The sequence below is a fragment of the Vipera ursinii genome (genome assembly GCF_947247035.1).
Source record: "Vipera ursinii genome assembly, chromosome: Z".
NCBI classification, from domain to species: domain Eukaryota; kingdom Metazoa; phylum Chordata; class Lepidosauria; order Squamata; family Viperidae; genus Vipera; species Vipera ursinii.
In genome coordinates, this window is record NC_139517.1 from 18,834,471 (window position 1) to 18,893,557 (window position 59,087).

Consider the following 59,087-nt stretch of genomic DNA (forward strand, 5'->3'; position numbering starts at 1 on the left):
AGGCAAGACAAGAAGCAACGGATGGAAACTAATCCAGGAGAGAACCAACTTAGAACTAAGGAGAAATTTCCTTACAGTTAGAACAATTAATTAATCAGTGGAATGGCTGATGGGTTTTAAAGAAGAGATTGGACAGGTCCAAGGTCTCCTGCTTGAGCTTCCAACTCTGTTATTCTGTTATTATTCTGATCCTATAACATCTGAACCTCTGTGAGGAAGGAAGAGAGGTTCATTTGAATGTATACCTTGGAGTGGATTGAGTTGAGAGCTCCTGCCAACCAGACCTGTGCTTCTGAATAGCATAGCATAGCATAGAGTAGCGTGGCACGGCACGGCATCACATCACACCACACCGCACCACACAGTGTAGCGTAGCGTAGCGTAGCATAGCAGCACTCATCACAAAAGAAAAAAAAATCGCCATCTCTGTTTTTCAAATGAATCATAGCTGAGCTGGAACGAACTCAGCTCAGCTGCTGAACACAGAAGGCGGCATTGCTCAGGTCAGGTGTTGTTGCTGAAGGCGCACGGCAAGGCCTTGGGTGCCAATGCCCCAATTCATCCTAGGAAGTTATGTTAGTGCAGCTCACAGAAAATCATCAGGTGTGATGATACCTTGAGAAAAGGTTAAATAAAACGCTGGAACAAGTCACAGGTAGACCAACTGGAGTTCATCCGGCCCACCCACATATTTTTAAGATTACATTTGTGGGTCATAAGGAGTAGAATCTTGGAAACAAAAAGAAAGCTAAAATTGGCCACCACGCTTATTTATTTTTTATTTTCCAAACTCCACAGATCTAAAAGATCAAATCTTTTTAAAAAATCCCCACAGATGTTCACATATTCATCTTAGTTGTCTCAGCCTTGTTTTCACGCTTTAGTGGATGGAGTATACTTCGAAAAGTGGACAGCAGTTGCCTCTGAATAGTTTTTCTTCCCCAAATATCAGTCATCCTGGGAGGTGTTGAAACAACAGTGTGATTGGATCCTACAAACTTCCTATACTTCACTAACTTGCCATGTGAGGACAATTTTCAAATGTACATTCCTCTCATGGTGTTGAAGCAACGGTGTGATTGGATCCTACAAACTTCCTATACTTCACTAACTTGTCATGTGAGGACAATTTTCAAATGTACATTCCTCTCATGGTGTTGAAGCAACGGTGTGATTGGATCCTACGAATTTCCTATACTTCACTAACTTGCCATGTGAGGACAATTTTCAAATGTACATTCCTCTCACGTGTGTCCGATCTTTGGATTAAGAAATGACTAAAGAGAATTTGTGGGATTGCGAGACATCTTTCTTGTGCTTCTTGTAAAGTTTGACCAGCCCTTCAGGGCAGGGTGGTTTCAATCTCTGTGGCAAATAAAGGAGAGTTTTAAGGCAGCTTGATTTGTTTGTGTGTCAGAGACACAAGAAGAAAAGATGAATAACTACGTAAGCACATAAAAATCTGCAGGCACACTGAGAAGTAAATCAGACCGGATGTATGTGTCCAGTAAATGTATATGAGTGTGTGTTTATGTTACAAGTGGTATGTAGAGCAATCTGGTGGCTATATCTTTACCCAGCTTTGTTTCCAAGTCTTTATTCTTCAGGTCTATTTTACCAATTTGTGCCACCCTCAAAATGATGAAAGACTTCCTTTCGGTGAATACAATATGTAAATGGAGCTTCAGAGGGCTTGCTTTGCAATTCATTTATTCTACAACTAAAGGGAAGGACAAAAAGCTATGCTGAATGCAGAAGCCAGAACCACCCATGTGAAGTTTCATGTGAACCCACCCACCAACCCACTGCAGCTTGTGAGATTTCACTAGCATTTCCCACAGAGTTTTTGGGGTGAACTTTGCACCTGCACAGGCTAGGAACTTGCAACTAGATCTCTGAAGAAACTGAATTTTGCATCATTCTGCCTTGGAAAATGTGATCTCAGAAATGCAAACTACACATAGATGTAATTTTATTGATTGGGTAAGTCCCTCCCCCCCTCCCCCCATTTTTTGCCCTTTCTATCTAACCCTGTACGGGTTCCATGTAGTTGGCAGGGTAGAGGCCCACATGTCCACTGTCAGTCACTCCTTTGCACCAGCCTTGTTCATCCTCATCTTCCAATTTGGTAAGAAGCTCTCCTGGAAAGAAACGGCAGAGGAGAATCTCATAAATTATTGCAGATAATGAAACAGTTTGAGTCAATAAACTGATCTGCTATCAACCTCCATAAATCAGGTAGTCCTCAACTTACCACAGTTCATTTAGCGACCATTTGAGGTTGCAACGGCACTGAAAAAAGGGACTCATCACCGTTTTTCACCCTTATGACATCGCCATGATCCCCTGATCAAAATTCAGATGCTTAGCAACTGGTTAATATTTATGACGGTTGCAGTGTCCCGGGGTTATGTGATCCCCTTTTGCGACCTTCTGACAAGCAAAGTCAATGGGGAAGCCAGATTTGCTTAACAACTGTGTTACTAACTTAACAACTGCAGTGTGTCAACCTTGCAATGGACCAGGCCGAAGCCATTTTGCTTGTTTCGGTTGCGACAAGATAAACACGTTCTTAGAGGAAAACTCAAGGCTTGGAGTTCTGTTTTAATTGGTCTCATCTATCAAAACCATGTCATAGTGATTCACTTAGCAACTATGGCAAGAAAGGTCCTAAAATGGGACAAAGTTCACTTAACAAAAGTCTCACTTAGCAACAAAAATTTTGGACTGAATTGTCATCGTAAGTTGAGGACTACCTGTATTAGAAAATGGTTTGGTATATATTTTGAAATAAGAAGGATTTCTAGGTTGCTTTCCAGAAACATTTTTTTCAACATGGTATCCAAATACAGTGAAAAACATTTAAATGTTTATTAATGTTATTGTAAGGAACTAATTAACCAAACAGTACTACTATTGTTAATTCCAGCCTTGTTCTGCTATTGTTACATTTAGAATAGGCGGATTTTTAATATGATTCTGGATTGATTACTATTTGTTGAAAACACATATGTTCTTCTTGGCTATATTCCCAGAGATTAATTTAGAATCTATTAAGGCAAAAGGGTGGATTGTGCAAGCATGAAGACTTACCAAAAGAATTAACATACATTACTGGAAGAAAAACTGTAGATCTGATTTGGAGCAATGAATTTTTTGTTTTGTTATGTTTTTTTAACAAAAGAGAAAAATAAGAAGGTTTTGTATGGTAACATTTTTTTGTCGTCTTGTTTATTGCATCCTTTTTCAGACCTATCTTTCTCTCTGCATCTTTTTTTAACATGAATTTTAAGTAAAAGAAAAAAGAAAAACACACAATTTCAAAACCAGCCATCTTAAGCTCCAACGTATCAAAAATAAGAAGTTATATTACACCATCTATTTTTGCTAGCTAAAAGCAGACTGAAATCAATCAGATGTTTAGAATGGTCTTTCCCTTCCTGGAACTCTTCAGATATGGTGGATTGCAATTTCCTTAATTCCCAATTCAGGTTAGCTATTGCTCAAGGGAGCCAGCATGCCCACCAATTCAATTATGCCTACAAGTAGGCAACTGTAGCTAAACTGGTTGTTCTTGTGGTGTTACAATACTTTCACAATAGCATTGTGATTGCTGGTTAGCCATGCCTTTGTTCAGAAGATTGCTTGTTAATGGCCCAGAGTCTTGATGTTTCCTCAAGGAAAGCTAATGTTTGGGCAAGATCTCTGGGGAATCAGCCCCCACAGCTTTGAGAAAATGAGCCACATGTGCCTTGCTGAGCCTGAATAAGAGGATGAAATGACGTACGCGCATGAGTCTATGTTCTATCTAGAACAAGTGACAGAGATGCCGGTTAGTTGAGGCTTGAAGCATCTTGGAGATCTGGAAAACAGTAACAACTCTGACGCTGGATGTAGTAGGCATGATATTTGCCTTCTATGTCTGGTTTGTAAGACATCTGCCTCGTTCATGAATATTATTGGTAGTCCTCGACTTATGGCCACGATTGAATCCAAAATTTCTGTCACTAAGCAAGACATCTGTCAAGTGAGTTTTGCTCCATTTTACCACCTTTCTTGCCACATTTGTCAAGTGAATCACTGCAGTTGTTAAGTAAGTAACACGGTTGTTAAGTGGAGCTGGCCTCCCCATTAACTTTGCTTGCCAGAAGGTTGCAAAAGATGATTATGTCAACACTGCTAAAATCAGATGTTTTTGCTTTGACAACATATGGAGAAGCAACCATTTTCCTTGTTATGTTTTACTCTTAGAATTAGAGTTAGAATTAGATGATAGGGTGGGGGAGGAGGAGGAATGTGCATGGGAGTTTAGTTAGACATAACAATACTGTAACTAGTGTGTGAACCAAGGTTATTGAAATAAGAGATGATAAGACTTGGGTTGGAGAACTGGAAGGAAAGCCTGCATTTCAAACTAATTGGAGAATGTGATTTATGACTGTTAATTAGAGGAGGGAATTGTGCTTTGATACTATATGCTCAGGGGAGGGGAATTCAGATTTTGGCTTCGACTATGTAAGTGCCGATGTTATGCTACTTGAATAAAGATTCTTTAAAGGTAAACAATGCCTCGAAGTTTTTTGAAGAGTTTCATCTGTCGGAACCATGACAGATTACATGATTCACTGCAACCGTCATAAATATCAGTCAGTTGCCAAGTGTCTGAATTTTGATCATGTGACCATGGTGATGCTGCAACGGTTGCGTGAAGAACAGTCAGAAGTCACTTTTTCCAGTGCCGTTGTGACTTCGAACATCACTAAGTGAACTGTTGTAAGTCGAGGACTAGCTGTATTAGTGTTCCCCTCTGCCCACAAAAAGGAGGAGAAGACCCTAACTTGGTCATGGTCTCCTGGCCAAAGAAACTCAGCTAGTCTGCTGACCAGCCACAGTTGGACGAAAGGCAGATTCCCCATTAGAATCTGCATAAATAAATATTCAATCGGGTTGTGAGAGGAAAGAAGTAGGAGCACTTTAATCTTACCTGCCTTATGCAAGTCCAAATTAAAATGTCCCTACTGCCAGCTGTAGTGAAAATAAGGCACTTTTCAGTACTGCGAGGGTGGGAATGGATAAAGTTTAAGTCTAGCCCAGGGGTGTCAAACTCAATTTCATTGAGGGCCACATCAGCATTGTGGTTGCCCTCAGGGGGCCGGGTGGGTGTGGCCAGGGTGGGTGTGGCCTACTGGGTGGGCGCAGCTAGAGTGCGTATGGCCTACTGGCTGGGCGTGGCCAGCTCTACATCGTTGGCATCAAGGGTGCCTATGGGGGCCTGGGCAGGAGTGGGACAGATCTGAGGGTCTCTGGCAGAAGGAGGGTCTCTGGACCAGGGCCAAGGCAGTGGGGGCCGTTCCCTCACTGTTTCCAGGATGGCTTCGGGGGCCGCATGAAACCACTTCGTGGGCCGGATCTGGCCCCCGGGCCTTGTGTTTGACATGTCTGGTCTAGCCTGTCTCCCAAGAATCCTAATGAGTTGGCTGCCCTCTTCTCCTGCCACCCCTCTCAGCCTTACCAGCAGCTCCCCAGGCTGAGTGGAATTGTAGAGAAGGAGGGAGTCAAGTCTTTAACCACCCAGTGGGCAACGAATGAGCGCCCTAGGGTTGGAGGCTAGTGAAAAAGAGACAGCTCCCCCTTTCTCCTGCCACCTGCATTTGTTTATTTGTTTGTTTACGATTTGATTTGTACGCTGCCCATCTCATCTAGATGGTATGGAGCAGGGGTAGGCAACCTCGGCTCTTTTATGACTCATGGACTTCAACTCCCAGAATTCTGGGAGTTGAAGTCCATGAGTCATAAAAGAGCCGAGGTTGCCTACCCCTGGTATGGAGGAATGACTTTGGAAGGGAGAATCTCAAAATGGGACAATCGCCATGGAAAAGATATTTCAGCCACAGAAAGGGGAATGGTGCGGGAGATGCTTCAGAAGGGACCCTCCCTAGATTTTTTTTTTTTTTTGGAAATTAAAGAAGGGGAGAATACTTTAACCTGGCAAGATTCTTTTAATGTAACCTTACAACAGAGAGCCAGTTTGGGGTAGCGGTTAAGGCACTGGGCCAGCTGGATGACTTTAGGCCAATCTTTACCTTCTCAGTTCAAGGAAGCATGTCAAGGCACACCACTTCCAAAATCTTGCCAAGAAAACTGCAGGGACTAATTCAGGAAGTTGCTACGCCTCAACAATGCCTCAAAGAGCACAAAAAACAGATCAAAACCCAAACCCAAAGTTACAATAAAGATAAATCTAGCACCCTCGGTTGTGTTTCTTGTCTGGATAAAATTGCACGCCTACTATTGTGTAGTGGGTTCTTGGCCGCATGGTCGGACGACAGACAAAGGATTCAGCATGGCAGCACTTTATTGGTAGCAGTATCGAACAGAATAAAGGGGCTACCTGTACCCCCTTATATACTTGGCCAGGTGCACTGACAGCCAATCCCTTATTTAGGTTTTCCCATTGAGCGCTACCAGCCAATCCAGATACGGTACAGCGCCACCTGATGGTCACACTGAGCTGCTGCTATATTTTATTATCCCCATACATAACACCTACTACCACCCCTCTCAGCCCTGGCTGGAACAACCCCTAGCAAACAGAACCTCATCCTTGGTCTAAGTCTTCTGTCAAAACTCACCGGTTACCCAGCCTCAACCCATTCAAGTCCAGGGATTGATGGATGTTTCCTCACTGGCTGGTACGTTTAATGGGGCAGAAGGAAACCAAAGTCAGTAGAACCCTCCATGTCCTTTCCTTAGTTCACTGTAAACGAGGATACCATTTAATGGCACTCTTCTATGGCAGAATAAAGGTCAACAGTGGGCTAACAAGTGTTGTGCTACGTATCGTTTTCTGTCATTTGAAGAGCTGGTAGATAGCATTGTATCTAAGCTGCACGGAGGAGTCGTGGGGAGAGGCAGGACTATTCTCAGTTAATACTGACCACTTTGGTATAGGAAAAAATAATACGAGATGAATAAGGCTGTACCTATCACCTTTGTAACTGGAAATGACTCTTATCTCCTGACCCTTGTCAAGTGGCAAGCAGCCGGAGTCGATTCATGAATAACAAAAGCCAGTAACTTTACTATCTACCACTGTATTCTAAGAATCTCACCAGAAAGCTTGCCTTCCCCTGGGAACGACTAGAGAAGGCTTCATGGATCTTTTGTGTGTGTGTGTGTGTGTGTGTGTGTGTGTGTGTGTGTGAAGCTTATGCCACTTGCAGCTGCACAAAGACTCCAAGCTACGCCCTTGCTTGACTCCTCCTTCCAGCCTGGCTGAGAGTTTCCCCAACAGTTTTAGAACAATTGTTTTAGAACAATCGATTGCTTAACCCCATGCTTAGAATTTCTTATGGGAAAATGAAGAGAATGAAAGAATATAGATGACACGAGAAGGGAAAAAAAGAGTCCATTTCCGGAGAAACAGATTCATATCCATTTTAATACCAGCCAGTCTCTGCAGAGATGAGGCTCCCTTTGACACTGTGTGGAAGAATTACGACGATAACACTCACCTGCCTTGAAACTTAGCTCATCTGCCTCCTGACCAATATAATCGTACACGGCACGAACCCGTTGGCCTGGTATTGGTGCAGGTGCTGGCTTCGGACTGTAGAAAGGAGAGAAAATGTGACTATAAGTAACCTTGTTCAACCTTTGCTTGTTACACCTACCTTAATCTTTCCGCTTATCCAACAAGAGGCAAAAACAATCTAACATGGTAAGCCACAAATATTAGGTGTTATTGCATTATAGCTTAATGTGAAGTATGAAGCATTGACTTATGGAAGATCACCAAGTGAACTTCATAGCCAAATAGAGATATACATCTGGATTTCTGTGGAGCCATTGCAAATGTTAGCATCTGGTCATTTCTTTGCTTAATCATGTGAGTGAGAATTATAAATGTAGGAACTAACGAAGGACTGAAGTTCTAAATAGTTAAAGGGATTCTTAATCTTGGATGGCCTACTAGCCAGCTGAACTCTTTTAAGGTAAAAAGGTAAAGCACATGCGTGCTAGTCGTTTCCAACTCTAGGGGCCAGTGCTCATCTCCATTTCAAAGCCGAAGAGCCAGCACTTGTCCGAGGACGTCTCTGTGGTCATGTGGCCGGCATGACTAGACACCACAGTCGCACGGAACACTGTTACTTTCCCACCGTAGTGGTCCCTATTTTTCTACTTGCATTTTTACGTGCTTTCAAACTGCTAGGCTGGCAGAAGCTGGGACGAGTAACAGGCGCTCACTCTGTTACGTGGCACTCGGGATTCGACCTGCCAAACTGCCGACCTTCTGATTGACAAGCTCAGCGTCCTAACCCACCGAGCCACCACGTCCCTAGAACTCTCTTAAGGACTCCATAAATACAGGGACTGTCTTTCCAAGATGAGATTCCAGGAAGAAGAAGTTAGAGATTCTAGTTAGTCCTTGACTTATGGACCAGAATTTCCACTGTGAAACACAGTGGTTATTAAGTGAATCATGCCCAATTTTACAATCTTTTTGGCCATGGTTGCTAAGTGAACATTGCAGTTGTTAATTGAATCATGTGGTCCTTAAGCGAATTTGGCTTCCCCCATTGACTTTGCTTGTTGGAAGTTGGCTGTGAAGGTCGCAAATGGTGATCGCATAACCCCGGGATGTTGCAACCATCATAAATACATGCCAGTTGCCAAATACCCAAATTTTGATTACCTGACCACAAGGATACTATAATGATCAGGTGGATGAGAACTTGTTGTAAGTTACTTTTTTCCCCCAGTTCTGTTGTAACTTTGAACAGTCACTAAACAAATGATTGTAAGTCGAGAACTACTTGTAATTCCTTGGTTTCAAGAAATCTTGGCTTGGGGGTCTGCAAGAGACATGGATCGCCAGATCCCTGAGAACAGATTTAATGTCACTAGAAAACCAGGAAGTGGATAAAATTGTGACAGGCTGCTTAATTAGTCTTGTGAACGAGATTTCATTTTTTACAAGGGTAATTTTATCTACATTCTAATTCTGTACCTCTGTCTCTTTGTTTGCTTGGATTACTTACGAATTACTGATTTTGGCAAACAGATCTCAGCTTCACAGAACTGCTTGCAAAAAGGTTAAATCATAGCAACTGGACCGTTTATTAAAATTGAGACTTTTGGCCTGGATGACTGAATCTGCATTTACAAACTGCTTGCAGTGAAACTATCCTTGCAAATCTTTCCTTTGTTGACTTCGTTAATTTTTTTTAAAAAAAAAATCCTTTTCATGGTTATTCCACTATTGGGTTTCTAATCTCTCATTTTATGCTCCAAAATTGCTTGGGCCTTGTAACCTTGCTAAGAAGGGAAGTGCTTATTCTTGGGGGGAAATGATTCCTGTCTTAGGATAAATTGAGAACAGGTTTAATTTTGAAGTTAGCATTTTATTCCATCTAGCTGCCTGCTCTTGTACTGGTAGTCCTCGATTTACAATTGGTTGCTTAGTGACTATTCGAAGTTACGATGGCCTCCGTCAAAACCTGCTTATGACCCAGTTCCAAAGTTCTGATATTCGTATTTTCCACCATAGTCACATGACTGCATTTAAAAAAAAGTTTTATTGATTTTCTACTTTTACATTTAAATATTTAAAAAGCAGCGTGGCGGCTGAGTTAATTGATCAATAACATACAAAGATCTTCAGCTCATAACAAAATCTAGTATTCAAAGTATACATCTTGTCTATTTGAGTATGTTCTATTTTAATTCTCACTAATAAGTCAAAACCCCAATTTTCTTCAGCCTTATTCTAGCTTGCTTTCTTTGGCAACTCGCCTTCCATGTCTGTGCTTTTAAGTCATCAAATAGTTCTCCCCATATTATTATATATATTGTTTGAAGTAGAAAAGGCCATCGGGTCGCCATTTTTTTGAAAGGACTAATAAATCGTCTCTCTATTTTTCCATCTCGATGTAGTTGTCCTGAAATGTTTATCTTCCCTTCTGTTCTTCTTGATCCTCAGGATTCTTCTGGTTTATATAGAAAGTCTTTTCCCTTTTCCATGTTGTCAGTCTCTTTTCTGGGTTTTCCATTACCTGTGTTTGTTGGTCAATTGAATCTTTTATCATAGTATTTAATTATTCCACTTCTTCTACTACATTCTGTGTAGTTCTTTAGTTGTAATCAAAGTTTGGGTTCGTATATCTAGGTTGACATCTTGTTCTTTTCTGTAGCTTCTTATTTCATCAGTAGCTTTAAGAATAGTTTCATGAATTATGTTCAACATAAAGAGAATCTGTTCCTGATCTTCATCCATGTTCTCTTAGTAAAGTGTTAAGTTGAAAGCTATACAATCAGAGAACGAAAATAGTTTTGTCATTGAGTATAGAACACAGCTAGGCTTCTCACAGCTGATATCTGTGAAGGTTGCAGTCTTATGTATAGTCTGGGCTTCAAGCCAAGTCTCTTTTAGGCAATGACAGATTGTAATATCAGGTTTAGCCACAAGATGTCGCCCATACCATTTAAGTTTTTTTTAGTCCAAAATTTTTATAATCTGTTGTCCAATTTTACTTCTTTTTGTAGTAAAAACCCAAACCTTCAATAAGAATAAGAAATCTTTTAGTCCACAAATTTTAGAAAGATAAAGATCCAGTCAGAGTCAGGTTATTCTTACAATGTTTTAAACTCCCCTGGATAGTCAGTCACTGCTGTTTTTAGAGGAGGGATAGACTCTCTTTTCCCTCTCTCACAGTGGGGAAAATACTTTGGGCAGCTTATACAGGTGGGAAAAATAGTTAGGATTGAAGAGAGGTAGATCTCACCCAGTCTCATCCACGCTGCTTTGTAGGCGCCTGGTGGTAAATTTGACTTCGGCTGTCTGCAGCCTAGTGACAAGCCATATTGCTATGGCTGGTCTTTCGTCCGTCGGTTTGGAGGGCTTACCTAGATCAAGCGTAAGGGCTATTGCCCTACCACGATCAAGCGGGGATCCCCTCCTTGCTGGTTGCCACTTTCCAGGGTCCCCCAGCGGTGCAAAATCACCGCTGGGGGACCCTGGAAAGACAGAGCTCACCTTCCGAACATCTGCAGTGGCTGCAGCGGCAAAGCGGAAGTCCACACATGACTGCATTTTGACAGTGTGACAACTCACCCACATTTATGGCCATTTGCAGTGCCCTATGGTCACACAACCATGATTTACAATCTTTTTGCTGGAAACCGGAGTTTACTTCTGGTTTCTGACAAAAACTGTCCCATACCAAACAATGATTTCACTTAATTACCTTAATTTTCACTTAATGACCGCCATTAAAAAACTGTAAAATCAGGTTTGGTTATGACTCACTTTCTGATTGTCACAATTTATCACCGTAATTGCAGGCTCCATTATGGTTGTGACTCAAGGACTACCTGTACTTTTGCACGCGTTGTTGACATAATTAAGCAGAGAGAATATATTTCAGCTCTGTAATTGTTAGGCTGCATTGCCTAGTAGATATTGCTCTCTTAAGGGAAGTAAAGGAGCAAAATCAGTCTTCAAATATTCCTTGACTCTGAAAGCAAACTTAAGACTTCATTCTTTGGAAAGCTTAAGTTTAAGTAAATCATAAAATTCAAAATCACTTACTGCAGGGAAAAAAATCCGCACAAATTTCTAAAATGGCTGTAGAGGAGTGTGGATTTTGTTGTCTAATGGAATAATTAAGTTCAGCCTGGATATTTGTAAATACAGCAAAGTTTTATAAAATATCACAACCTGAAAGATCCCTTCCAAATAAAACTAAATCCAAACCAGAAGTACTGTCTTCATGTCATCATTCATGTTATAATAACAACACAGCAATGGAGAGTAAATCTCTCTTTAATTATCACATTCATCTCCTAGCTAGCACATATTATAAAATTTGCTGAATACTTGAAAGAGCATTCAGAGGTTTTCTTAGGATCAAACCACAGATGAATCATGTCTTGATACTAATGTTTAATTCCCCCCCCCTGAAAAGCATTTTCAGAGGTTCAAAATCTGATTGGAGAAGGACAAGCTACAAGAAGTTGAATAAACACACATTCCCACTGCAGAGCTGCTGTTGGCACAGCTATGATTCCTGTTTTCTTCTCTCGTGGGTCCAATACACATTTTAGAGCATTATTGTACTATAATGAAGGCGCAACAAGAAATATTCAAATATGCATGTGATCCTATACATAGAAATGTGACATGTACATTGTAGCAACTGTTTTAAAATAATGGCTTATGAAATACAGTTGGCTAGGTCCGCATATGTAGCTAAGCCTTAATCATGGTTACTAACCCAAGCAGTTGACATCACATATTATGTCAAGATATAGTTTTTAAAAATCAGTAAACCATACTTGCAAGGATAGCATAGTACACAAAACCAGCTAACCACATTAAAGTTTAATAAATTGCATAGCTGTGAAATGTTCCCTCTCTGATCAGGCACAGATTCTTACAGACACTTTATCAAGTAGCAATTCAAAAACATCAAGAGATTGGCTCATGGGTCTGCTCTGCCATTCTCATGCCCATTTCAATCTTTGTGGTGTTAAACAAGAAACTGCATGTTTTCTGACTGACCTCGCTGCGGTGACCTCCTTTCAAGTCGAGTGAACTGTTATGCATTCAGAAATAAATAAAAAATGCCCCCTGTGGAGTCAAGTGGAACTGTCTCAAAGACCTGGCCATCCAAGCAGGTTGAAGGGCAAGGCAAGCCCTGCAACCAGTCAGGGGTGGTATTTGGGAAGAGAAGAGACTTCATTAGATCCAAAACTTTCAATGTCAGGTTAGGTTGGAATATCTGTAGCAATGCCAAGGAAGGCATCCTTTGACTTTGCTCACGGGTGAGAAGTGACTTTCCACTTCCACTTGTACCTACAGTATTAATGATAAATGGAAAATATGAGAGTATATGATGCAACGTACTGACTGGGGGAATTCTGGGAGTTGAAGTCCACAAAGCTTAAAGTTGCAGAAATTGAGAATCACTGGACTAGACTATCAGTCAGGGAGGGTCTGGCTCAATTTTTTTTTTTAGAAGGAGAAAGAGAAGGAGAAGGAGAAGGAGAAGAAGAAGAAGAAGAAGAAGAAGAAGAAGAAGAAGAAGAAGAAGAAGAAGAAGAAGAAGAAGAAGAAGAAGAAGAAGAAGAAGAAGAAGAAGAAGAAGAAGAAGAAGAAGTTGTTCAGCAGTGTCACAGCTACTAAGCCAAAACCACACGCACATATTGTGTGAATCCAACCATCCTGTTTTGTGTACTGTGCTTTATGGTTCAGCATGGAGTTTGAACCCAGCCAAATGTGGCTTATTTGATAATGATTAAGCAAACTATAGGCTGGTGTGGTGCGTTAATCAGACAAGTAAGTGGCTCTAGGCAAATCACCCTTTCTTAATTACAGGTTTCCTGCTGTTGCCAAGGATTATTCACTTAGTTTACGAGGTTGCAAGAATTCTCGTAGAAGAGCGTCTTGATCACTACTACCCTGCTATAGCACCCCACAACTTTCCAGTGATCAACCAGATGTCTCTGAAGTCCTTGTTCCTCCCTCTCCCCATTGTTCCTCTGATGCCCCCCATGCCAAGATACCCAGTGAGTTTCAAAACTATCCAAATCTGTGGCTATTGCTGTACCTCATAATACTTTAATTATATAGTCTATAAAGAAGCCCTTGCTTTTTTCTTTTCTAAATCTCCTCAGTTTCACTGGGTGACCTCTGACCCTAACGTCTTAAGAGTTAGGGCTTTCCTATGCCACATGCCATTTTCATACACACAATCAGGCATCTTCCTCCCCTTTTCAAGTTCAAGTATTCCAATTTTTTTCTGGCAGAAAGAATGTTTGATTCCCCAGATCATTTGGGTGTTCTCTTTTGCACTTTTTTTTTGTTTGTTTACTGTATCCTTTTTAAGAAGGGACGCGGTGGCTCAGTGGGTTAGGACACTGAGCTTCTCGATCAGAAGATCGGCAGTTTGGTGGGTCGAATCCCGAGTACCGTGTAACAGAGTGAGCGCCTGTTACTCGTCCCAGCTTCTGCCAACCTAGCAGTTCGAAAGCACGTAAAAATGCAAGTAGAAAAATAGGGACCACTACAGTGGGAAGGTAACAGTGTTCCATGAGCCTTCGGCGTCTAGTCATGCCGGCCAATTGACCACGGAGACGTCCTCGGACAAGCGCTGGCTCTTCGGCTTTGAAACAGAGATGAGCACCGGCCCCTAGAGTCGGAAACGACTAGCACGCATGTGCGGGGGAACCTTTACCTTTACCTATCCTTTTTAAACCTGGCAGTCGGAACTATATATGGTATTCTGCCTGTAGATGTAACATAGATTTGTGTTATTGCTTTACAATGTTGGCAATTTTCAGTCCTTTTCCTTGTGGCCCTTAATGATGGGATTTGATTTTTTTTCACCAGCGTTACACATTGAGCTGATGTTTTCACCGAGTTCTCTATTTGAGGCCAATACCCTTTTTCAGTTAGTCACAAACAGCTTAAATCATCTCTGGGTTTATGCAACGTTAGGGTTTTCTGCCCCACTGAGGCATCACATTACACTTATTTAAACTGGATCATAGTTGCCATTTGACCATTCAATCACTTCATAATTATGTCCAGTCTTCACCACCTTATTTATAATCATCTCTGCAAACTTGGGCAACATGTAGGTAACACAAAATCATTCCAGCTCCTGTTCCCACCCCCAAAACTGGGGAAAGTGCCCATCCATTCTTATTCTGTGCCTTCTGGTTTTTAATCAATTAGCAATCATTCAAAGGAAAGGTCTTATCCTAGGACAGGGGTAGGCAACCTTGGCTCTTTTATGACTCGTGGACTTCAACTCCCAGAATTCCTGAGCCAGCATGACTCAGCTTGGAAAGCTCTCCCTTTCTCCTCAGCATAGCTGGCTCAGGAATTCTGGGAGTTGAAGTCCACGAGTCGTAAAAGAGCCAAGGTTGCTTACCCCTGTCCTAAGAAGATGAGATTTATTGAGTTCAGAGGATGGATACTACAATGAACACATTGTCCAACATTATTTTATTGTTTTATCTCTTTCACTGATTTTGGAGGGCGAGAAGGAAGAGGAAGGAGGGGGAGACACAACTCACCATCTCTTGGAAGGGGAGATTTTGCAGGGTGTCACTTTCTCTGGTTCTTTTGTTTGCTTGACCTTCACTTGTGGGCGCTCACAATCAGGACTCCAATCCTGGATAGCAGGAGACAAGAGGAAGAAGGGAAAATGTCAAATCTGAATTAGGCTGTATTTCTTGAGGGCACCTCATTCAGAATGAAAAAGAGGAAGAAAAGTTGAAAGGGGTTAGGAATCAAAAGGGCAGCCTTGCGATATGCAGAACTTTGTAGATATTTATTATCTTCTTGGGTAGCTGGATCTGTCAGTCACCCGCAGGAAGTCTCTAATCACCACAACACAAAAAGCATTATAATATTTTGGACATAGGTGAAGTGGATTTTCCAGCAAGAAATTATCTCTGGAGACAGATGGCAGCTAGTCCAAAGGAGAAACATAAAATCTCCCCTTCCAAAAAAGGATTGAAAAATGTATGGAATTTTAATAAAGTAATAAATTTCCCCTGAGAAAAATTTTCCATCAAAACATGCTGGGCAATTTGTTTATTATTATTTTTGTAGTGCCCCCAACAATTTTTGGTACAGGTAGTCCTCAACATATGACCACAATTGAGCCCAAAATTTCTGTTGCTAAGTAAGAAATTTCTTAAGTGAATTTTGCCCCATTTTACGACTTTTCTTGCCACATTTGTTAAGTGAATCATTGCAGTTGTTAAATTAGTAATGTGGTTGTTAAGTGAATCTGGTTTCCCCATTGACTTTGCTTACCAGTAGGTCGTGAAAGGGGATCACGTGACCCGGGGACACGCAAATGTCATAAATGTGAGTCAGTTGTCAAGCATCTGAATGTAAATCACATGACCACGGGGACGCTGCAATGGTTGTAAGTGTGAAAAATGGTCATAAGTCACTTTTTCAGTGCCATTGTAATGTCGAACGGTCACTAAAGTGAACTGTTGTAAGTCAAGGACTACCTGCATTATTTTGCAATTTGGTTTTTTACTTGCTTTATGTGGAATACAGATAGACCTCAGCTTACAGCCATTTGTTTAGTGATCATTCAGTTAAGATGGTGCTGAAAAAAGTGATTTACAACTGGTCCTTGTACTTATGACTGTTACAGTGTCCCCATGATCAAAACCTGGGCACTTGGCATATATTTACGACAGCTGCAGTGCCCAAGAGAGAGGTGATTGCCATTTGCAACTTTCCCAGCCAGCTCCCGACAAGCAAAGTCAATGGTGGAAGCTGGGTTTAATTAACAACCTTGTGATTCACTTAATGACCTTGCAAAAACGGTTGTAAAATTGGGCACATTTGCTTGCCTCACTTAGCAATGGAAGTTCTGCTCCCAATTATGGCTGTAAGTTGAGAACTACCTCTGGTGACTGTTTCTCAAAAGCCATTAATATTTCGCAAAGACAATTAATCAGTGGAACTGGCTTCCCTCCGGAAGTTGTGGGTGCTCCATGATTGGAGGTTTTAAATAGGCATTGGAAAGCCATTTGTCCAGAATGATAGAAACTCTCCTGATCGAGTAGGGAGTTGGACTAGATCTACAAGACCTCCAAGATCCCTTCCAACTCTGTTATTCTGTATTCCATACAAATAGGTTCCTGAAGCCTTCTTCAACCGGTCCCCATTTGCCAGACTATACAAAATGCTAGAGAAGAATTTATTTATTTATTTATTTATTTATTTATTTATTTATTTATTTATTTATTTATTTATTTATTTATTTATTTATTTATTTATTTATTTATTTTTGGGACTTATATGTCGCCCTATCTCCCGAAGGACTCAGGGCGGCTAACAACAATAAAAAACAATACAAAAATTAAAAAGAATCAAATAACAGCCCCAAAATAAATTAGCTACACAGTTAAAAATTAAAACATATTTAAAAACCCATCATCAATCCAGGTCAGCCTGATGGAAGAAAAAAGTTTTGAGGTCGCGGCGAAAGGACCGGAGGTCTGGGGCCATCTGAAGCTCAAGGGGGAGTTGGTTCCACAGGGCTGGCGCTCCCACAGAGAAGGCCCTCCCCCTGGGGGTCGCCAGCCAACATTGTCTGGCCGACGGCACCCTGAGGAGGCCCTCTCTGTGTGAGCGCACTGGGCGATGGGAAGTTGTCCCCGGTAGCAGACGGTCCTGCAAATATCCCGGGCGTTGAAGACTATCTGTATCACCACATTGGGACATTTTTCTTTCTGTGCATAAATGGAAACCTGGAAGGAGTCCGTAAACATGCAGCATGCTCTTCTCCTACCATTAAAGAAGAAATGCTTCCCACCTCAAATTTTGGCCAGTTCATGGGCATTCCTGGGCCATGTCGGTTACGCCACCACTTAAGATCCTCTTGGTCATTTATCTCCTCAATGGCCTGATGCAAGTCACTGTAAACAGCTTGGACACTGAAGAAAATGAGAAATAGAGATGAGATTATTGCGCATACAAGTGTGCACATGTGCAGAAGACATTCCGACTTAGGCACAAAGTGTACAGAACAAGTCTGACACTTGATGCTGCTCTCAGGGCGTTTACAATGTTCTGAAACTAATTTACAGGTTTTTACAGGATGTACTGAGTTGCAACCTTTGCCTCATGGAATTCTACTGTGCTTTCCAACCATTAAAAATACACACACACACACACACACACACACACACACAAGAGAGAACGATTGAACCGTCTTACGTTTTGATTGATAGCACAACCTGGTGCTTTTCAGGAAAGTTGGCTACAAGGCAAGGCAGGCTAGATTGCGGGATGTAGGAAAAAGAATCAGATGGGTGGGAGGAGAATGGAGGTGCATATTTTGGGAATAGATAAGATTCTCCCGGGGAAGATGCCAAGGTACAGCTTAGCTAGTTCCCATTCTAAAGGTCAGGCCATGAGATGGGAGACAGTGTAGAATGGAGGATTTCTTGGTAGAAATGTTGAAGGCAAGAACAGCTTAGGCACTGATTGTCATGGAGAAAACCTCTCTATGTGGTTACTAAGTGGAATGGGCTAACTTGCCTTGGCCAATTCGCCCCAGCCAACTCAACCCACCTGAGTTGCCCGGGCTGTCTTCCTGCGACCGACTCACCATGGCTAGCTTCCTATGGTCAATTTGCCATGGGAGAATTCGCAGCGGGACAATTTAATGTGGGATAACTGAAGAGAGGGACAAGAGGGACGAGGGACCTGAACTCTGGCTCACTCCAGTCTCGATCACTTCTAGCTTGAGAAGGTTCAAACCTAAAGTTGTCCTAGAGTCATCCTTAAGAGTTGGGCTTGATAGTGCATAATTGATCACATAATCAACTAGCAGTGAGGTTTCATCTATGAGAAGCTGAGAAGTTGGGAGAGGTAGCTCAAGAATATAAGTTTGGATGAGAGGGAAAGGAAAAGGGGAAATGGAAGACTTACCTAAGCCTTAACACTAAGGGGTTGTCAGGTCCCCAAATCCTTATCTGTCTCCCTTTCATATATGCATTCTTGTGCTTTGCTTTGGGGCCTGCCATTTAGCTGGGGGGAGGGGGATGTTTGCTTTTGCTTTGGATAACTTTCACTTTCTGCTTTCCTTTTTCCACCTCTATCCACTTAAAAAAGGGATGTGTCTCCCTTATCAGGGAGATGGTTACAGAGAAACGAAATCTGGAGAAGACCTTGAGATGCACGCCAACTGTACCAGTTACCCGCTCATTCTGCCACCTGTGGATTGGCTGGATTTCAAATGGACATTATGACTTTGGTGGGAGGAGGAAGCCCCAAAGGTCACTCTTACCTGAGGTGGAGGGAAGAAAAAAGCAAAGAAGAAAAATCCAGAACTTGCCCCACCCAATGAAGAAGGAGAAACTTTATGTCCCAGCCACTTTAAGACTTAAAGTAATGCAAGCTGGGCATGACTCAAAAACTGCTGGACATTTTGGATATGTTAAAGACTTACACCTCATTAAAAGGCAGTTTTGGTGGCCTGCTTTGAAAAAAGATATAGAAAGCTATGTAGCCAGCTACCCCACATAGGTAAAGGTAAAGGTTCCCCCGCACATGCGTGCTAGTTGTTTCCGACTCTAGGGGCCGGTGCTCATCTCCGTTTCATAGCCGAAGAGCCAGCGTTTGTCCGAGGACGTCTCCGTGGTCATGTGGCCGGCATGACTAGATGCCAAAGGCGCACGGAACGCTGTTACCTTCCCACTGTAGTGGTCCCTATTTTTCTACTTGCATTTTTACGTGCTTTCGAACTGCTAGGTTGGCAGAAGCTGGGACGAGTAACAGGCGCTCACTCTGCTACGCGGCACTCGGGATTTGACCCACCAAACTGCCGACCTTCTGATTGACAAGCTCAGCGTCCTAACCCACTGAGCCACCGCGTCTGCAGTGGCTAAACAGCGACAAGGAAAATCCCCAGAATTGCTTCAACCAGTAGCAAGTCTGTCAGTACCCTGGAGAGAGATCTCTATCGTAGAGCTGCCTGAAAGTGCTGGAAACACAGTAATTTGGGTCGTAACTGATATATTGTTTACATGGGCCCCACAACGTAGAATTTCAGACAGAGGAGTTCAATTCACCTCTAAGTTCTGGAAAGCTTTTCTGGACTTGATGGGTTCTAGTCAAGGGCTATCATTTTCGCACCATCCACAAATGAATGGGGGGACAGAGAGACTGAACTCAGTTCTAGAACAGTACCTGAGATGTTTCATTATCACTAAGACAATTGGTCTGACCTGTTACCATTTGCTGAGGTGACTTATAACAATGCTGTGCACTCCAGTACAGGCTTTACTCCATTTCAAGTAACTAATGGTCAAGCATTTGGGGCCATGCCTGAACTTCCTGTCAAGGAGCCTGAAATCCCCTCCTTGCAAGAATGGATTAAGCAATTGCAAAATACCTGGCCAGTAGTCAGGAAAGTTCTGCATGAAGCCAGAGAAGCTTATAAGGCTCAGGCCAATAAATGGAGGGTGGAGCAAAAACAATATAAAGTTGGAGACCAGATATACCACTCCATGAAGTATTTGCAGTCTTTACAACCTTCTAAGAAATTAGGGCCTAAATTTGCAGGACTTTTCTCTATCAAATGCATCATCAATCCTGCGACAGTTGAATTGGACTTGCCAAAGAACCTTCGGAAAATCCACCTTGTTTGCCATTGCAGTTTACTCAAACCAGAGATCACTTCTCACATTAGGCCTCCTGCTCCTCAGGTACCCACACCTATCATGGTTGAGGGTGAACAAAACTTTGAGATTAAGGACATTTTGGACTCTCAAATACATCATGGGGTGACACAATACTTAGTACCTTGGAAGAATTTCTCTTCTGCCCAGAATGAGTGGGTGTACAAGAGACATGTTAGAGCCTCTAAACTCTTAGACATTTCCATTCCCAATATCCTGATAACACAAATTAATGTGTATATATTGTTCTTCCCCTCCCTTTTTGTCTTTTAGGTGGATTTTCCATTCTTTTAGAGGGGGGCATATGATATATATATATGTGTGTGTGTGTGTGTGTGTGTGTGTGTGTGTGTGTGTGTGTGTGTATGTATATATATGTATCTTTGGTCATTCGGGTTTTTGCCCGCGTAGAGTTGAAGGTGTAGGAGCAACGTTTCGACCAGCCTGAGGATGACGGATGGGATTCTGTGGAAACGTTGCTCCTACACCTTCAACTCTACGCGGGCAAAAACCCGAATGACCAAAGATCCACATACAAACACCCGTGAAAACCTCAGAAAACATATATATATATATATATATATATATATATATATATATATATATATATATATGTGTGTGTGTGTGTGTGTGTGTGTGTGTCTGTGTGTGTCTGTGTGTGTCTGTGTGTGTCTGTGTGTGTCTTTGTGTGTGTCTGTGTGTGTCTGTGTGTGTGTGTGTGTGTGTGTGTGTGTAAATTTTTTAGATTGCTAACAAATTCTTAAAGGGAGCAATCTAAAAAATATGAGCTGTCACTGTTGTGACTACTACCTGTCGATGGCCAAATATATATGGAAAGAAGAAATGTGTCTCCCTTATCAGGGAGATGGTTACAGAGAAATGAAAGCTGGAGAAGACCTTGAGATGTGCATCAACTGTACCAGTTACCCGCTCATTGTGCCACCTGGACATTGGCTGGATTTCAACTGACCTTTATGACTTTGGTCAGAGGAGGAATATTGCTGGTTTAATTATACTGTTCAAGTGGGATTTTCCCCAGATCTCATCTTGACTTCCCTACTGTCACTAGCCCCTAATAAAAGTTTCCTTTTGAGACAAAGCCTGTTTCAAGAGTTCTGCTTTCTTGGGTGGTTAGCTGAGGTGGGTCTTTACAGGGTTTTAGGACAACTCGCCGCAGCCGACTCACTGTGGCCGACTTGCCTCAGCTGTCTCATCCCGGCCAATTCACTTCAGCCAACTCACTGCAGGAAAAGCTCACTGTGGGACAATTGATTGTGGGATAACTCAAGAGAGGGACAAATGAATTGCAGTGGGCCTTGTCTTACTTTAGGTTTGAACCTTCTCAAGTTAGAAGTCCTTGAGGCTAAGGTGAGCCAGAGTATGGAGTCACCTTTGTCTCTTGTCCCTCTCTTGAGTTATCCCATGTTGAATTATCCTGCGTTGTCCCATGGTGAGTTGGCCACGGCAAGTTGTCCATGGAGAGTTGTCTATGGAGAATTAGCTGTGGCAAGATGGCCAGGGCTAGTTAGCCCGGGTAAGTTGGCCGTGTCAAGTTGACCCATTTCAACACCAAGTGTCCAGCTGCAGGAGATATGGGCAGAGACAATTACAGTAGAGTGAGCTGATTTCAGAAGGCTGGGGAAGGGCAGTTGTTTAGTTACTGGGCACGTTACCTGCATGTGTTTGCAAGTTGTTCCCTAATAATATTAGTAAAAGCTGTAGTGTAGAACATTGATAATTGTGATAATTTTTTTTGTGGAAGGATGGAAGTAACTCCAATGAGTTTCCCTATTAGTGGGAAGGTCAGAGTAGCTGTGATAAGAATTTATTCTATAGGGTAGACAGTGGGAAAGTAATTGTTGAACTACTTAACTACTCTGACTACATAACTGCAAATCAATTACAAGTTCTTTTGTGGAATGCAGCATTCTGGCAAAGAGGACAGAGGACATCTACAGCTGCCCATGGAGACATAGACTTCAGGGAATGAAGGAAGCATCAGGACATCTGGTGATCAAAAAAATCAAGATGATGGTTTGACTGTACAATTAAAGTGCATCTTGACTTTTTTTTATCCCTCCTCAATGATCACCCTTGGCTTTACTTCTCCATCTAATGGTAAATGTTGGTACTGTACATCTGGAGGAGTGAATTCATCCCTTTTTAGCCTGTAATCCATATCTGACATCCATGAGGATGGAGAGAGTAGATCACTGTTTCTCAGCCTTAGCAACTTTTAAGATATGCAGACTTCAACAGTCAAGCATGAAGTAGATAAATTGCATAAATAGCTAAGAAAAATGTCTCTGGTGTCCAATAATGGCCACTTTACCATCCCTTTCAATGTGGAATGGCTTCTTTCATGAGAGAAAATCCTGCTGTATGAAGCTTAGTACCAACTTCTTCATTTTAATAACAATGTGAGACCAGCTGTATGAAGATATAGTGGAATGTAGTTAGAATCACAGGAGGGAAAGGCCACTTTCCAGAGAGCTAAAGGGCAGTGAAGTCTCTCTAGCAGTTCACAGAGTATATCTATAGCTATGCAGATTGTGGTTTTAGTCTGGCAAGATTCTGTCTGTAGGCCAACAACAATAAAGAAACTATAAAGAAATAACTCCACATATTATGCTTGGGACTGATGCAAGACTCCTTTTTCCACACCTGGAATCTGCAGTAACGTCAAGACGCCGATGCAAGGCAAGGAAGGCACTTTTGAGGAAGGCAATCCGTCTCTGCTCCAGAGCCTGTCCCTGCTCAAACACAGACTCCATCTCTTCCATGTAGCGAGGGCTGCAACGGTCAAGCTCCTGCAGGGCCTTCTCATAGCGTTCCCGGATCTGTTGACCAGAGCCAAGAAAATTCATATGCTTTCAGATTCTTCTATCTTTGGGATCCCCACCCCCTAAGCATACAGTATCTCTTGGACAAGGCAATGCTCCATCACCTGCAGGCCACTCCTTGTAGCCCATAGTAACCAGACTGGTTGGTTTTGCTGCATTGCAGGGAGAGGGAGAAAGAAACTCATCCTCTTTGAATATGATTTATGGGTTATCTCCTGCCTTAGATCAGGGAACCTGAATGACTATAGGATGTAGGCAGAGATCAGTGCTCGTGGGTGTTAGAATATGTACTCCCACCCAAATCGCATCATAACACTCCAAATTAAATAAGCATTTAATATCTCTGTGTATGCCTGTATGTCTGTAACTGCTGAATGTTTACGAGTTCATCAAATCTCACAAGATTCTGACAGTCTCTTGTGAGATCTTGGGATGAGGTTGCCAATACTTGGTAACATTTGGGGCAATTTTGGTGGGGACACTAACTGTTGTGTAAAATGTTTTATCTCCGATATTTGTTTTATACACACACACACACACACACACACACACACATGATACATGTAGAATTGTGTCCTTCACATTGTAATATACGTTTGTAACTTGCTCCTGCTGTTCTGTAATTGTGGGCAAAAAAACTCTGCACACCCAGCACCTTGATGAGCTCAATGGAAGTTTGAATTGGCTGACTTGAAAAAAATCTGCAATTCATAATTTTTTAATTTTCTTTTTGAACCCAATCCAGAATATTAAAAGGTCACACTGTTCTTCAAACGGATTTTGTATTTAGTTTGCTGTACTCAAGCAACAACAATATTGTTCTGCATAATTGCATTTCCAATCTAAGGAAAGAAAAACGGTTTGTTTTGGATTTTTTTATTCCAGATAAATCCCCAAGCCCCAAACATTACCCAGATATTAGCAAGAGATCTCAATCATTGCTGCACGGTAAGAACAAGTTACAACCGTTGATTTAGCAATTGCTCAAACTTACAACAGCACTGGAAAAACTTGATTGCAACCGGTCCTCGCACTTGTGATTCTTGAGGCAGTCCCATGGTCACATGATCAAATTTGGGCACTTGGCAACTGGCATTTATTTACAACAGTTGCAGTTTCTGGGGTCATGTGATCACCTTTGGCGACCTTCCCAGCTGGCTTCCAGCAAGCCAAATCAAAGGTGGAAGCAGGATTCACTTAACAACCGTGGGATTCATTTAACAGATGCAGTGATTTGTTTAACAACCATGGCAAAAAAGGTCATAAAATTGGGTATGACTAACTGCCTTGCTTAGCAATGGAAATTCTGGTCCTAAGTCAAAGATACACACACACACACACACCGCCTATACTGAAGGCACAAGTGGGGGACATGTTCCTTCACCCCGCCAGTCAGTTAATAATTTGACAAAAGTATCAGGGAACTGTTAATTAGATGTTGCTAAAATATAACTCACAACAACTCTGGCCTAAAATGAAGAATGCTAGGAACTGTACTTCTGTTTCTGCTTGATATTTTAAAGAGAATATACAGGTAGTCCATGACGTACAACAGGTCCTTTAGTGACTGTTTGAAGTAACAACGGTAGTGAAAAAAGGCACTTATGACCATTTTTCACACTTGTGACCATTGCAGCATCCCAATGGTCATGTGATCAAAATTCAGACACTTGGCAATTGACTCACATTTTTGATGGTTGCAGTGTCCCAGGGGCATGTGATTCCCCTTTGGCGACCTCCTGACAAGCAAAGTCAACGGGGAAGCCAGATTCACTTAACAACCGTGTTATTAGCTTTACACCTGCAATGATTCACTTAATAACTGTGGCAAAAAAAGTTCATAAAATGGTGCAAAAACTCATTTAACAAATGTTTCACTTAGCAACATAAATTTTGGGCTCAGTTGTGGTCGTAACTGAAGACTATCTGTAATGGCCAGCTGATGGTGGAACTAACGGTAGCATATACAAGATGGACAGAATTTTGTTGGCCTATCTGACAAATTGCCCCAGTAGCCAGGAGCAATGGAGAACATGGAGAGGTAGGAAAAATCCCCTACCTTGTTGGTTTCTTGGCTACAACGTTGATGTTCTTCCCGCAAAGTACGTTGCCGATCTGGAGATACTTCAGCCCCTGGTGCTGCCTGAATTCCACTCTCCCTCAGTGTTGCAATGTACTCTTTGCGACAGGCCTTGTGATACAGAGTTTTGGCCTTCTCTGCCTGAATGTAGGAATTGACGACCATGAGGAAGAAGGGAATGAAAGGTCAAGGCATTTGGGACCCAGTAATCCCAGCAATCCCAGTAATCCTGTTTCTTAGTTTCCGTATACCCTTAATTTATGGAGTCAGCAGGAAGGAAATGTGTTCTCTCTGTAAGCAGCCAACACCAACTTCCTACTATTCATAAACTGAGGACTTTTTCTAACCTCAGTCTACTGCTTCAAGTTGGACCTGGGTGGCAAAGGGTAGGGATCAAGGCAAAGGGAAAGAAAGATACAAGCTCACCATAAAGATAAACCTGGTTCACCAGGCCTCTTTTGCTTCATAAACAAACCTAAATCCTTGGATTCTATTCCTCCATCTCTTTACCTTTCTCTACACTTCCAAAGAACTTCCAAAGGTCATGTTCTTCCTACCTTCTTGAGCTTCTTAGTCCAGGGTTTCTGAGCCCGCTGGAAACCATTTTCTAGCTCACAAGCCTCCTTGAAGCCCCCAAAGAGCTTGCGGTGATAAGAATTGTGCTGCCAGGATCGGATGGTTCCAGCATCCTCAGAGACCAAAGCCCTTTGCATCTCCATGTGTAGTCGGCTTAACCGCTCAGAAGCCCCCAGGAAAGCTTGCCATGCCCGAAGTAGGGAACCATATGCTGGGCCTAGAAGTGAAGGAGGAAGGGTAAGGAATGACAGGATTTCATAAATTCCTTCACTGCAGCAAAATTGATTTCTTGGGATTTGAAGAATGCAACTTGGATGCTTGAATGCAACCTTGATGCTTTATGGAGGAATTGGAGAACTGGAAAAGTGATCTAGGTAGGGAAGCCAATGAAAAAAAATGACTTTGCTGGCAACTTTTACTCTCTTGTAGTCGTGTGCAGGATTTTCTCCACTGACACAGATGTTAGTGCATGGGAGGTGAGGGTGGGCAGAGATCCATATTTAGATTGGTAGACCGAAAATTGGCCTACTCTGAAGGAGTCTTTTTCAACCTTGGCCACATGTGGACTTCAACTCCCAGAATTCCTCAGCCACCCATGCTTTCCACACATCTTGAAGGGGGAAACACTGAGAAGCCCTGCTTTACTACAAGAGCCATGGTGCCACAGTGGCTGCAGTATTGCAAGCTAATTCTGCTGACTGCCAGGACTGCCTCGACTCAGCCTTCCATCCTTCCGAGGTTGGCAAAATGAAGACCCAGATTGTCAGGGGAAATAGGCTAATTCTGTAAACTGCTTAGAGAGGGCTGTAAAGCACTGTGAAGCGGCATATAAGTCTAAATGCTATTGCTATTTAAGTGCAATCAGCCAGATAAATGATATGACAGCTGTAGGAGTGTCTACAGACTATGGTTAAAAAAGTCAAGGTGGCAGTAATTGAAACTCTGGTTTTTTTTAATGTTTTTTTATGTTCATCACGGTCCTTTGATTGCCTTATCACAGCCAACAGTTCGACTTTTAAATCGAACACCACTGGCCATCCGGCAGCTATGAATTTTACATCAGGTATTTTATATCAGGTATTTCAGCTGATATACTTCAGCTTCCCACTATGGTGGGAAGGTAACAGCGTTCCGTGCGCCTTTGGCGTCTAGTCATGCTGGCCACATGACCACGGAGACGTCCTCGGATAAGCGCTGGCTCTTCGGCTTTGAAACGGAGATGAGCACCGGCCCCTAGAGTCGGAAATGACTAGCACCCATGTGCGGGGGAAGCTTTACCTTTACCTTACCTTATTTCAGCTATGCATACGGACTACAGAAATGGGGTTCACGATGTTCTATAGTGCAACATTTATTATTGACTTTTGACAGGACACTTCCTGAGTACAGAGCATTCTGGGAAACAGATTACCCATCTATGGTTTACAGTCTGTAATAATACTTTGATAGCATACTTTGGAATGACATCACCTGGACTCTAGGAGATAATTCCAAAAAAGTATATGCATCCTGAATTATTTGCAGATGAGTCCTAGCATTTTACTAATTGCTCAAGACTGCAGTTTCAGGTATGTTAAAAACAAAAGAAAACCTAACAGCATTCTCATATAATAGATGTTAAAATGCTGCAGGGCAAGTCTCTGGAATATATCAGTAGAACATCTAGCTTTTCTTAGATAACTTTTAGAAGGCACAGTTTATTCGGCTTTTCATTTGCATAGGTTGTCAACAGCAAGTATCTATGGAAAAACCGGTTCCTTTTGTAAGCATCAAAGCAAAGATATTACCATTAATACTTACGCTCCCATACACTTTATCAAGATGAAATCATCATTTCAAAGGGGGGAAAAATCACCTAGTCCCATATCATGGGCATTATCTATCTATCTTTTGAAGTTACAACTGGTGCTAATTTTAGACTAGAGAATGCATTAAAGTATTATAACTAGCCATATCAACATTTAGAATAAATACAGCAGGACTAGGAAAGTTGAAAGGAGAATTTTCATGGAACGTTTTTTGAAATGGTTCCATAGTTAAGAACAAGTTTCTGGCAAGAGCAAACTTTAGAACATCTTGAAATAGAGCTGAAGTATTTTACAACCATGTGATCACTAGAAAACTATACAACATTTGCTGTCCCTTATTTCCACCATTCCTACTCACTGCAATCACCATTTTGTGTAATGGGTGACAAAACCTGATTTTATATACCTCGAGTTTGTCCTTGAATGATGTTGGACTAAAGGGGAAATAACTTAGTACAGCAAGGAATAATAGGTTTCACACATGGACTGGGGACAAATTGAAGGCAGCATCATGGACACATGGTAGGAAAAAGATGTTGCAAGGATGCTTTGGGGCAATAGTTGGGCATAAATAGGGAAAGACCCGAAAAATCTGGTGGGATAATAATTAATCATCCTAACTCCCTATATTGCATTCTGTTTTTGTGGTGGGCTGATACTTTGCCTACAGAAGTAAATCAGGGTAAAGCTGCATAACTCAGAACTTGGAGACCATACATCATGGACACAAGGAACAGAGCTGGATTTACAATGCACTCTAGTTATGTTGTAAAAAACTTGAGAAGAAGCATTCTAGGTGTGGCACAGTTTTGGCCTTAATCATGAAGAAAATAGCAAGCATACTCATTTACAGTTAGAACATATGTTTCTACCAGTCCTTTTTCCCAACCCCCAGTTCTTTCAAACCTGCATATAAAGCAGACAAGAATTTGGAACATCCACAGAAGAAGGATGAAACCACTCACTTGCGTCAACCAGGGGCCTCCACTTGCGAGTCCATTCATCCATCATCAGAGCATAGTTACGTTCAATCTTTGCCCGTTCCTGGAAACAGGCTACAATCTGGTCACAGACACGGTACCCATCATCCAGACGTTTGACTGTGCTCTGGTAGCGATTGGGCTGCAGGAGAAAGGATGGGAAGAATGGATGGTGTTATGTATGGGGTTTCATAACAATGCAAGCATCGGCTCTGTCGATACACCAGGTGGCGCTGGGCCGAAACTGCTGCGGCAGGAAGCAGCGTTTTGGCGGGAAAGCCAGGTTTAAATCTATGGCTGGAAATGTACCTGGACTTGTGGCGGGAAAGCCAGGTTTAAATCTATTGGCTGGACAGTGTACCTGTACAGGTATAAATAGGGGACAGGTAACCCTATCCTCTCAGTACAGTTTCTACCACCAAATAAAGAGCTGCTATGATGTATTCCTCTGCCTGGGGTCCTCCATGCGTTCCAGAACCCACTACACAATAGATGGGGAGTGGTCTCAGTCTGGTGGTGCAGGAATGCCCCTTCAAAACAAGGCCTACCATTTAATGCCTTTCCTTCCAAATCACCTCCTCTGGGCTACTCCTGTGAATTCCAACCAGAATCAAACCAATCTCTTGGGGGGTTCTTGAAAAACAGAGAAACCCAAGCACTATCATTAAGTGTTCCAGAAAAGAAAGCATAAATCAGGTATTATGACTTTTAATTATTTTAAAAGAATATGGGGTAATAGGATAGATGTGTTTTCAAAACTGGAAGTCTTTGCACAACGTGCTAATCCGTAATTTACCCAATTACAGTGTACTCAATTAACCCAGTTCTCTGAATTTGCACAACACAGAGAATCATAAATTATGAGTTGGGTTCACTCAACACAGTAGGCTAAAGTGCCAGCAGCCAGTTTGAAGTTCAAGGAAAATGGTTTTTAGTCGTCATTTATTTTTAAAAACTTGGGGGGTGGGGGGTGGGGCGGAATGTAACCAGACATAACAGATAATTCCGATACCGAAGGTTGCAATGCTGTAGTCAAGTTCTTTTTTCCAGTTTAAGATCAAGTGATGTGCTCATAAAAAAAGAGACCACATTAAGAGAAAGGGAAATCTTGAATCAGCTGACTGTTGATGTCCTAATGTGGTTTTCTTCACAGCAATTTGGGACTGTTACTGCTTTCTTCTATTATTATTATTATCTTCTATTATTATTATTTCTTTAACTTTCCAATCCAGCCTACAACTTGGATATGCCTTCATTACCTTTAAGGAAATCAGAAAGCTTCATCAACCTCAGCTCTTCCAATTTATCTTTTTGCTACCCTTTCATCAATGTCATGCAGTCTTGACTTCACTGATTTTTATCCCAAGGAACTAATATTTATTTATTTATTTATTTATTTATTTATTTATTTATTTATTTGTTTATTTGTTTATTTGTTTGTTTGTTAGTTGAATTTATATACCGCCCTATTCCCGAAGGACTCAGGGCGGTTCACAGGGCAGTTAAAAGAGGACAAAAAGAGAATAAAATGAAATTAAATTAGTACAAGCCCACAATTAATAATAACAGTAAAAATTAAAATTTTAAAATTAATTTAATTTAATTTGATTTGATTTAATTAATATAATTTAAAATTTTAATATGGGGTTGCCCTTGTAGCCAGTCCAGAAGTTGCAGAATACAGCAGCATGTTACAAGTGGACTTTGGGCTGCCCAGGTTACACCTCTCCTCTGAGACCTGCACAGGCTTCCAGTTTGCTTCTGGGTGAAATTCGGAGCCAGTCTGGTCTAGTGATTATGGCACCAGGCTAGAAAAGCAGGAAACCGTGAGTTCAAGTCTCCCCTTAGCCTTGAAAGCCAACTAGACGACTTTGAGCCAGTCACTCTCTCTCGGCCCACAGGGTTGTTGTTGGGAAAAGGAGGAAGAAGTATGTTGGATACGTTCATCGCCTTGAGTTTTTGTAAAAATAATAAAGGCAGGATATAAATAATAATAATAATAAAGTTGGAAGGGACCTTGGAGGTCATCTAGTCCAACCCCCTTCTCAGGCAGGAAAACATTTTGGACAAATGGCTGTCCAGTGTCTTCTTAAAAACTTCCAGTGTTGGAGCATTCACAGCTTCTGGAGGTAGGTTGTTCCACTGGTTAATTGTTCTAACTGTCAGGAAGTTTCTCCTTAGTTCTAGGTTGCTTCTTTCCTTGATTAGTTTCTATCCATTGCTTCTTGTCCTGCCTTCGGGCGCTTTGGAGAATAGCTTGACTCCCTCTTCTTTGTGGCAGCCCCTGAGATATTGGAACACTGCTATCATGTCACCCCTCGGCCTTCTCTTCTTTAAACTAGACATACCCAATTCCAGCAACCCTTCCTTATATGTTTTAGCCTCCAGTCCCTCAATCATCTTTGTGGCTCTTCTCTGTACTCTTTCTAGATTCTATCCCTCTGTTAATGCAGCCTAGCACTGTTGGCTTTTTTTGGCAGTTGCAGCACACTGCTGGCTCATATTTCAGTGATTGTCCACTAGGACTCCGAGATCCCTCTCACAGTTGCTACTATTGAGCAAGGTAAATAAAAGATTAAAAAAAAACTCTGATGTGCTATTTGTCATCCATTGGGTTATTTGCCTCTTCCTGGTTGTTTCCACCCAGCCCACTAGGTCCAATGAAAGCCTGGTATGTGATAGAGACATTCTGATCTGGTGGAGCACCGTGTAAACCTGGCATCTGAGAACTATGGCAGGTATCTCAGGTGACCTACCTTCCTTCCTTCCTTCCTTCCTTCCTTCCTTCCTTCCTTCCTTCCTTCCTTCCCAATTAGCATATTGTTTTGTTTTTTCTTCTGTAGTTTGGCATGTGATGCAAACTCAACCCATTTGGTTATCTTAAGACTCAAGGTGTTGTAGCTACTCAGTAAATGAGTCAAACATGTTGCATAAACATAAATTGAACCTCCCCCCCTCCTCCTGCCACCCCGTCCCTGTTACCAGCTACTCACCATCCAGAAGCTGTTGGTAGTTGGCTCATCAGCAGCCACCTCACTGTATATCACAGACATGGTGTCACCTGTTTAGAGGGAACAGGTCTCATAGTGCATCCAAAAGTATCAAATAAAGTACTCATCTTCAACAACTGTTTTGGAATCATATTCCAGATGTAATAAAGAACCTATTATAAAAGGATGTGAGAATGACTTTGGAAGACAGAAGGAAGAGCCACAGATCGGCACACAAAAGGTATCTCAGTGCACCAAAGGAGAAGGATGTGGGACATGATACTGAAGGGTCCCCCTCTATTTTTTGGAGACTAAAAGGAAAAGAGGGGAGAAATACTTTCTATTTTATTTTATTTTTTAAATAAAATTTATTGATTCCCCCATCTTACCATAATGCAACTCTGGACGGCTTACAGACATAAAAATTGCATCTACATTAAAACATGAATAAATTAAAACCAAAAATTAAAACCAAGGATACATGTGGAGGGCAGAGGTGGAATGAAGGGAGATAGGATCTGTTGTTACTCAATCACTGTGCTCTTTGTCAAGGCATAAATCACCTTATCAGAGGGCGAGGGACCGTACTTCAGATGATGCATGATGTGCATGGAGGAAGGAAATAAAACATGACGCATAATCTGCTAAATACCTTTTAATTACAAAACTTAAATATATATATATAAAGAGAGCTAGCTGACTACATCCTAACGTATCAGACAGTAGAAGCAAAGTGAAAGAAAATAAATGAATAACTGTGAGAAACTTTTTCTAGACATGCGCACAAAACAGTCTGAATCCGCAACATAGCTGGACATGTGAGAATCACTATGGTTACCAGATAAGCTATCACCACAGGTGCAGAGAACAGGGAAAATGTACAGTTAGAAATGAACTTTTCTGACAAACTAAAAAAAACGTGCAGTGACTCTTCTCCCATTGGGGCTCTAGGCCATCTGGCAGAGCCAGGTTTTTAGGCCCTTATGAAAGGATAGGAGGATTGGGGCCAACCTCACATTAGTAGGCAAGATGTTCCAGAGTGTTGTGACTCAGGGCCAGCCTGTGGGTCCGGCAGCCGGCTCAGATGTCTCGGATGACTCAGATGAGGGGGAGGAGGAGGGTGTGGAAGATGAACTGGCTGATGACGGCTTGGAGGCTTCGCAGAGCCCCCAGCCGGGGCCCTCTTCTCAGCTGCGTGAGCCCGATAGTGCGGAGGATGATGACCCACAGCTGGCCCTGTTCAAGGACGCCCGACGCAGGAGGCAGTCGAGCAGGACCAAGCAGAGAAAGGCTGTGGGACTCCTCGGGAGGAGGCACAGGGAGACCACGCCCTGAACTCTAAATAAAAGGAGTGTTTGGGGAAGGGCTGGTTGCTGAAAGCAACCCTTCCGTTTGAGGATTCAAGTTCCAGTGTTTTGTTTCTTGTTCTGTTGTTTGTGTTATAAATCTTGGCAGACGCTTTTCAGCCTCAGACGCTCTCCAGTCTCTACTGTTTGAACAGGGGTTTGCCTTATTGCAAGGCCGGTAGCAGGCTGGTTCAGAACAGTTTGCTTTCAGCCTCCCACCCCTTACTACTACGATGGAGCAGCTACGTGCCGAGAATGCTCAGCTCACCCAGCAACTCACTTTGCTGGCAGCTCAGGTGGCTCAACTGCAAGCTCAGGTACATGCTGCACCCCCACCCAGGAGGAAATGTCAGATACCAATGCCGGATAAATTTGCTGGCAATCCAGAACTGTTTCCTGCCTTCCTGGGACAATGCCAGCTTTTTATCAGCGTGAGAGCAGCTGATTTCCCCACTGACCGGGATAAGGTGGGATTCGTGTTAAGCCTTCTGTCGGGGGATGCAGCTCGTTGGGGCACGCCTCTGCTGGCACAACCTAGCCCTTTGTTGGATAACTTTGGGGGGTTTTGTGACCATATGCGCCTAATGTACAAGGACCCAATTAAGGCGCAGACTGCCACCCGACGCCTGAAAGCTCTGAGGCAGGGTCAGTGCCCCCTACAGGCCTATATCAGCGATTTCCGGCTGCTTAGCCAGGATTCCGCCTGGAATGAGGCTGCGCTCGTGGATGCCTTCCAGGATGGATTGTCGGAGGAGATGTTGGATGAGCTGGCCCGTGTGGACATTCCCTCAGACCTGAATGGGCTGATCCATCTTTGTCTGTGGATCGATGCCCGGCTGCAGCAGCGAAAGAGTCGCCGTGCCACCCCACAGACCCCTGCCGCCCCTGTTGAGCGTGAGCCCCCAGTCCAGAGGGAGGAGCCAATGGAGCTGGGTGCCGCCAGGTCCCGTCTATCGGTGACGGAAATGGACAGACGACGATTGGGGGGGTTGTGTTTTTACTGTGGGGACCCTGGACATTTGGCTGCTTCTTGCCCAAAGAAGCGTCAGCGGGCATCAGTGACCAAGCCTGCCCCGAGAAAGTCCCCTACTTTGCTGTCGGGAAACGGCCCGAGCCCGATCTAGACGGTGTGATAGATCGGGCGACCCACAACGACCACGCCGAGCGACGCCGTTCCGACGGTGCCTGTGAACCTCCACGGCATTTGATTTTGGAGGCACGTCTGATCCTTCCTGGCAAGCCAGAGGGGATTCCGGTCCATGCCTTAATTGACTCTGGGGCTACCACTAACTTTATGGACTCGGCCTTTGTGGCCAAATGGGCTGTTCCCCAGTGTCCGGTGGATCCGCCCATGCTAGTGGAGACTATCGATGGTCGAGTGCTCCTGTCCGGGCCTATTACGGCCGCCACGCAACCAGTGTGTATGGCCATCAGTTCCCATGTGGAGGCCATCCAGTTCTACATCACTTCGGATCTGCACTTCCCCATGGTCTTGGGACTGGCGTGGCTCCGGGCGCATGATCCACAGATCTATTGGTCTCAGAACTTGGTCACCTTCCCAAGTTTGCAGTGCGTGGACCACACCCGCCATATCTGTGCCGGCCAGGTGGAGGGTTCCTCAGGGGTTTCCTTGCCTCCCGAACTGTCCGACTTTGCTGATGTGTTCAGCGAGTCAGAGGCGGACCAATTACCCCCGCACAGGCCCTACGACTGCTCCATTGATCTAGTCCCTGATGCGCCTCTCCCAGTGGGGCGTTTGTACTCCATGTCGGAGCCCGAGTTGGCTGCATTGCGGGACTTCCTGACAAAGAATTTGGCTCGCGGTTTCATCCGGCCCTCGTCCTCGCCAGTGTCTGCGCCCGTGCTCTTCGTCAAAAAGAAGTCGGGCGAGTTACGGCTTTGCTGTGACTACCGGAAACTCAACGCCATCACGGTGCGCAACCGTTACCCGCTGCCCCTCATCCCCGAGCTCTTGGACCGACTCCGGGAGGCTAAGATCTTCACGAAACTGGACCTGCGTGGAGCTTACAACCTCGTCAGGGTTCGGCCGGGTGATGAGTGGAAGACGGCGTTTGGTACTCGCTATGGACATTTCGAGTACACGGTGATGCCGTTTGGCCTGACCAACGCCCCCGCTGTGTTTCAGCATTTTATGAACGACATCTTTCGGGATCTGTTGGACCAGTTTGTCGTAATCTACCTGGACGACATCCTGATTTACTCCCCGTCGCGTGAAGTGCATCATCAGCATCTCCGTCAGGTCCTGCAGCGCCTCCGGGAACATCGGCTGTTTGCCAAGTTGGAGAAGTGCCAGTTCTACCAGGTGACCATCGATTTCCTGTGTCACCGCATTTCTCCTGAGGGCATCGCCATGGAGCCGAGTAAAGTTGAGTCGTTGCAGAGTTGGCAACCCCCGCGTCGCGTGAAGGATGTTCAGCGACTCCTTGGATTTGCCAACTACTATCGAACATTCAGCCCTGGCTTTGCTGCCTTGACAGCCCCCCTCACCCGGCTCCTGCAGAAGAAGACTCGGTTCCAGTGGAACGCCCCCGAACAACAGGCGTTCCAGGCTTTGAAGGACGCCTTCATGAAGGAGCCCATCTTGAAGCATCCTGACCCGCAACGGCCGTTTGTCGTGGAAGCGGATGCCTCCGACATTGCCATTGGGGCCGTGTTACTCCAGGCAATGACGCCCAGCGGTACCCTTTTCCCTTACGCGTATCACTCTCGGAAATTGAATCCCTCGGAGCGCAACTATACCATCTGGGAGAAGGAGCTGCTGGCCATCAAGGCGGCGTTCGAGGCTTGGAGGCATCATCTGGAGGGGGCGCGGCATCAAATCGAGGTCCGGACGGACCACAAGAATCTGGAAAGCCTGCAGACCGCTCGGAATTTGAACCAACGCCAGATCCGGTGGTCCCTTTTCTTTGCGAGGTTTGACTTCCGGGTGCGGTACATACCAAGCGGGCACAATCAGAGAGCGGATGCTCTGTCCAGGAAGCCCGAATATACCCGAGTGGAAGACAAGCTTCTGCCCAGGACAGTGATCCCTGTCGAGTCTTTTGCTGCGGTGCGGGAGCCGGTTGATATACGGGCTCGGATCCGGGAGGCGCAGCAGCAGGAGGCGTGGGTGGCTCAGCGGAAGGAAGAGGTGGGGCCAGATTCACCTTGGTCGGTCACGGATGGACTTTTGTATTATTTGTGACCAGCTCTATGTTCCGGGAGGGCCACTCAGGGGACTCGTCCTCAGCCAGTGTCATGATAACCCGGCTGCGGGGCATTTTGGTCTGTTCAAGACTCTGAACCTGGTCTCCCGTACCTTCTGGTGGCCCCGAGTCTGACACGACGTCCAGTCTTATGTCACCTCCTGCATCCCATGCAGGCAGGCCAAGTCAGCGACAGGGGCCCCGCCTGGTTTACTGCAGCCCTTGCCAACACCCAAGAGACCCTGGGGGGCTGTGTCCATGGACTTTTTGACGGATCTACCCCCATCCTCCGGCTTCACGACAGTGTTTGTGGTGGTGGACATGCTGACCAAGATGGCGCACTTCATTCCCTGTCGCGGCTTACCGTCAGCTCGCGCCACTAGTCGCATGTTCATCCAACAGGTGTTTCGGCTGCACGGCCTCCCCGATAGAGTCATCTCCGATAGGGGGGCCCAGTTTACAGCCCGCTTCTTGCAGGAGTTGATGTGTGCGTTGGACATTAAGGTTTGCCTCTCGTCCGCGCATCATCCTCAAACTGACGGGGGTACCGAGAAGGTCATCGGTATCTTAGAGCAGTATCTGCGCTGCTACGTTAACCTACAGCAGGACAATTGGGTGGATTATTTGGCCATAGCCGAGTTTGCCTTTAACAACTCGCAGCACACCTCCACGCAGATGACACCGTTCTTGGCCAATGTGGGTTATCACCCCCGGTTTTTCCCCCTTTTTCCCGTGGACTCACCGGAGCCGGCAGCGAACGACTTCATGGCGGAGTTACAGGCGATCCATCGGTTGGTGCGACGACAGCTGGAGAAGGCCAAGGCCGACTACAAGAGGTTCGCCGATCGGTCGAGAAGGGATACGCCTCCACTATCGGTGGGGGATCGGGTCTGGCTGTCCACCAGGAACCTACCATCCACACGGCCAGCGAGGAAGCTGGACCACCGTTACCTTGGACCGTTCCCAGTCGAGGCTGTCATCAATCCGGTCGCCTATCGTTTAACTCTGCCACGTTCCCTGCGCGTGCACCCCGTCTTCCATCGGTCCTTGTTGGTCCCCGAACAACCGGCTTGTCCACTTCGCCAAGCGGAACCTCCCCCATCAGGACCTCGTGATGGAGGCAGCACCCCCGAGTACGAGGTCGCCAGCATCAGGGATTCCCGTTGGTTGAAAGGTCGCTTCCAGTACCTGATCGAGTGGAAAGGGTACGGGCCGGAGGACTTCACATGGGAAGACGTGACCGCCGTTCATGCCCCTGCGTTGGTGACTGCTTTTCACGAACAATTCCCATCCCGACCGCATCCGGATCGGCAGCCCCGGGGGAAGGGCCCTGCGGTGCGGGATAGTGTTGTGACTCAGGGCCAGCCTGTGGGTCCGGCAGCCGGCTCAGATGTCTCGGATGACTCAGATGAGGGGGAGGAGGAGGGTGTGGAAGACGAACTGGCTGATGACGGCTTGGAGGCTTCGCAGAGCCCCCAGCTGGGGCCCTCTTCTCAGCTGCGTGAGCCCGATAGTGCGGAGGATGATGACCCACAGCTGGCCCTGTTCAAGGACGCCTGACGCAGGAGGCAGTCGAGCAGGACCAAGCAGAGAAAGGCTGTGGGACTCCTCAGGAGGAGGCACAGGGAGACCACGCCCTGAACTCTAAATAAAAGGAGTGTTTGGGGAAGGGCTGGTTGCTGAAAGCAACCCTTCCGTTTGAGGATTCAAGTTCCAGTGTTTTGTTTCTTGTTCTGTTGTTTGTGTTATAAATCTTGGCAGACGCTTTTCAGCCTCAGACGCTCTCCAGTCTCTACTGTTTGAACAGGGGTTTGCCTTATTGAAAGGCCGGTAGCAGGCTGGTTCAGAACACAGAGGGCAGGAGCAACAATAGAACAGGCCCTCTTCCTGGACCCCGCCAGCCAGAAGATTCATGCTGACAGAATCAGCGGGAGTAGGTCAATCCCAGTGGGGTGAGACAGTCCCTCAAGTAAGCTGGGCCCATGCCACGAAGGGCTTTAAAAGTGATCACCAGTTTTACAAGATTCCGTTACTGTAACGGCATCAAGCTCCCTGCGCCCTGTGCGTTCCCACAGAGAGGGCCTCCTCAGGGTGCCACCGATCAGAGAATGTCGATTGGTGGCCCCCAGGGGGAGATCCTTCTCTGTGGGCGCTCCGGAGCTGTGGAATCAGCTACCGGTAGAGCTCCGGATGGCGCCCGATCTTCGCTCCTTTCGTCGCGATCTTAAGACATTTCTGTTTGTACAAGCTGGCCTAGCCTGATGGGGATTGCTGGGGTTGTTTTATCTTTGGTCTTTTAATTTTTCTTGGGGTTTTTAGCGTTGTATTTCCATTGTTTTTAACTAGGGCAATTGTTTAATCTTTTTTAATGTTTGTATTTGCTATTTTATTCTGCCCTGTGAACCGCCCTGAGTCCTCAGGGAGAAGGGCGGTATATAAATGTTATTAAATTAAATTAAATTAAATTAAATTAAAATTAAATTAAAATAAAGACACGGTTAGTTCTCGTGATTGTGCTTCTTGTCTGGACTACTCTGAAGAACTAAACACTTATCATCCTTAAGTTATATGCATATTTCATCTTTACTTGTCCAGAGTTCTTTGGAAACCCTGAACTTTTAAAAGATGTAGGGAGGGAATGTGCTCCCTGCATAAATAAATAGATCTTTTTGATTTGAATATAAGTCAGCTAATGGCAGGTATACCATTTATATACCATTTAATCTACATGCAACGTTTTCAAGTAAAGCGTGATTTTTTTAAAAAAATAATCCTTCTTTTCTGTCAGAGTTCCAAGAGTTTTTTCATAAACCAAAGCACTGGGTAGGACACCCAGATCCTGCATTTATAAAATATAATTTCATTTCTTTTCCTTGGATTCGTTTGTATAAAAAAATATCTGAATAATAAACTAACCAAGCTAAGACTAAACCTTAACCAAGATGAATGCTGCTTTGGCTATCACTTTGGCTGGCCAATCTACGAGGGTTGTGTTAACATAGAACAGCCCCAGTTGTAAAACAGCTTCCTGTCTCTCAGGCAAATTTTTGGTAAATGGAGATACTCCTTTTTTGGAAGTGGAAGTCTCCCGAGATAAGTTTATAGAAAGTGGAAAGTGCTTTGTTATACACATTGATTTCCCTCTTGTCCTGGGGGAGTTGATGAGAATGAAGTTCTTTGAATTTAAAATTATGATAGGTTTTTAGGGCTTCCATTACAGTTTTCACATGCTTCTCTCTTCCAAATGTGTTCAGTTCAAATGACAGGAAGCTGCCAAGCTAGTTTCTTTTTTAGCAGATCTTTCGGAAAGGACTCTGAAAACCCTTACAACAACCCATTTCCAGGACCATCTCTCCTCAGTGGTGTCTATCCATCCTGTTAGATCTGGCAGGAGAGTCATATTCCTGGACCTATTACAGTGTGTGTGTGTGTGTGTATAAATGTATGTATGTATGTATGTGTGTGTATACACACACACACACACACATATAAACACAGATACACACACACACACATAATCTGCTGGGATTCAGGATAATTACTAAATCAATCAATCCCTCTGAAAGCAGAAAACTGCAAGTATTTGCTCTGGAATGTTCACAAGTGCCTTACATTGAGTTAGAACAACTTTATTCATATTGACACCTCTAATTGGAAAAGCTGGGGTTTTTTTGCCCAAGTTCCTTAGCTTGTCTCATGTGGATAGACACTTTCCTCATATGAGATGAGGTAGAATCTATGAAATAAATGACTCTATTGATCAGATTTCAACAAACGGAGTAAGAAAACACATCAGCACATATACGCACACTTGTCATAAGCACTTTTTTTGCAACTCTAATTACAAGAAAGATTCAAACCAAGTAGATCACATAAAAATCAATGCATTAACAGCATAGAAGATTCAGAATAAGCAAACTGTAGAAGAAATGTAGTAGAGCTTTTAATTAAATCCATAGCTACGTATTTGAATTCAATTCAGTCATCCTCAATCTTGGACCTCATAAAGCAATAGATAAAACCCTTGGGAGCTGCCTGCTCGCTTTTGACAATTTGAGGATCTACCCTTCATATGTTTAGTTCTCAGGTCATCTCCCTTGAGCAAATGACAAAAGGTCTACAGCGAATCTTAGGAAATTATACTGCTCAAAAAAATAAAGGGAACACAAGATAAGACATCCTACTATTAAATACAGTACATTGTGTTGTTTAAGTGTTCCCTTTATTTATTTATTTTGAGCAGTATATCTTTCTCCATATATTATCTTCTGATCTTTTAGAAGTTGCTTATCCCAACTGTAAAAATTAACATCATATGACATGCATTATTTCAGCATTCTCTTTTCAGAAGTATATAGGTGGCTCTTTTAGAAATTGTATATTTCTAAAAAGTACTTACATATAGCTCAACAGTGCCCCTAGAGTATTTGATGAGTTTTTATAAGAAACCCTGAATAACAGTCCACATCTTTTTTTCAATTGCTATATTGATTTTGGTGTCACTTTCCATGCTTGTCTTCAAGATGCATCTGTGCTCTCTTTTTTTGCCATGAGTGATCCCATTGTAAATAGATCCATTTTATTAGCAGTCAATTGAAGGATCCTTCAAGAGTCTAAGTTCAGCTATTAACTTGCCGATCCAAAAAGTTGGGCTGCTGTTCTGGATACAAAAACAGCTAATTTTCACTAAAAGGCTGTTTCCATATCAGAGTTCTTTGAATACAGAGTTGTTCTCCCCCACCCACCCTCCAAGAAAACCTCATATTTATACTTGAAGATTGACCATGTTCTAAGAACTGAAACATTTTTGTGTTTAGAGTAGGAATCCTTGAAGAGAACAAGCCCATATTTGTGATGCAGATGTTCTGGGTTCAGTCTCCAAGTAACAAGACCATATTTACTTAGAACCGGGCCAGTCAGATCAAACAATTTAGGATTGCACAGCTCAGAAAAAGGGAGCTTTATATGATGTATTAAAAATAAAGTGTTGTGGCAATTGGCAACCCAATGCCTATCATGGCTGACTGCAGTCCAGATCCCACCCTGAATTTCAACAAAGATTCTCCCTGGACTTTTGGAGATCACTTTTTCTTTCCAAGCTTTAATCATCCAGGGAAAAAAAAGAACCCTTTTAGTTTATGGCTATATCTGGGGCAGGAGGAAAAGTAAAGGATAACCAATGAAAATTCTCTTTCAGAATGATGATGATTAGCTGAACTCAAAGCTTCAAGCCATATATGGAAAATAATGGCAAAGGGATACTAGGGTAATCTGAGCTTAAAATTAGCATCTAAATTGCATCTCTCAAATACTGCAATTTTGGATCAACTCTGTTCTGATGAAGCTGCTTTTTTTGTAGCATTAAAAATGACTTTAATTTATTTCTGAGTGTTTTTTGGCAGTTGATTCAAGGGTTTACTGATTGTTTAGTTAGTCCAGATGCTGTTGCTGCATCTGGAGTTTCATGGGAGGAATTAACTGTAGCTTGGCTCCAATCATTTTTTTATAGAAACAAATAAAATGCATATTAGTCATACATGTCACCTCTGGAATAACAGGTTTGAATGTACCGTGCTAGCATCGTAATGGCAGTTGTTTGGTCAAAGTCTTAAGATGGAGTGGAGGAAGTGTCAGTCTTTCAGTTGATTAAGCACTGAAGGTATTCATCTCATTTTAGGATCAGAATGTTTCCTCAATTTAAAATTAGGCATATATTGGACACTTCAGGGAATGTTTAATAAGGATTGATTTTGACTGTAATTGGAGAGACACACAGGATATGAAACATTAACATATATGGTTTGATCTTGTTCTGCTAATGTCACATACAGGGCTGAAATCAACAGGACTGTTACTGTAAGTATGGACTGATTACTGTGTTATTAAATCACGTTATTTTGAGATATTGATTCCTATATTTGGAATCAATTAATATACAAAGATATACATCACTAGAAGTAGGTATCTGCACCCTATTTTAGCAATTGTGTTGTCAGTATTTGAATATTTTCTTTTACAAGGGGGCAAAGAAGAAAACTTTCAGAAAATATGGCTAAATATTAGAGTTGTTCTATTAGTAATTTGCCAAACCCATTCCCTTCCTATTATTATAATTATTAATTATACATTATATTTTTGCTATGACTGTTATAGGTATCTACACTTTTCTTTAAATTAATTTAGCATTTTTTTTTAACAAAGTGAATGGTGCTGAGTATAAGATCACGGTGTTAATCCATGATCTGCATAACCACAGTTAATTGAATAAACATTTACTAAGTTCACACAATACATGAATTACAACTTAGGGGTGGGCATTGTGCAGCGAACTGCATTCCTCCCACACCAAAAAATATCCTATTTGTAGCATTGCTAAACTCTCTCCTGTGGCCTTTGAAGATCAGGAGATTGAAGTGAAGCCAAAACTTTCCAAATTTATTCTACAATAGATAAATTGTATATACTAAAACTCAAGAGGTATAGCCTTAATTACTGACTGTGTAGAAGCATCTGAATATGCTTGATTAGATAGACTAGTGGCCCCCAACCTTTTGGGCACCAGGGACCGGTTCTGTGGAGAGAGGTTTTTCCATGGACCGGAGGGGGTGTGGTTTTGTGTGCTGCCTGCATCTTGTGGGTGGGGCTTTGCTTGTTTGTGCAGCCCGGTTTCTGGCATGCTGGTCCATGGACTGGGGGTTGGGGACCCCTGAGATAGACTTCTGGTCTGAAATGTTTCAGATCTTTTCCTAGGCATTGTACAACATTCTAAGCTTAATTATCCACTGTCAGTTTAGCTAATCCTGACAATTTATAGTTAACCTAAAGATTGGCAAAAGAATTATAGACATACATATTGTTGATGTGACATATTTTAATGATTGATTTTCCTTTCTTTGAAACCTTTCAGGAAATGTAGGAATCCCACTTATCAAGTAAAATTTGTTATGGACCAGGCTTTAAAAAAAAAGCATTGCTGTTGCATTTTGCCAGAATAAGCATATTACATATAGGGACGAAAATTATAATATAGGGATGAAAATCATAATACAACCACCATTCCAAAAATAAACTCTTAGGACGAAGAAGGGAACAGAACTTCAAAAACCATTGGGTGTAATTACTCAATTGGACTGTATACAACTTTTGAGATATTTTATATAGGGATACTTGCTACCTGATGTCCTTTACCAAGAACTGCCATAGATCGAAAATGTATATATCACTATTCTGCTAGAGGAAAGGAACCTATTGTTAGAATTTTGGTACAGGAATGTCTCACTTTTTCTGCCACACTTCACCTTTAAGTGGTGTGTTGGAACCTACAGAACAATTAAATCTGGTGTAATCAAATTTAATTTATATTTAATTATCATGAAACTCAGTTGTTGCATATTTCATTATATTAAAAAATATATAATTTTTGTAATAACTATTAGAGCTGTCTGATGGTCTTGCCCAAGGCACCTGAGGGCTATTTCTGATCCCTGGGCCTCTGACTATGCACTTCTAGTGCACAATCTTGTTCAATAACCATATCCATTTCCCTACCTTGATCTGAGTGATTTTTAAACAATGGCTTATTGATTAAACTCTGACTGGCTGAGTACCTATAACACTACACCGTCAACTATGATTTAAAACCCATTTTGGATGAGTCCACATAACATGGTAAGCCAAAACCAAATAAACCACTGATTGATGATTCAGCAGTATGTACTGGATCGTACTCTAAAGTTGGAGATAGTTCAGATTAAGTATTGCATTTTTCAATTTGTGTATCCAAACAAATGACTTCTAATGCAACTGCCTTCTTCACCCTGGTCCCTTCCAGATGTACTATATTGCTATTTCCAAAATGTTGAAATCTAACATATTTAGAAAGAGAACTTTTTTTAACTTCTAAAGCAGGGGTCTTCAAACTTGGCCCTTTTATGACTTGTGAACTTCAACTCCCAGAATTCCTCAGCCAGGCAAATTGGCAGAGGAATTCTGGGAGTTGAAGTCCACAAATCATAAAAGGGCCAAGTTTGAAGACCCCTGTTCTAAAGTAATATTGAACTGCTTGGGGCTAGAATGCATCTCTTCCATTTAATTTGCTGCCAAAAAGTCATTTCACTACAGTAATTTTTGGCATAATCTTTGAGGATTTAGAGATCCACCCCAAGGTAATAGACTGAAGTCTGTTTTTTCCCTTTCCTCCACCATAAGTCTTTAACCATGCACACTGCAGGATTTGTATGTAGCCTTTTCACTCTCCTTGCTTTATTTAAGATCTTTATCAGATGAAGAGATCTGAAAACCATATAAACCTGCCCATAATTGTACTTGGTTGGCCCAAATAAAAGTATTCCCCAATTGTGGGTTTTCGTTTTCTTTCCTTGGCTGTGTTTGTGCTTCTCCTTCTCATCCCCCACCATTCCTCTCCCTGAACATTCAGCCAGCCTGCCAAGGGATTTTGGACAGCATGGCTTGAAAATGGACTGATCCATTGAACACTGGATGGAAAAGCCATTTGACAAAGAGGAATGTGGGATGGGAAAGGCTGCAGATGGGAGAACATGTGTTTGCAGTTAACTGGGACTGCGGGCTGGAAAATAAAAGGCATATTGCAGAGAAGAGCGCAGCAGTAGCATTGTCCAAGCAAGGATGCAAAGAGCAAAATCAGAATCTGTTCAGCTCCGTACAATGAAATGTGCTGTAGACAACTGGATTTTCCGAATGTCTGAAAGCTATTCCTTCTTTGAAAGTGACTTTAATCTCAAATAACAAATCAGGAGCGCACGTTCTTATTTTTCGAAATGTAAAAGTCAGCATTTCCTGGATTCTTATGCTGCATTTAAACCTTGGTTTGATTTGGGGTTTACTGTGCCCAGTGCTTTTTTTGTAAAAGAAAAAGGTGTCATACAACCTGCCTTGCCTACCCTACAAGGTTCCATCCAAAAAAGGTGCCGGAACTCCGTTCTGAGCATTCTATGAGAAAAAAAGCCCTGACTGTGCCGCATGCGGCTCTTTCAGCCATCTCCTGCGGCTCCCAGTCCTCTGCCATATGCAGTCCAAAAAAAAAAAAGTAGAACCAAAAAAGTTCAACCAATCAATTCAAATATGCTGGGCAGGTGCATATCTCACCTTGGCTCCACTCTTCAGTCAAACCCTGTTCTGCGCATGCGCGCATGTATGCGCATGTGCACACATTTTTTGCAGCTCCCAGTTTTTCCTTTTGTGAGGGAACCGGTTCCGAGTGGCTCTTTCACTGTTCCAGGTTGCTGACCCCTGCTCTAAACCTACCAATTGTGATTAATTGGGAAAAAACCCACCAAACAAACCCTGGGTTAGCAAAAGGAGTGAACCAGGTTAGTGCAATTTTCTAGGAGTCAGGGGGAAGAATGAACTGGTTTTCTGCATCTATCTAAAGTGCTAGTGGTCACTACACAATAGCTATCAGGAACTACCAGAGACACTCAAAAGTGCTTTTCAAGGCAACTGGACTGCTTTTTCCTGGAGGAGGAGGAGGAGGAGGAGGAGGAGGAGGAGGAGGAGGAGGAGGAGGAGGAGGAGGAGGAGGAGGAGGAGGAGGAGGAGGAGGAGGAGGAGGAGGAGGAGGAGGATTCATTTCTCATCCAAGATGAAGTTTCTTGAATGAGAAGCAAAATGTCTTCTTCTTCAAAGAAAAAACAGTCCAGTTGCCTTTTGAAAAAGCACCTTTGAGATAGCTAGGACCCAGATGACTGAGAATCTCCATAGATACTAGAGACATTAGCTACCTGGAATTTTGCAGCTGTGATTACTAGAGAAAAGTCATCGTATGTTCTTTGGGTTTTTTTGTTCTAGGATAGTTTTTTTCAATCCTGGTTTTCTGCAGATGTATTAAATTTCAGCTAGCAGAATTCCAAACCAGCATGGTCAATGGAGTTGTGTTCCTCCATATCTGCAGAATGAGACAACTCGCCACAGCTAACTCAGTGTGGCCAACTCTCTCCATGGGGCAACTTGCTGTGGGAAAATTTAACAATTCAATTTAATTATTTAAAATAATTTTTTAAAAAAAATTCTGTCATTCACATTTTATTCTGTCCCTCCTTTTTTTCATCCTTTCTTTAATGATTCTATTCTACCATTCCTTTGATATTAGTGTAACTCTTGTCCCACAGCGAGTTGTCCTATGGCAAGTTGTCATAGATGCTAATATCTGGGGCTCTTTTAAATGGGGGGGGTGCAGCTCAATGATAGGGCAGATCATATTGACCATATGATCTCATAGTTGGAACTTCATCTTTGTGATAATTCTTGAATTATCTTTATATCTGGTAGCCTATCCATAGAGGAAATTCAGCTGCAAGAACTGTGAGGAAGTGGACTGGCATCAGTGTCAGAATTGGGGGGGAAACGGGTGTTTTCATTTTTTTTCTCCTGATGCCCAATATTTGCTTTGACACTTATAATCTTTCCCAACCAGCAGACTTCAAAGAAGGGATAGGAATTTTGAACTTCAGCTGATAGACCGGCCAAGTTGCCCACCCTTCATTTAAGTCCATCTAATTATTTCTGAGTGATGGGAGCGTTATTTATTTTTATTTGTTTATTTATTTTTGGGACTTATATGCCGCCCTATCTCCCGAAGGACTCTGGGGCTTCCTAGCAATTAGCCCATTATCCCACATTTTTGTTGTTTATCTTCCGCTATGCAGCTGTCAGCATGCCACTGACATGTTTTCCATGCCCCACCCTGCTTCCACCCCATTCTTTCAATTTCAGGCTTAATTTAAGCAAGAGAAGTGTCAGAAATTGGTATTCCTTTCCCTTCACTTGGGAGACCTAGAAATAGTAAATCTGCTAGAACTGCAAGAACAAGAAAACAGTTTTGTCCTGTAATGGGGTATGTTTCAATTAGATAAGACTATGCAACCAAATGGGACAAAAGTGGAAACAAATACTGGAAAATTGCTATTTTTCTCTGAAAGCAGAACCTTCGTTTCTACATGGACTGTGGTTATTACCGGTTGCAGATTGTTCCATGCTTGGCACCTGACTTCTCTTAAATCCTGGGATTAGATATGGACTGCTTCCGTGGTCTGGCCTGCAATTGCTATCTTGTTTATCATGAGGACAACTCCCAAGGTATGAATACTGCACAATTGGCCTGTGAACTCCCCTGAAGCCCATACAGACAAGTGAGTGACATAAAACCACAAAGTGGTTGTCTCAGTTTAGTGATTTAGCAGCTCTGCTGTTTGCAAATCATGGTTTATGCCATAGTGTGCTGTGCAAACGTGACCATTATAACTTATCATTTGTATAATATGTACGTGGTCTTAGGGAAAAGCACAAATATTTTGAAGATCCATATTCAATGTATTTTTCCGGAAAGATGTTTGTACAGGTGAAGATAATATTTAAAGAAAATACAGCTAAAAGGCCAAGAAATTAAACTAGGTTTTGAATAATTCTTTGCTGTCTTGATAATTTTTCAGCCAAAGGAAATAGCTGTATTTTAAATATTACCAATCCAAAGCAAGATGCATTATCATTTTCTAGTAATTTCTGATGGCAAACGTAGCAATTAAAAACAGAAAATGAATATTTTTAAATTTTTGCATTGGTGTTTCTCCTTTTTAAAAAAGGACCACAAACCAACAAATACAATATAAGTCAGGATCGTATAGAGTTGAAGATCTAGATTAGGGGCAAGGACTCATTTTCACCTAGTCGCTCTCTCAACCCGATCTACCACACAGGGTTGTGTTTGTGGGGACAGATAGGAGAAAGGATCAGTAGGATGATCTTGAACTCCTAAATTAAAAGAGGGATACGAATCTAATAAATTGTCCAGTATTGTTTGGTAACTTTCATGATCTCTTCAAATATTGTAATTGGCTACTTGCATCAAAGATAATTAGAGAACTAATTTGCTGTAGTGGTTAAGGCATCTGGTTAGAAACCGGGAGACTGGGAATTCTAGTCCCACTTTAGGCAGCAAGCCAGCTTGCCCCCCCCTCTCTCTCTCCTACGAAGGAAGCAATGGCACTTTTGAAAAACCTTACAATATCATTAAGACAGTCTAGAAAGGTAGAATTTATCTAATTAAATTTAGTAGATTATAGTGCTGTTATGTGGATTATCTTTATAGTAGTTGCAAAAGTATACCAAAACTGATTCTAAACCAGTTTTATGGCACAGAGAGTTAGTTTACCCCAAACCCATACACAACAAGTTCATCAAGAAATTTTATCACATTCAAAGCTCAAATCCCCCTCCTGCAATTTTTGTAACTCTCAAAAGAGCCTGTTATGCTTAATGTTTTAGTATGTTTTTAAATGAAGTTCCTCTGCATTATTCTTTGAATGTTCTTCAAGGTTATAATATTCTTGTAAATTTATGAAGGCATAACTAAATTTAACCAAAGCAGTTGGAACTTGCTATCATATTTTTTGCAAAATATATTCGACATTAGTGGTTTCTAGTGATGATTATATTTCTAATCCTATAAATCCTGATTTCTTTAACCTTGAATTGAATGAATGTATTTTTATGCTTAAAAAATGGTGACTGAGGAAGGATGGGAACCTAGTTTGTTTTTTTACGTAATATGTGTTAGTATATTATGTAAACATAACTACCTATTGTTTGTTCAACCAACTATGGTGAAATGAACCCCTAACATTCAAACAACAGTGTGTACATCCAGTCACTGTCCACATACATTGTGTACCTAGCACAATATAGGTGGGCACCCATCATTCCTTTGATACTTTTCGTTTTAGACCCCCAAAATATGCATAGAATTACCACTCTGTGTTAATATATTTGAAACCCGTCCTAAGAAATTATTTAGGGACGTTAAGATATAAATTCTTCTCCTATTAAGTCAATTTTGTAACCTTCCCCTTGGCTAAAACCAAATTTGGTCATAAGCTGCATGCATCTTTCAAAATAAATAAATAAATAGCAAATCCTGCATGTTAACTTGAAAAGTATTTGGGATTTTAAAAAGGCTCAAAAATGTCAAGAGATCAGCCAGCTAAGGAGTGATGGGTTTAAGCATAAGTTCATGGTCAGCAGAATGAGAGAGAGAGATGTGCTGTCATGATAGATGCCATATTCCCATGTGGTTGGCAAGGCTAGGCCAGCAGAGCAATGGAGGAGGAACACACTTCAGCTACCTGCTATGCATTTGCAACTCACAGACACAACTGTTGTATAACTTTATTCCGCCTCCACTTCCAGTTGAAAAATTTCTCTCTTCCTTTCACATCTATGGGAAAGGGGAAGTAGTCCCACTGTCAACAGTGGCCCTATCCATGTAACTCTCTAGCAAGCCCCCAATTTAAAAAGTTTAAAAGAACAACCGCAACAGAGGCAATTCAGGTAGTCTTCAACTTTCAATCATTCGCTTAGCAACTGTTGAAAGTGACAACGGACCCCACCCCAATAGGTACGTAGGATCTGGTTCTGAGGTTCTGATGGCTGGAGGCTCCCCACCAGTGGTCATGTGACTGCATTTTGGGCACTGGGCAACTGGTCCTCATTGACGGCTGTTGTATGTGACTGCAATTTATGAAGTTTTTGTTGAAAACCAGCATTTACGTCCAGTCTCCGGCAAAAACGCCCCCATAGCGAACAATGGGTTTGCTTAATGACTGCAGCGTTTGCTTAAAAACGGTGGTGTTTGCTTTATATGAGGGCCACAAAAAAGATTACGAAATCAGGTTGGTCACATGACCTGTTTTACAACTATCAGAACTTACGACCATAGTTGGCCAGGTTCATCAGAGTCGTAAGTCGAGGACTACCTTTAATGTGCAGGGGCCCTGGCACAATTTCTCCGTCCTGGTACACGTGGACTACACAAATAGTAAGGAATGCTGACAAACAGAAGCAGGGAAGTGGGCCTCTGGCACAACATCAGTACATCACAACGTTAAATTTTCTTCACGCACAGGAAAACAGAAGCACATTGTTCATTCTTACTTTACTTATACAGAATTCCAATAGGTTGCAGATCCAATAAACGGTCCCACATAGTTAGCAAATGTGCAGACAACCAGACTTCAAAATGTAACTGCTGTATGCATCTCCTACCTAGTCCTCGTTCCACCATATCTAATAAAGTCAAATATTGTTCCAACATTCATTTTCCACTGCCTCACTGTGGGGATAAAGAATCCAGATGAAGAACTCCTGATCAAAGGGGGAAAATAATGATGGTGGTGTTGCCATTTCATTTCCTTCTTCACTGGAATTTCTCCTTCCAGGAACAAAGGAAGCAGTGTTAGGAAAACTAAGAATCATTACCGTGGAAGCTCAAATATCATTTGAGGCTTCTTGAAACACTTTGAATAAAGAGGTGGGGCATGAGGGAGCTATCTGCAAGGGAGTCCCAGCTGAAAACTTCTGTGTTGTGAAAGACCAGGCAATATTGTGCCAGTGTCTTCTGTTGGCCAAAGATGCAGGAATATTTTTGTCCTGAAAGATCATTGCCTGGTGCATGGAAAGGAAACTTTTGCTCTGCACACAGTGGGGGATCCACTGCAGCCCATAAGGAAGAAGGTACACAGGTGTGGCATTCCCACTGCTGTAGTAAGTCATATGATGAAGTTGAGGTGTGAATCCTAGCTTTGCATTCAGGCAGAACCCCTCATTCTTCTCTCTTCTGCCCAAGTATTTACAGAGCATTCAAGTTTGAAGATGAAGGCTATATTTTAATTACAGTTGTAAACAAACCAGAAATAAGGTAAATCAGTCTCACAGGTGAGTAGAGCAAAGCAACCGTGGTTTGTTTTTTCTACTGTTTTAGCAGCTCTTTTCTTTATAATTTGGTAGAGGTTTTTTTTAATGGAGCTCAAAAACATAGAAGGGAGACAGGGTCTACGTACTAAGCAAGTATCTCTAAGCCATCACATAGATAGAAGCAGAGTTTCATTCAGTAAGCCGACAATAATGATGGTTTTAACTCTGCTTTCTTGCTCAGTTGGGTTACTGGATCTGGGCTTTAAAGAAACATCTGCTGCCATTTGGTGGTCATTTGGAGTTTACAGCTCAGATCTGGTAGCTTAATGTTGAATCAAAACCCAACAAGTTATATAGTTTACCAAAATACCTAATATGTATAGTCTAGCTCACAGGTCTGCAACCCGCGGCTCCGGAGCCGCATGCAGCTCTTTCAGCTGTCTCCTGCGGCTCCCAGTCCTCTGCCATGTGCAGTCCAAAAAAAAAATGGGACTAAAAAAGTTCAACCAATCAATTCAAATATGCAGGGTAGGTGCATATCTCGCCTTGTCTCCACTCCTCAGTCAAACCCTGTTCTGTGCATGCGCACATGTACGCGCATGCGCACACATTTTTTGTAGCTCCCAGTGAGGGAACCGGTTCCGAGTGGCTCTTTCACTGTTTCAGGTTGCTGACCCCTGGTCTAGCTACTGTCTATGGTGTATTATACAGATATTTCTCCCCTAGTTCTCCACAGGCAACTTCATACAGGATCTATTCTATATCCCCTTCCATGTGCTCTCTGTATGGGACTCTTAAATTCTTTCTTCTGCAAGCTCCTGAATCATAGGAAACTCCATAACAAATCCTGGTTTATACAATATATGAAGCCACAGTTTAATCAACTGCATTGCAGCCTAATGTCCAACCTAGATTCTGTGGTTAGTTGATGGTACTGTATATTTTGCAAACCCAGAAAAATATAGTTTATTCAATTAACCCATTTTCAGGCTTTGCACAAATCCTATAAAAAATTGGCATATTGCATCCAGAATCTGTTAAATGGGTGGTGGTGTCTGTGAAATTGAGATATTATTATATATCATGCCCCCTTTTCCTATTTTCTCTTAAGCAAAAAAAAGCCCAAGCATTGTAACATTTCCTCCAAGAACAATTAATGTCATTTCTTCTAATTTTCCTTTTTTTCTAGTTCACAATACCATTTTTAAATTACAATCAGAGCTGCTTTGGAAACTGCAGCCCTTTAGATGCCCAGACCTCTTAGGAGTCTTCAATCAATGTGGTTAATAATGTTTTGTCACCAAAATGAGAAATGCTAGGTGGGAGATAGAGATTTTCTAATGCAATTCAGCAGCCTTGTTTAAAGTGGCACCCCTGAATTGTAATCTCATATCTACCAAGAGTCACATCGGAAGGTGGGAGGGAGGCATACAGTATTTCAACAGTCGGAATTTAATGATCCTATCAAGTTCCCCAAGAATCTCTCAGCGTCACAAATATTCTAGAGAAATTCATTATTCGTTAGATTTTTATCCCTTTATTATTTTTATAAATAACTCAAGGCAGCAAACATACATAATACTCTTTCCTCTTCCCATTTTCCCCACAACAACCCTGTGAGGTGGGATGGGCTGAGAGTGAGTGACTGGTGCAAAGTCACCCAGCTGGCTTTTATGCCTCAGGAAGGACCAGAATTCATAATTTCCTGGTTTCTTGGCCAGCACCTTAACTACTAGATCAAACTTATATTTTTATGTTTTATACTTTATATTCTTGTTCACCTTAGCATTTTATGTTTAGTTACACTGCATTGCATTTACCATACTCTTGCACATTTCTGCATTCTGGAGTTCTTCGTTTTGAGCTCTATCCAGCCCCCATGTTTTTTTTAACTTCCCTGAATAATGTGATATCATCAGCAGATACAGTCTTCTCTGCTAGTGTGTCCAAAATCTACATCTGTTGAACTGTTGTTTGCCAGACGTTGTTAAAGACTTAGCAGTCCTGCCACGAAGTGTATATTTGCCTTTCTAAACTGCTATTTCTCAGTTTAAAGGGCTCTGAACAACTCTGAGATTATTCAGAGATTTCGTCCCACCTCATCCAGGCTCCATTATTGGGGTAGACAGAATGCCCCTTTATTCCATTTTCTATTCATTATAGCCTCTAGGATTACATTAAACTCCCCTCCTACCACTGAGATCCAGCACTGCGATTTAATTTTATTTTGGCTCCAATTGCTTTTTCCACAAGCCAAATATATATATGTGTGTGTGTGTGTGTGTGTGTGTGTGTGTGTGTGTAAATTTTTAGATTTTTTAGACAAATATGAGCTGTCACTGTTGTGACTACTGCCTGTCGATGGCCTTCAGTTAGGCCGAAACAGGAAATAAAGAACGGAGTTCCGGCACCTTTTTTGGATGGAACCTTGTAGGATAGGCAAGGCGGGTTGAGTTCTGGCACCTTTTTCTTTTACAAAAAAAGCACTGTATATATTTTAAAAAACACCCTGGAAAATAAGAAGAGGGAAGAGAAGGCAGTTCCCAGCTGCAGTTGGCAAGGGCTGGGCTGCAAAGATGGCTCAGGGTTTGCTCTGAGGGAAATGGTTCCTCTCTGCCTCTCAAATTTGGCTGCACTGCCTGCAGTTCTCCATCCAACTAAAAAAAAAGTGGGTTAAAAAAAAACCAACAACTGGTCAAAATTGCCAAATGGAGGCTGTCTCTTTATTTCCCACAGCAGGGTGGAGGCAAAATAAATTCTAGGAACTGACTTGCCGGCTTTCCAAGATCTACCCAAATTTTCTTCGATGGTTCAGAATGAAAGAACTGGCACCCTCAACTGTCCGTGACACTCAGTTCCAAGTCATTCAAAGCTGGTTGAAGTTTATTCCTTCAGTTCTCTTTTGGTTTCAGATGGCATGAATCATTACTAATTTCTTCCCTGTTCATTAGGGAAAAATAAAGGCTCCCAAATTGGCTTACAGACTAGGGTTGTGGGATATTCCCTGTCTTTTGATGAATAAACCAAGAGGACATGTGTTATACAAAGCACAGGAATGGGGAGAGAGGAGGGGGGGAAAGCAAATTTGGTAGAAAAAGTAGAAAAATTAATTAGGGTAGCTTTCCCCATCAATGTATGATCAGGACTTACTAGGTTTTATCCAAATCAAACTAAAATAATCTACACAACCAGATCTTGCTTTAAAAAAATGCAACAACCCACCAACCTCTCTATACTGCTTCCCTAGAAGGGGCCTTTATTACCCACCCACCCCTTGAAAATCCATTCATTTGTTTACTTTTTTTTTAACGAGCAGTGCTAAGAATTGTCCACTGGGAAGATGTGTGGACTTCAACTCCCAGAACTCCCCAGCATGCTGGCTAAGGAATGCTGGGAGTTGAAGTCCACACATCTTCAAGCTATTAAGGTTGAGAAATAATGTCCTACTGTCATCTACAGTCCCAGCCATTCTAGCTACCACAACAGCCATCTCTCTCTCTCTCTCTCTCTCTCTCTCTCTCTCTCTCTCTCTCTCTCTCTCCCTCTCCCTCTCCCTCTCCCTCTCCCTCTCCCTCTCTCCCATATCAGCCCCACAAATTACAGTCTTGCTTTATAAACCTCCATGCTGCATTCTCTCTTAGCTTTTTCTTCCTGTCATTGGGTTGCGGTCAAGATAAAATGGAGAGGAGAGAGAACCACAGAAACCACCCAGACTTCTTTGGAGGAAAGGCAATAAAAAATTAATAGAGGAAATGAAACAAAAACAATGTAAGAATAATTAATATAAAGCTGAATTTTGGACTCTACCCTCCATCAAGTTTACAGACACAGATATCCCCTTAACTTTTTTTTAATCTCTCTCAAAACAATGTTCATAGGTTCCCCAAAAGCCTGTGGTCTATTATACAGGACTGGGGACAATATTTGGGGAACAAGGAGAAATAGTACCTCTTCCTTGACTTAAAGTAAAATTAGGTCTCTTCAATTGCACCCCATTTTATAGTAAAATCTACCTTATAAACTCCCCCCCCCATTTACTTTGCATTAACAATCACAGGCATGGAAAGGGACACGGACTCTCCCTGGCCTGGAAAAGGCCTTCAGATATTCTGGATTACAATTCCCATCATCCTTGGCCCGCTGGATGCGATAGGGGCTACAATCCAACCTATGCTTGAAGAAGGCTGAACACCCCCCAGCCACTCTCCGAGTGCATCCCAACTTTTCCATTTTATGGGCCCACCCCTTTCCTTCCCCCCCCCCAACCCCACTTCTACAAATGCCCATTGAGCAATGTTGCTTCTGGCTGGAAAACCTACCTTCTGGAGGAGCCCCCATCCTGCCCGTACCCGTCCTCCACTCGCTCCGTTCCAAGCAACAGATGGTGGTGGCTTAGCACCAGTGGGATGGTGGAGGGGAGAGAAAGCTGGGGCAGGTGCCAGGGAGGACTTAGCTGTATCGCTCTTCTTCCCAGCCACCCTCACCCCATCTCTCTTTTCCCCCTTTCTTTCTTTCTTTCTTTCTTTCTCTCTTTCTCTTCCTTTTCCTTGCCTCTCAGTTCTCCATCCGTGCCTGCCACCCTCACTAATTCATAGCACCTCCTTCTAGTTTAGGATCATCCTCCCCCTTTATCTCTCCCCCTTCCACACCTAATCCCTGACAACTTTCCTTTTTTACTATTTGTCTTTTCTCTTTTACTATTTTAAGATTAAATAATAGTTCATCTTCTACTTCCTTAAATCAGCTATCAGGTCCCCTAAATAAAGTTTTTCTGCTTCCCCCCCCCCTCTGCCCTCCTTGCAAGGTTTTGTGATGAATGCACTTTCTGTACCGTGCATCCATTTCTCCTTTCAAAGAGAGAGATATCTTCCTACCTAACCCTATTTTATCCTGAAGATGTATCTTTCTGACTCATTTATACAATTAATCTTTTCAGGCAATCATTCATTGGGGGGGCGGTTTTTCCCCGATAGCTAAAACTGTCCATTTAGAGGTCTTTTAAAAACCCTAAGAGCGGGCAGTAATGTAATATTAAAAGCAGGCACCAAAACAATGAAAAATTATGGCAATAAAAACCATGGCAGAATACAACTCTGAATAAACATAATCTCAGCCGTGATTTTAACTAGAAGTAATCATCGCTTAAATAATCACTACTAAGTCAATGAAATATATTCCTCAAGAATATTAATTCTAATATGTTAACAATTTGCGGATTGCTTATCAGTCAATCATCTATTTATTGTTAAAGTGATGCACCGTTATTTTACTATTATCCAGATACAACAATCTTATGCTGATTATACTCTGACATTTATTCCACAAATATACGTGTGTGTGTGTGTGTGTGTGTGTGTGTGTCTGTGTGTGTGTATTCCTGTGCATGCAGATAAATCGGCTAAATTGTCTAGGGTAAATCATCCACTCCATCTTAAAATACTGCTAAATTAAGATTAGCTGGCTAGTGGCCAGTCATTAATGACCTAATTAATGTTTTAATCCTAGTTTCCTTCTTCCTATTCCGACAGTGCCCAGTAAAAGATTCTGCTATTGCCAAATTGCAAAACGCAACAATTCTTTTTTTTACAGTATAAAGAACATGATGTCCCACGGATAAATACTGTAGTTGTGGTTCATGACGGCAATTTTTTGGAATTAACTGATCCTGATTTTTACAATACTATGAAGCGAGTTGTACGATCATCGTTTTCACTTTCCTAATGGGAGATCTGATGGAGTGATCCAATTCATGGACAATGAAAGAAAGATTCGAACCCTCGCATTCCTTCCCTTCTGCTGTCCCTCTTCACACAGCACACACAATGCTTGCTCCTCTCCTGTTTCTCTTTGCTTCTTCTTCCTCTCCCTCCCAGCTCTGTCTTTCTTGCCATAGCTGGGGTGGCCTCTTGAGCCTAATTTCATTCCTATTGTCCAAGTTATACGCATTCTCTCTCGTAAAATGCTGCACAGCCTTCCCAAGGAAGTTCAAGTTACTTGAACTTACCTTTCACTTCTTCCTTGCTCGATTCTGCTCTCTCTTTCATGCTGTTGCAATTTCCAGTCTTCCAGTATTTTCCAAACTTGGAAAAAGGGCTGTTGCTGGTAGGAGATGAATTTAGGCCTGGAAAATTCCTCCTTGCTGGGGAATGTCAAACTTCAGGAGTGGGGAGGGGGGGGAGGGAAAGGACTAGTTAACCCTTTATTACCGAGCCACTGATGCTAGCTAGCTCTGGCCATTGCACAGTCCTAGACCTGGGACATGTTAAGAGGAAGCATAGTTACCTTTCCTACTCGGTGCCCCAGACAGGCATAGCATTGATCTTTACGTGCTGTCCCAGCAGATTCTTAGTCCTTCCACACCCTGACAGCTGCCACAGCTGTACCCCTGGATCTTTTCCAAAAACCTGGGAGAGAACAGCTCTTCTATTCCAGGAAAATGACAGGGCACACATAAGGGAGCATATCCTAGTTTCCCCCCCCCCCTTAAATTCTCTAAGATACCAGGATAGACAAGTTTCTGATTCTGTGACTGATTTTTGCTAGGAACACTAGAAATGAAAGCCACCACACTCACATGTGATATATAGGGAAGTGGGGGGGGGGCACCGAGCCCAAAGTATAAAGCTCCACCCTAAAGCTACAAATAACTACAATGGAAAACATACAACCAGAGTAACTGATCAGTGCAGGGCCAGGAAAATGCTGGGGGTTGTCAATAAAACTGGCTGATCTATTTTGTTTCAGCATATCAAATTCTAGTTTCACCCGTCTGAAGCATGTGCATGGAACGTAGGTTCCATATGCATGCATGTTTACTGTGAGAATTAAAGGAACATGAGGACATTGGGATATATTATGAGCGGCTGGCAAGTAGCATATAATAATGGAAAAAGCAGAAGGCACCATTTTAAAAAAAAGGCAACCAGTTATAATCACAACTGGGACCAGAATTTCCATTGATAAGCAAGTCGGTTGTTAAGTGAGTTCATCTGATTTTAACAACCTTCTTTGCCATGGTTCTTAAGAAAATCATTGCAGTTGTTAAAAAAATTACACAGCTGATAATCGAAGCAGGCTTCTCCCGTTGACTTTGTCAGAAGTTGGCTAGGAAGATGGCAAAATGGTGATCAGATGACTCCAGGACCCTGCAATCAGTGGTGGGATTCAGCCGGTTTGCACCAGTTCGGTAGAACTGGTAGCTAATTTTTTTTGTTGCCCAGGCCCAGAATAGACTTACAGGAGTGGCATCCACACAGAGAACCGGTTGTTCACATATTTGAATCCCACCACTGCCCCCCGGCCATCATCAATACAGTTTATGTAGATTGCCAAACGCCCACATTTTTATCATGTGATCATTGCTGCAATGGCCTTAAATGTGAGGATCAGTCATCACTTGTGCCATTGTAACTTTGAACAGTCACTCAGTGAATGGTTGTAAGTTAAGGACTTCCTTATTCACAGCCCTGCCATTGGCAAATACCAACAATTCACCCCACCCCGCCTCCATGATTATGAGAACTAAGCACTTATTCTTTTTAAATCAATGAAAGCTCAGATTCCAAATTCCAAATTAAGGTAACCCATTCTGGGCTGGCAAAATGGTCCTTACGGTAGAAGCTTACTCTCCCTGTGCATTCTTACCAACAACTTCTGTGGTGTAAAGCAGTGACTTCTCTAGCAGCTGTTGCAACCCACTCCTGCGAGTGGGAATTGCTATATTAGGACGTCCAGCAGAAAATCAAAGCTTAGGTGTTGTTTGTTCTGTTCCCTCTCCCTGTACACAGCTAGAAAGGTCCTTACATTTGCTTCTACAGCCTAGCCTAGCTCCAGGGTCAGGAATTCACCAACCATCTATTTTGGGGGCATATCTGATTTCGGTCCCTTGTGTTGCCATTTTGAGGGCATGAACTGCCCGGAGTATATACTTGTATAAAGACCACAGAGAAAAATGACTATCTATCTTTTAGCCGTTTGGAGGAAGAACATGCTAGGAATTTTCAGAAAATCAGCAGGAAGATAAGCCAAAGATTTCTCTAAATTGTCAAAGAGAAGAAGAGGTTTGTGAAAGACAGAATATATTTCTTTTGGTTTTAGGGAGGGTTTTTTTGTTTTTTTTTAACAGGGACTGCCTACTACGGCTGTAAACCATGATGTTTGTAAAGCAGGACATCACCATAACCCAATCTTAGGACCTTTTTTGAGGTGATTGTTAAGCAAACATAACAGAGTATAGGCTCATTAAGCAAACCCGTTGTTTGCTATGGAGCATTTTTTGCCAAAAACTGACAGTAAATGCTGGTTT

General features: G+C 42.6%; 1 protein-coding gene across 4 annotated transcripts; it reads right to left on the minus strand.

Moving 5' to 3' along the window:
• Positions 1 to 768: 768 nt before the first annotated feature.
• On the minus strand, positions 769 to 58,526 carry LOC310648640 (protein kinase C and casein kinase II substrate protein 3-like). Of its 4 annotated transcripts, none has more exons than XM_083376593.1 (11): positions 58,427 to 58,526; positions 56,787 to 56,936; positions 31,510 to 31,577; positions 28,502 to 28,658; positions 25,710 to 25,945; positions 25,132 to 25,293; positions 22,894 to 23,069; positions 17,358 to 17,478; positions 15,085 to 15,182; positions 7,515 to 7,609; positions 769 to 2,141 (listed from the first exon to the last, which is right to left on the minus strand). In XM_083376593.1, the coding sequence occupies exons 2-11, from the start codon at positions 56,824 to 56,826 to the stop codon at positions 2,026 to 2,028; spliced, it is 1,269 nt and encodes a 422-aa protein (XP_083232719.1). In that variant the 5' UTR covers positions 56,827 to 56,936; positions 58,427 to 58,526; the 3' UTR covers positions 769 to 2,025. The 4 variants fall into 4 exon arrangements, with proteins under 4 accessions (XP_083232719.1, XP_083232718.1, XP_083232720.1 ...); XM_083376592.1 differs by lacking the exon at positions 58,427 to 58,526 and adding an exon at positions 57,065 to 57,109; XM_083376594.1 differs by lacking the exons at positions 56,787 to 56,936; positions 58,427 to 58,526 and adding an exon at positions 57,065 to 57,258.
• Between the last annotated feature and the right edge of the window lie 561 nt (positions 58,527 to 59,087).

Coding starts and splice junctions, on each gene's coding strand:
- LOC310648640 (XM_083376593.1), bottom strand. CDS start 56,826: ATGAAAGAGAGAGCAGAATCGAGCAAGGAAGAAGTGAAAG. Junction 31,578..56,786: donor GAGCAAGGAAGAAGTGAAAG/GTAAGTTCAAGT, acceptor CCCTCTAAACAG/GTGACACCATGTCTGTGATA. Junction 25,294..25,709: donor GGACTAAGAAGCTCAAGAAG/GTAGGAAGAACA, acceptor TCCTACATTCAG/GCAGAGAAGGCCAAAACTCT.